Source organism: Thamnophis elegans, chromosome 16 (genome assembly GCF_009769535.1).
Source record: "Thamnophis elegans isolate rThaEle1 chromosome 16, rThaEle1.pri, whole genome shotgun sequence".
NCBI lineage: Eukaryota > Metazoa > Chordata > Lepidosauria > Squamata > Colubridae > Thamnophis > Thamnophis elegans.
Window position 1 is genome coordinate 38,110,621 of NC_045556.1, and position 67,998 is coordinate 38,178,618.

General features: G+C 51.7%; 5 protein-coding genes across 6 annotated transcripts; 2 read left to right on the forward strand and 3 right to left on the reverse strand.

The window, feature by feature from the left end:
- Window positions 1-3,747: 3,747 nt before the first annotated feature.
- On the reverse strand, window positions 3,748-9,550 carry NDUFA8 (NADH:ubiquinone oxidoreductase subunit A8). Of its 2 annotated transcripts, XM_032233727.1 has the most exons (4): window positions 9,407-9,550; window positions 7,538-7,701; window positions 6,713-6,888; window positions 3,748-4,034 (listed from the first exon to the last, which is right to left on the reverse strand). In XM_032233727.1, exons 1-4 carry the CDS (start codon window positions 9,455-9,457, stop codon window positions 3,907-3,909), a joined length of 519 nt encoding a protein of 172 aa, XP_032089618.1. In that variant the 5' UTR covers window positions 9,458-9,550; the 3' UTR covers window positions 3,748-3,906. The 2 variants fall into 2 exon arrangements, with proteins under 2 accessions (XP_032089618.1, XP_032089617.1); XM_032233726.1 differs by lacking the exon at window positions 3,748-4,034 and having other exon boundaries at window positions 6,684-6,888; window positions 9,407-9,549.
- A 48-nt stretch (window positions 9,551-9,598) lies between these two features.
- On the forward strand, window positions 9,599-20,068 carry LOC116519702 (MORN repeat-containing protein 5-like). The gene is made up of 6 exons (XM_032233728.1): window positions 9,599-9,732; window positions 10,734-10,881; window positions 11,831-11,942; window positions 12,130-12,261; window positions 19,448-19,521; window positions 19,897-20,068. Exons 1-6 carry the CDS (start codon window positions 9,686-9,688, stop codon window positions 19,957-19,959), a joined length of 576 nt encoding a protein of 191 aa, XP_032089619.1. The 5' UTR covers window positions 9,599-9,685; the 3' UTR covers window positions 19,960-20,068.
- A 1,812-nt stretch (window positions 20,069-21,880) lies between these two features.
- On the reverse strand, window positions 21,881-40,579 carry LHX6 (LIM homeobox 6). The gene is made up of 9 exons (XM_032233302.1): window positions 40,535-40,579; window positions 39,223-39,408; window positions 39,029-39,150; window positions 32,276-32,496; window positions 26,452-26,552; window positions 26,260-26,355; window positions 25,307-25,481; window positions 23,970-24,073; window positions 21,881-22,881 (listed from the first exon to the last, which is right to left on the reverse strand). Exons 1-9 carry the CDS (start codon window positions 40,577-40,579, stop codon window positions 22,861-22,863), a joined length of 1,071 nt encoding a protein of 356 aa, XP_032089193.1. The 3' UTR covers window positions 21,881-22,860.
- A 1,204-nt stretch (window positions 40,580-41,783) lies between these two features.
- RBM18 (RNA binding motif protein 18) lies at window positions 41,784-50,224 on the reverse strand. The gene is made up of 5 exons (XM_032233239.1): window positions 50,002-50,224; window positions 44,691-44,817; window positions 44,510-44,596; window positions 43,497-43,582; window positions 41,784-42,573 (listed from the first exon to the last, which is right to left on the reverse strand). Exons 1-5 carry the CDS (start codon window positions 50,124-50,126, stop codon window positions 42,414-42,416), a joined length of 585 nt encoding a protein of 194 aa, XP_032089130.1. The 5' UTR covers window positions 50,127-50,224; the 3' UTR covers window positions 41,784-42,413.
- Window positions 50,225-50,399: 175 nt separating this feature from the next.
- Window positions 50,400-59,069, forward strand: MRRF (mitochondrial ribosome recycling factor). The gene is given in 10 exon segments (XM_032233240.1): window positions 50,400-50,504; window positions 51,455-51,623; window positions 52,857-53,005; window position 53,137; window positions 53,965-54,083; window positions 55,194-55,248; window positions 55,251-55,284; window positions 57,700-57,809; window positions 57,812-57,858; window positions 58,658-59,069. Coding segments are annotated over 9 exon segments (744 nt in total). The 5' UTR covers window positions 50,400-50,504; window positions 51,455-51,472; the 3' UTR covers window positions 58,736-59,069.
- Window positions 59,070-67,998: the final 8,929 nt, after the last annotated feature.

Consider the following 67,998-nt stretch of genomic DNA (forward strand, 5'->3'; position numbering starts at 1 on the left):
CACCCAGCCTCCTGATGGCTTCCAAAGAACCACAAAGCCCGAGGGATTGCATCTCCCAGTTAGTAAACGAAAACAGCAAATTATGTCGGAAGAAACTGGCAGAGAGTTGTCTTGGATGGCCCCGTGATTAAGAGGAAGAATATGTAAATGTACGCGGCCGTTGCCATGGTTACTACATGAATTACCGCCGGCGTTCGGGGGCGGCAGTCCTCCCCCTCCCTCCTCCTTTTAAAAGCCGCTCTCCAAGAAGGGTCAAGGTTTGCATTCCCAATGAGACAGGCTCCCAGGAGGAGGAGGAGGGAGGAGGAGGGAGGAGGAGGAGGAGGATGGAGGAGGAGGAGGAGGAGGGAGGAGGAGGAGGGAGGAGGGGGAGGAGAGGAGGACGACGACGACACTGCAGGATTCAGAAGCTGGGGCCCAGGTGGCTCTATCCAGCCTGCAGCGTAGGGAATCGTGGCTTTGCTCAAGTAGCCAGGTTTACGCAAGCCACATTAGGGCTAGCTCAAGGCGTGGGCTTGATTAGCGTACCAGGGATAGGATGTGGGTTGGGATGCCCCAATTCAGGCGCCTTCTGGCGATAGTTCCAGCACTGGGTGGCCTCTTGAAGGAAGGACATGTTCTGACCGAGGCTTCCCAAGAGCAGAAGCCGACTCCTGGTCACCGACAAAAACCCCTTTTATAATTGACTGTGAATTCTTGCTCATTCCCATCCAGCAAGTCTTCGAGGGAGGATTTACGGTCACAGACCTTATCTGGCTTGGAGAGCTGCCAGGCCGATATCTGCAGAACTTGGCAAGGAGCCTCAGAGAGTCACAAACTGATTGTCTCCTGCAAAACTCCATCCCCTTTCGCTCCTTTTATTTCCTCGGGAGGGGCCATTCCCCCTCCACCTGTGGCCTTACTCCCAAGTCAACCCATTCTTTAGCTCTTCCCTTCATCTGGCCACTCTGCGCATGCGTACACTGGGAACAGGCTCCAGCTGTTCTTCTGCCTCACTGATGTCCGACTCCGAAGGCAGCTGAGAACTGTCAGACGGCCCTGGCCCCCCTCTCTGCCTCCGACACAGAGCCTTCCCCAGACTCCAGGAGTGGCCCAGGTTCCTCCCCCGTCTGTCCTCACCTCATCCTCACTGTCCAAATTGAGTGCCACAACAGGCCACCGTAAGAAACAAAGTTGGAGGGGGGCGGAAAGAAAGGGTGTATGGAGGGTCGAAGAGGTACATTGGGTTTTCTATTTTGGGGGGGTATTATTGACATGAGGAATGGCTGTGTTTATTGTTTAAAGTTATAAGGCCCGGTTCTGCACAATATATATGTGACTGTACGAAAATGAAAATGGAAATAAAATACATTTACACAAGAAACGAACTCTGCTGTCATCTGAGGTGAAGACAGAGAAGGCAACTTCTCTGCCTTGGTCTCCAGCATAACTGATTATTGCCACTCATTGCTCTGCACTCCAGATATAAAGTCAACCCAGGGGGACCCCAGGCAGGAGGCTTCCAACACTCTGGGAGTGCCACCCTGGCACTTACACCCATGGCCGTAAGCACCCGCTGAAGGGCATCTCTGTTCTGGCTCTCCAGGAGAACGCTGTTCTTTGGCAAGGGCAGAGGAACCAGAGTTGTGGCTTTCCTCGGGGGTCTTCTTTGGGAGACCCTGGGGTCAGGAAGCAGGCCACGGAACTTCCTCTCCGGAGGGGGGGGGGTCCTTAGGCAACAAGGTGGGACAAGACCTTAAGTCATACGAGCCGGGCTGCGCGTACCCACCGCTAGAGGATCTGTTGGCCACTGCTGGGCGGGACGGGCGCCCGGCCATCAGGAAGCCATCCTGACCTCAGCCATGTGCCCCTTCCCGAAGGCACCGCGCCCAAGGCGGGGCTGGGTGAGGCTGCGGGAGTTCGTGGCCAGCCCACCCTCTTGGCTAAACACAGGAAGGCGAGGGTCAGCGGCAGCGTCCACGCAGGCCGTCCTCGGGAAAGGAAAGGGGGGGGTGGGGAAGACTACCACCCAGAGAGACGGCGGAGCAGGCGGCGGGAACCCCTGCCTGGCCTCTCCCACGGAAATCTGCAGGGAAGGAGGGTGGGCTGGCTCTTCTGAACAGGGAATGATGGACGGAGGGAAAGCGCTCCACCTCCCCTCCCACCAAGGAAGCAGACCCTTTGCTTTGGGGGTTTCAAAGCCCCCTCCCCCAAAAAAGATATACACCATGGATGAAATTCTCCGAGAGCAAAGGCTGCCTTGAATGACTAAGGCAACAGCAGGATGCAAACTGTGTAAATATAGCATAAGTTTGCAGAACACAGAATGAGGGAGTTGGAAGGGACCTCGGAGGTCTTCTAGTCCAGTGTTTCTCAACCTTGGCCACTTGAAGACGTCTGGACTTCAACTCCCAGAATTCCCCAGCCAGCATTCGCTGGCTGGGGAATTCTGGGAGTTGAAGTCCAGACGTCTTCAAGTGGCCAAGGTTGAGAAACACTGTTCTAGTCCAACCCTCTGCTCAAACTGGCTTAGCCCATTACCTCCGATGACGTTTTGGCTACAAGAAATATACAGACGGGACAAAACTCGGTCGATTGACGGAGCCTCCTTGGTTAAAGAAGGTTTAGAGCAGTGGTTCCCAAACTTGGCAACTTTAAGACTTGTGGACTTCAACTCCCAGAATTCTCCAGCCAGCTCTTCTGGCTGGAGAACTCTGGGAGTTGAGTCCACAAGTCTTAAAGTTGCCAAGTTTGGGAAACACTGTTTAGAGGGACACAGATGGAGGGAGGGAGGACATTTTTTCAGCCGCACAAGAGACCCCGTCCCCTCCTGGGTCTGAGCCAGCATTCCGAACCAAGCTGAGGGCACTTGAAAGCCTTAACGCCAGTTAAAATGAATAAGGAGATTCCCAGGAACAGAACCGTGAACCTTAGCAGGAGATACAGAACTTCACTGCGTGGACCCCAGAAACATTGAAGGAAACTGTAGATTGGTGTCACCGCAGACCGTAAGGGCCCATCGGGGCTCCTGAATTTAAGGCCGGGATTAATGGCGGTGTGAAAAGGAATGAGAGCGAGGCTCAAAACCACCGAGGCAATGCTCAGAAAGTCAGAGATCAGCAGGTGAGGAGGAGGAAAAAAATGGTCCCCTTCGTTTGCCCCAAGAAAAAGGGCATTAAGAATAGCAATAGCAGTAGCAGTTAGACTTATATACCACTTCATAGGGCTTTCAGCCCTCTCTAAGCGGTTTACAGAGTCAGCATATCACCCCCAACAACAATCCGGGTCCTCATTTTACCCACCTCGGAAGGATGGAAGGCTGAGTCAACCTTGAGCCGGTGAGATTTGAACCGCCGAACTGCAGAACTTCAGTCAGCTGAAGTAGCAATAGCAATAGCAATAGCAGTTAGACTTATATACCGCTTCATAGGGCTTCCAGCCTCTCTAAGCGGTTTACAGGGTCAGCATATTGCCCCCACAGTCTGGGTCCTCATTTCACCCACCTCGGAAGGATGGAAGGCTGAGTCAACCTTGAGCCGGTGAGATTAGAACCGCTGAACTGCAGATAACAGTCAGCTGAAGTGGCCTGCAGTACTGCAGCCTAACCACTGCGCCACCCTCGGCTCTTTTAAGAAATCCACAATAATGTCCTTACGCCACACAAGACGCCTTCCTCGCTGCTCTCCAAGGAGATTTATTCCAGAATGACAGAGAGCGTTTCTCTACTTGTACTCTTCAAACAAAACACACGACAGGAGGCACGAGGAGTCAGACCTCTCAAAGAATATGCATTTAATGACCGCTGAGTACAGATAAGAACCATCCAACGAAGAGCAATCGATGATCCATCCCCCCAAAAAAACCCAAACCCTCGCGGTTTTCCTCTGAGTCTGGCGTACGTGCAGAGCTGCCATTTCTTTCCTCCCCCTACCAACTCCAGAAATAACCTCGGTTGCCGTATCTCGCAGGCTTGTATTCGCCTTCGGTTGGCGGGTTGGTTGATGGTCTCGTCCGGGAATGGCAAGGGTTCTCGGGGAGGGGACGGTCGGTCTTCACTTTAGTCCCTGGAAAGGGAAAGAAGCACAAGGGAAGGTCGTTGAGTGGATGGGATGGAGCTGCTGCAAGGAAGAAGCAATAGCAGTAGACTTATATACCGCTTCATAGGCCTTTCAGGCCACTCTAAGCGGTTTACAGAGAGTCAGCATATTGCCCCCAACAATCTGGGTCCTCATTTTACCCACCTCGGAAGGATGGAAGGCTGAGTCACCCTGAGCCAGTGAGATTTGAACCGCTGAACTGCTGATCTAGCAGTAGCCTGCAGTGCTGCATTTAACCACTGCGCCACCTTGGCTCAAGAAGGCATTTCCAAAGAGGAAGCGGAGGGGAAGAGCAGGGAGGGACACCTGAAGCTGGTTCAGTTCAGTTCAGTTCAGTTATTTCATTTATATGCCGCCCTTTTCCCCCCCGAAGGGGACTCAGGGTGACTCACAACTCAACCAGGGAAGGGGAATACAGACAAAAAGAAATTTAAAAAAACAAAGCAAACAATGCATAATTTAAAAACACACAACAGTCATACCATTCGAGACGGGGGCAACAGCTCTTTAGCCCCCAGGCCTGTCGGAACAGCCAGGTTTTAAGGGCCTTGCGGAAGGCCTGGAGGGTGGTGAGGGTTCGAATCTCCACGGGGAGTTCGTTCCAGAGGGTAGAGGCAGTCAAGACCACGGAACCTCCTGCCCAGGATTTTCTACTTGGGTGATGCTCAACGGGCCTCTGTGAATATTTCCCTCGTTTGGAAAAAAAAAACCTGCACGGGAAGCCATCTGATAAACACGCCAGAAGGCAAGGCTTGTTTGCTGGTGTGTGCCACACAGGTGTACAACACTGTGAGCCAGCCCCCAAAACACAGCCACACAATGAGACACGGAAGCAGGAAGGGAGGGTCCCCTTGAGGCATTGAAAACCCTCTGCCCCTCAGACCAGCCTATAAAGTAGCCAGAGTTTGAACTGAGCAGAAGATGGGCCCACCAGGGCGAAAGGAACACAGAAAAGGAGCCCAAACCTACATCAAAAATGTCCTATCGGCTAAACTAGTAGAAAACTGGGGGAGAAGCACAACAAAGAACGTTCTTTCTGTGCCAACTCAGGAAGCTGCAACTGTCCAAAGAGCCGCTGATTCAGTTCTACAGAGGAATTATTGAGTTTGTCATCTGCACCTCCATAATTGTCTGGTTTGGCTCTGCAACCCAACAGGGCAGAGACACGGACTTCAGAGGAGAATCAGAACTGCAGAAGAAACATTGGCTATCAACCTGCCTTCCATGGAGGACCTATAACACTGCAGGAGTCAAAAAGAGGGCTGTGGAAATATCTACAGACCCCTCGCATCCTGGACATCAATTGTTTCAACTCCTACCCTCAAAACGAGGCTATAGGGCCCTGCACACCATAACAACTAGACACAAGGACAGTTTTTCCCTGAATGCCATCACTCTAGTTAACAACTAATTCCCACAACACTGACAATTTACTAAGACGGTATTACTATTATTCTTCTCTTCCTTCCTAGTGCCTATCTCTTCTCACTTGTGACTATAATAACCATGTTGCTTGTATCTTTCAATTCATGTTGTTTTTATTTGTTTCCTAGTACGATTTGATAGCTTATTAGTAACTTTGACTATCCCTGTTTTATTCTTGATGAATGTATTTTATTCTCCTTACGAGAGCATCTGCACCAAAGACAAATTCCTTGTGTGTCCCATCACACTTGGCCGATAAAAGAATTCTATATTCTATAAAGAATTCTAACTCCTCCCAAGCACTGGCTCTTACGCAGGCAGGAACTGACGGCTCCTTTCCTAGCAAACTTCTTCCTCCGTCACCGACTCATGTGTAAAACTGCTGGCTCTGTCAGCACAAAAACAGGCCTGGCGGGACCAGAAAGAGGGGAGTTAGACCCCCGGCCTTCACATTCCAGAAACCTGCCATCCCCTTAAAGGGCTGGTTTAATGGGGCCATGCTCCACGGCCTCACGCGTCACGACGAAGAGCAAAGTCTTGGCACACTCTCAAGGTTGCCGTGTAAATGGAGGGCAGAGGCCTCCGCATGATTGGAGACGGTGGGAAAGGAGCAACGAGCACTTGGGTCCACTGACCACCAGGACACGCCTGGAGAGAGACACGCAAGGTCTTCGGTTAATGTTGTTGTTATTGTTTATTTCATTTGTATGCTGCCCTTTTCCCCCGAAGGGGGACTCAGGGCGGCTCACAACTCAAACCAGGGAAGGGGGATACAGACAAATTAACAACAACACAAAACAATACATAATTTAAAACACGCAACAATCATACCATTCGAGATAGGGGCAACGGTTCTTTAGCCCCAGGCCTGTCGGAACAGCCAGGTTTTAAGGGCTTTGCGGAAGGCCTGGAGGGTGGTGAGGGTGCGAATCTCCACGGGGAGTTCGTTCCAGAGGGTCGGAGCAGCCACAGAGAAGGCTCTCCTCCGGGTAGTCGCCAGTCGGCATTGGCGGGCGGATGGAATTCGGAGGAGGCCTAGTCTGTGGGATCTAATCGGTCTAGTGGAGGTAATTGGCAGCAGGCGGTCTCTCAAGTACCCAGGTCCAATACCATGAAGGGCTTTATAAGTGACGACTAGCGCCTTGAAGCGTATCCGGAGACCAATAGGCAGCCAGTGCAGCTCGCGGAGGATAGGTGTTACGTGGGTGAACCGAGGGTTACCTTTGACAGCTGACCCAGCTCCGGCCTCACCCAGCCCAGCTTGTCCAGCACGCAGTCATCGAAGAGCTGTTGCTGCTTCCGACAATGCCGGAACCTCAACATGTTGGACTCGTCCAGGCAGTTCCAGTATTGGTTGAAGGGCTCGGCGCAATGTAGCTTGATCTGCCTGTGAAAACCCATAAACGCTGCGTCTGGTTAACCGAATAAAAGCTTCACCAAGACAACCATTCCGAAAGGTGATCCCCAGGGAGAATAAGAAGGGAAGGCGGGTGCATGAAATGACAACAACAAGGGTGCAACCCCCAAAACATCTGGGGCCCCGCTTGAACTTCCATCGACATTGACAAAATATCCATCGGTCAACTGCGGAAGGAAGATTTGCTTGGAACAGCTGACATCCATTTAACCCCATTGAACAAAAACATCTGCCTACCATGGGAAGGACTCAACTGGTGGACAAAAATGCCAATTCCAGTCCAAATACCTGCTGAACTGTGCAACGCATTTGAGCACTGTCGGCATTGACCACCTCTCCATCGGTCAATTGCAGAAGGCAGCTTTGCTTGGAACAGCTGACATCCTTAACACCATCAAACCTCCACATCTGCCCATACTAGGACTTGGGGGGGGGGTTTCAATGGATCAGTTAAAATGCCAAATCCAGCCTGAACATCTGGCTGATTGTGTGACAATCCATAATACTTCTTATTTCAACCCTGAGTTACGAACATTCTCCTTTATTATTAATACTTCCCTTCAAGACCCTCACAGCACGTACCCCCCTCCCACAGTGCCCCCCCCCATGTCAGGCTCACTTGAAAAAGTCCACGGCGCACTTGCTCACGGCTCGGCCCTCCTTCAAGCACTTCCGTGGGTCCCTCTCCTCCCAACGACAGAGCATGAACTCCTTGTTGATCCGGTCACACTGTGAGCCATAGTGGTGGGCACCCGCCTTCAGGACGGCAGTGCCAACGGGCAGCTGAGGAGCAAGGAAGGAAGCCAATGTTGCCATCTTGCAGGCTCTCAACATTTCATAACACATATAAACTTTATATCACTTGTCAAATATACCGAAGATGAACATTGTTTTATTTGTTTCAAAATGGGATTAGAAAGGGGACATTTTAAAAATATAACCGTGGCATAATTAAAAATTAGAAAGGGGAAGAATGGAAGATTATAATTCAATATTCAATTCAATTATTATTAGAATTATATAAGTTTGTTAAACATAACAAATATGATTATTGGTATTTTATCTGTAGTAAAAGGAATTATATCAAGAATATGGAGATTGGCAAAAAAAATCAATATATTGAAATATTGAATAATTAAGGAAAGATTATAATTCAACAAAATACGTGCATTATTACTAAAAGTCTGTAAGAGTTAATTGGTTTGAATATGAAGGGTATTGTTTTATTTGTACTAAAATGTAACTCTTGTTCACAGGATGTGTTTGTAGATTTTTTTTTAAATTAAAAAATAAGTACATTTCAGCGTTGTAAGAGGGGTCAGGGAGAAGCCTCTGCTCATCCCCTTTCCCAATAGGGGACTCTCAACAGGGTTACAATATTTAGTATATTTATTTATTTGTTTATATTTTAAGAAAATTAATAATTATTGAGTCAAGGACATTAGTATTACTGCGAACTTTTACATTTGCTCCTGCAGTTTTCGTAGGCTGGCTTCTTCTCCCTTCTTCCTCATGCCAAAGTCGCCTTGGGTGAGATGGGCAGTTATGTACATTTGATTAATGAATAAAATTCATCAATATCCAGCCTGGCTCTTCATCGATTCTTACTTTATTCCCCTCACCACCACTTTCAAATATAATCTTCCTGCCGGTTGCCAAATCCATGCTAGGAGAAGGACTAAACTTTTTAAGTTCTGAAAGTCCAGGTAACAAATGTTGGGGGGGGGGGGGGGAATTGGGGGAGGGGAAATACTGTTTTGTTTATGTCTTTTTCTTTTTTTTGCTTGCAAAATTTACTGGGATCCCATCTTAAACCAGTGCAATCTTCCTGCTGGGTGTCAATTGCACACTGGGAGAAGCTCGGAAACTGCAGGAAATTAATAATTTGTGCAAAAATATTTATATGCATATATATGTATGTATGCATGCATGTATGCATGTATATATGCATGCATGCATGCATGTATGTGTATACACATACACACACATAGGAAATGAATGTTTTTTGCAAATATATATATATGCATATATATGTATGTATGTATGTATGCATGCATGTGTATACACATACACACACACATAGGAAATTTTTGCAAAAATATATATATGCATATATATGTATGTATGTATGTATGTATGTATGCATGCATGCATGCATGTATGTGTATACACATACACACACACATAGGAAATGAATATTTTTTGCAAAATATATATATATATGCATATATATGTATGTATGCATGCACGTATGTATGTGTATACACATACACACACATATATACATACATACATACATACATCTTTGGGGGGGCTGGAGGAGGCTTCAAGGGAATTGGGGGGGGGGGGCTGCAGGTACAGGCCTGGACTGACCCCTCCCCTTGGAGAGGTCAACCCTGGAGAGGGTCAGAGGTCACGGGAGGTCAGGCGAGTGGGGAAACTGAGGCACCGCTTGGGGCGGGGCAGAAGGCTCCGGAGAGCGGCTCACCTCCGGCACGTCCAGCTCCTCCAGCGAGGGCACCTCCACCAGCCCCGTCATGGCCGGAGAAGCGCCGCACCTTGAACTCCCCTTCGCCGCCGCCGATGCCCCCTCAGGGCCTCACGACGCCACGGCGCATGCTCCCCGGGCCACGCAGGCGCAGAAGCCCCGCTCTGGCCCTCTCCGCCGCAGGGCGGGGCGAACGCCACGGCGACGCCTCTCCCAGCCGCGCCCCCCGCGTTGCCTAGGCGACGGAGACGCGCGCGAGAGAAGGAGCCCCGCCCCGCCATGCAGTACACGGGTAGCTTCTACCGCGGGCAGCGCGTCAACGGCAGGTGCACGTGGGGACGCGCCCCTCTCTCCTGCAGGCCCCTTTGCAAAGGGGGGGATGGGTGCAAAGGGGGGGGGGTGCAAAGGAGGGATGGGGGGGGGTCTCGTGCAAACGTTTTGGGCGGACGTTGCAACGGGGAGCCTCTGTTCACGGGCAAACGAGGGAGGGCGCCTGAATGCGTGAATGCATAGGACATGCGGGATGGGGGGGGGGCATGCGGTACACGCGGTCCATTAATATGCAACGCTAATAAATCATAAATCGCCCGTAAAGATGATGCAGGTGTGTCTAGATAATGCTATTAATCCCCCTCTTAAGAGTAAGACTGCAGGCGAGCTGGGGTGGTGGTGGGTGGGAGCGTTCTCCCTGCCTATTAATTGGTCCAATGAGTAATGCATGATAACACACACACACGTTTGACGTATGATGCTTAGGGGAAGGGAGTGTAGACTATAGAATAGAATAGGAATATAGAATATAAAGTAGAATAGAGCAGAGGAGAGGAGAAATATGGAATAGAATAGAGAAGGGAAGAGAGTAGAGTAGAGAATAGAATAGAGAGTAGAGAATAGAATAGAGAATAGAATAGAATAGAATAACAGAGTTGGAAGGGACCTTGGAGGTCTTCTAGTCCAGTGTTTCTCAACCTTGGCCACTTGAAGATGTCTGGACTTCAATTCCCAGAATTCCCCAGCCAGCGAATGCTGGCTGGGGAATTCTGGGAGTTGAAGTCCAGACATCTTCAAGTTGCCAAGGTTGAGAAACACTGTTCTAGTCCAATCCCCCTGCTTAGGCAGGAAACCCTACACTATTTCAGACAAATGGACATCTAATGTCTTCTTTAAACCTCCAGTGTTGGAGCATTCACAATTTCACAACTTGGAGGGAAGTTGCTTCCTTGCATGAGGGTGAAGGACGGGGCCGCGTGGGGAGGGGGCCTGTGTGGTTGGAGAGAGGTGTAGACTAGACGCCTGATAGTTTCTCTGGGCTCCCCCCTCCCCCCAGGTTGGAAGGGACGGGGACGTACACCCTCCCCACCGACACCAAGTACGAGGGCGAGATGAAGGACGGGATGTTCCACGGGAAAGGAACTCTGTATTTCCCCAGCGGAAGCAAATACGAAGGGACTTGGGACAAAGGCATCTGTGTGGAGGTAGGGCTTCATCCCGGGAAGCGGGAGCCTCTGGGGGTTCTTGACACCCTGGTGGGAGCTGATCTTGAGCCATCTGGACCTAGAAGGACCTCCCGCTATGGGGAGCCACCCTCCATCTCTGAAGCCTTGGTAGATGCCTCCTGGGTGGTGCACACACTATGCTAAGACAACACTGAACAAAGATCCAGAATGGATTGTCCCATCAGGACCTTTTAGGACCACTGGCTGGATGGACCTTAGATGTCCTTCACGGAGGTCCATCCTCTTTAGAAATACCACACCTTGCTTAGTGAGTCTTACTACTTCTACCTGCCTTGTTGGTCATTCCCAACTAGTTTCCTATGTTTGATGAAAACAGTTTCATAACTTACTAGCTGACAACCTGGTGTAGCCCAGGTATATAGCAATAGCAGTTAGACTTATATCCCGCTTCATAGGGCTTTCAGCCCTCTCTAAGCGGTTTACAGAGTCAGCATATCGCCCCCAACAACAATCCGGGTCCTCATTTTACCCACCTTGGAAGGATGGAAGGCTGAGTCAACCCTGAGCCGGTGAGATTAGAACCGCTGAACTGCAGATAACAGTCAGCTGAAGTGGCTGCAGTACAGCACTCTAGCAATAGCAATAGCAGTTAGACTTATATACCGCTTCATAGGGCTTTCAGCCCTCTATAAGTGGTTTACAGAGTCAGCATATTGCCCCCAACAACAATCCGGGTCCTCATTTTACCCACCTCGGAAGGATGGAAGGCTGAGTCAACCCTGAGCCGGTGAGATTTGAACAGCCGAACTGCAGAACTGCAGTCAGCTGAAGTAGCCTGCAGTGCTGCATTTAACCACTGCGCCACCTCGGCTCTTGTAATTGTATATTTACCCCACAGCCAAGAAACAGGAAGTTGGATCTGAATGCTTGGTCCTACTCAACCTTAACCCTAAATTTGCCCCGGCAGGGGAAATACACCTTTTCTGATGGTTTGGAATACAAAGACAATAAGTGGCATTACTGTGACGGCTACGACCGGAGGTTTTACACCGAGATCTGCAACGGCCTGAAGCCGGCAGGTAGAGCCTTGGGTCAACCCAATGACGGCATTATTGGGGCTGCCCCTCTTAGGGAGGTGGGCAGAGACTCTCCCTGCTGGTCGGGAGACCCCAGAGACTTGATATCGGGGTTCCTGGTACGAAGCAGTAAACCTTGGGCTATCTTGTCCAAGGGCTTTTTTTGCTGTTCACCTCCTCTCTTCCCAAGGGATCTCCCAGCTGACCAACCTGGATCCCCCGCGGCAGATCCCGCACGGCTGCTACGACTGCGGAGACGGTTTCTACAACCCCAACACCAGAGTGGTGGTGGATTACCGGCACCGCTTCCTGAGGAATGCAGGTAGGGCCACCTTCCCCTGCTCATCCCCTTTCAAGTTGGCTGCAAGGCTTTCGTCCCACTCGTCCTGGGGGAATGCTGGGCAGACCAGACCAGGCCTTGGTGTCCTTCCCCATAAGAAAAGGAGTGGGGGGGATTAAGACACCCCCCCCGAAGGTCACTTGGACTCTAGAGACTCCACTGTAAGGATCGGCCATGGGTTCAGCGGTTCAAATCTCACGGCTCAAGGTTGACTCAGCCTTCCATCCTTCCGAGGTGGGTGAAATGAGGACCCGGATTGTTGTTGGGGGCGATATGCTGACTCTGTAAACCGCTTAGAGAGGGCTGAAAGCCCTATGAAGCGGTATATAAGTCTAACTGCTATTGCTATTGCTAGTGACAGGGTTCGGATAGAATAGAATAGGAATAGAATAGAATAGAATAGAATAGAATAGAATAGAATAGAATAGAATAGAATAGAACAGAATAGATGGAAGGGACCTTGGAGATCTTCTAGTCCAACCCCCTGCCTAGACAGGAAACCCTATACCGTTTCAGACAAATGGCTATCCAACATCATCTTAAGGACTTCCAGTGTTGGGGCATTCACAACTTCTGGAGGCAAGTTGTTCCACTGACCAATTGTTCTCACTGTCAGGAAGTTTATCCTAAGTTGCTTCTCTCCTTGATTAGTTTCCACCCATTGCTTCTTGTTCTGCCCTCAGGTGCCTTGGAGAATAGCTTGACTCCCTCTTCTTTGGGGCAACCCCTGAGATATTGGAAGACTGCTCTCATGTCTCCCCTAGTCCTTCTTTTCATTAAACTAGACCTACCCAATTCCTTGCAACCGTTCTTCCTATGTTTTAGCCCCCAGTCCCCTCATCCTCTTGGTTGCTCTTCTCTGCACTCTTTGGGTTGGTGGGATGTGTCCTGCAACATCTCCAGAACTTTGGCCTAGGTGGTACTGAGCCTCCCGCCGAGCCCTCCCTGCAACCCAATCTCAATGCCTCTGGGTGCCATCAGACCAAACTCTTCTGCTTCAGTGTGCCAAGCGTGAGGAGTGAGATAAGCACAACCTTTGCCAACACAGGAATGGTGACCGGTCAACCGAGAGAGAGAGAGAGAGAGAGAGAGAGAGAGAGAGAGAAAGAGAAAGAAAGAGAAAGAGAGAGAGAAAGAGAGAGAGTGAAAGAAAGAAAGAAAGAGAGAGAAAGAGAGTGAAAGAAAGAAAGAGAAAGAGAGTGAAAGAAAGAAAGAGAGAGAAAGAGAGAGAAAAAGAGACAGAGAAAAAGAGAGAGAGAGAGAGAGAGAGAGAGAGAGAGAGAGCGAAAGGGACTCCTTGGAATTCTTACCCCCCCCCCCCGGTCCGTCCGTCCATCCGTCTTCGCTTTGAACGCACCCTTTGTTTCCTTCTATTGCTATAAACTTTGAGCGACAGCCAGCCGGGACAACAATCATCGTGCGGATCCCGCTTTGCAAAGGGGTGGCTGGGCCGTGTGGAGGAGCGTGGCCCCCTCCCCCCCCCCCTCTGAGACACACATGGGTGTGAAGATGGGATCCAGTGCCAAAGCCCGTCCCTTCCTTTCAAGGGCAGGGACACAATTGAAATCGGCAGCGTCTGTCTGCCCTCAAAGGAACACTGGCTGTCCCCGGAGGGCCTTCCGAAGCCGGCGGGGGCCACGGAGGTGACAAGAGAGGCGGGGGGGAGCATGCAAGGGAAGGGTCAGCCGTGAGAGGGAACGGATCCAGGGCTGCTCCTTCGCCGGAAAAGCAGGAAAGCCCTGGCAGGCGACTGCCCAGATCTGGAAGCATCAAAAACAGATGGCAGGAAACATTTAGGAACCTCTGGGCGAGAGAGAGCGGCAGAGATGGTTTCGCTGGCCATCCCCCCCTCTTCCTAAGGAGCTGGGTTCGAGGAGGAGACCGCTTTCCCCCTCGAGGGCAGGTAGACCCACCCAGAGAGAAACTAAACTCTGCCTCCGCCTGGGATTCGAGAGAGGAATTGCAAAGAGGCCAGGATTAAAAGTGCATCTTCCGCCTTTTTTTCACCCCGAGATTTTCCCTGCCCTCTTCTTCTGCTCCTCCCTGGCACTTCTGCAGCCCTGAATCCCCCCCCCCCTCTCTCTCTGCCCACCCATGCCTGGCATCGCCCTCCGGAGCACACCTGGCCCTTTGAAAAGCAGGGCAGGAAATGGCCTGCAACACCCAGGCCCTCAGTTAGCTGTGACGGGTTCAAACGCCAATTGTGCAAGTCGCAAATTGAAACCGTTAGCCTGGAAGGAACTAAATAAGTGTTGCTGCTCACATACTTTTTCGTGGATGGCTTTGGGTTTTGATCAAGCAATGAATGTCCCCCTGGTTTTTTGTTTTTTTTAACATACTATAGTATAACTCTCTCTCTTTCCCCCCCCCTTTCTTCCTCTTTTCCGCTTTTGTATATTTAATCATTGTGAATTATAAGCCGTGTGAAAGATTTTAGCTCTGGGGCATTTGCCAGATGGTTGATTCTGCTATTTTCCCCCCCCCTCCTTTTTTTTTCTTTTGCACAACAAAAGGCATAATGTTTGTGGCAAGCCCTGAGAAATTGTTGGTAATCAGTGTATTCTTCAAAGAACCGGGCGCCAGACCTGTTTGCAAGAATGTTCGGCTTGTGCCGAAATTAATCACGAGCTCTTTTGAGTCTGCTCCTGGGCAGGGAACAAAACACATTGTGTTAGTTGTGTGCCACTTTCCATCCTCTGGAGGGCAGAGAGATGGGACGGGTGAGCGAGCGAGCACCTTTCTTTTTCTCCCCCCCCTCTACATATATTTGGTTGTCAATATATGGATCGGTGCAGCCGTTGCTTCAGAAATCACCGCTTGGTGCAGCTTCCTTAGACGAACTCAAAGCAATCGCAGTTCGCAACCGCAGTTAGACTTATATACCGCTTCATAGGGCTTTCAGCCCTCTCTAAGCGGTTGACAGAGTCAGCATATCGCCCCCAACAACAATCCAGGTCCTCATTTCACCCACCTCGGAAGGATGGAAGGCTGAGTCAACCTTGAGCCGGTGAGATTAGAACCGCTGAACTGCAGATAACAGTCAGCTGAAGTGGCCTGCAGTACTGCACCCTAACCACTGCGCCACCTCGGCTCTCAAAGGATCTGGTTTTGTCACGGAACCTTTCTGGGGGCAGAAGAGTATTTTGTGGACCCCTGCTCTCCAGCAGCTGTTGATTAGCAATGCCCAAAATTGGGTGTGGAGTCAGAAGGCAATGCACACAGCTGCGCACCGGAGGCTTTGGAGCTGCAAAATCCTTTGGGCTCAGTCTGTGAGCTCTGTTGTCACGGAGTGAGGAGGTTGGAGAGGAGCATGGGCCGGTCCTGGAAGCTGGGGAAGGCTCTGATGAGGGCTCTGTGTCGGAGGCAGAGAGGAGGCCAGGGCCGTGTGGCAATTCTCAGCTGCCTACGGAGCTAGAGGGCGGTGAGGCAGAGGAACAGCTGGGGCCTGTTCCCAGTGTGCGCATGCGCAGAGCTAGCAGAAGAAAAGAACAGCTAGGAAATTAAGGTCGATTTGGGAGTAAAGCCACAGTTGGACGGTGAATGGCCCCTCCCATGGGAAATGAAAGAGGAGCGAAAGGGGAGGGGGCTTTTGCAGGAAACAATTCGTTCGTTCAGTCGTTAGATTCATTTCAGGAGTGTGAAGATCTGTCCGTGAATCTCAGAGACTCTCTGCCCGGTCTTTCCTTCCATTTGGGAAATATTTACCTGGCAGCTTTCCAAGATAGATAAGGTCTGTGGTCTTAAATATTCCTTTGAAAGACCGTTTGCCAGGCCTTTGCTGAAGGTGAAGGAGAGGAATTCGCATTTGTTTAATAAAAGGGGTTTTGTCGGGACCAGGAGTCTGCCTCCTGCTTTTGGGGGGAGGCCAGGTCAGAACACACTCCAGGATTGGGAATGCTCTTATTTAATTCAGCCCTGGATGGATTTTAGAGGAAGGGCAACATTCTCAAGCCAGACTAGGAAAGTGTCCATGTGTGACTCTTCAATGCCCCCGTCAGACCCACAATCTGATCCAGATCAGCCATTTGTAATTGCTCCATTTCAATGGAAACCAGCAGCTAAGATGTCTCTCCTGGTTGACAGCCAAAGATGGCGGGGAACCTTCGGGATTGTGGTTAGCCTGGAAGTCACAGGCAGGAAGGCCAGGCCAGAAAAGGCTTCCCAACTGCGGTTCTTTATTTTACTGAGATTCCTGAAAGTCACCCTCATGTATTGTTGTTAGTTGCGAAGTCATGTCTGATGCATCGCAACCCCGTGGACCACGTTCCTCCAGGCCTTCCTGTCCTCTACCATCCTCTGGAGTCCATTGAAGCTCAGGCCGGCTGCTTCGGTGACTCCAGCCAGCCACCTCCTTCTCTGCCGCCCCCTTCTTCTTCTTCTGCCCTCCATCCTTCCCAGCATGAGGCTCTTCTCCAGGGAGTCCTTCTTCCTTCTCATCAGGTGTCCAAAGTCTTTGAGTTTCCTCTTCAGGATCTGGCCTTCTAAAGAGCAGCCAGGGTTGATCTCCTCTAGGACTGACCGCTTGGATGGCCTTGCAGTCCAAGGGACTCAATGCAGGAGTCTTCTTCTCCAGCACCAGAGTTCAAAGGCCTCCATTCTTTGGCGCTCAGCCTTCCTTATGGTCCAACCTTCACAGCCATCCATTGCAAAGGAGAGCTTAGTGCCATCCAAAGTGCTGGAAGTCCGGAAGACTGACTGGTTGGATGGCCTTGCAGTCAAATTGCAGTCAGCCGGCAATCCGCAGAAGTAGCCTGCAGTACTGCCCCCTAACTATTGCGCCCCCTCAACTCTGCAACAGAGTTGGAAGGTACCTTGGAGGTCTTCTAGCCCAACCCTCTGCTCAAGCAGGAAACACAAGACCAGTGTTTCCCAACCTTGGCAACTTGAAGATGTCTGGACTTCAACTCCCAGAATTCCCCAGCCAGCTTTTGCTGGCTGGGGAATTCTGGGAGTTGAAGTCCAGACATCTTCAAGTTGCCAAGGTTGAGAAACACTGCCCTAGACCATTGCAGTCCAATTTCTTCTTCAAAACTCCATCCAGGCTCCCTTCAAACTGAAGTAAATACGGACGCTCCCCAGGGATTCAATACCTCTCCTGCCCTTCCTTGGGTGCCAGGCGAAGGATGCCAACCCAGGGTGACTTTGCCCCTTTCTCGGTCCAGCCAGGACTCTCCTCCTCGGGCGCAAATGGGGGCCACTAAAAAGGGGGAGTCGCAAAGATAATAAATCTTATCCCGATGGGATTCCGCTCCCACCCAACACACGAAAGAGAGAGCCCCCAATTGCACCAGGGTGATAATTTCTAGTTGATTAAAGAGTATTTGGTATTCTCCCTTCTCCCTCTTCTCCCCCCAGTGCCCCCTTTTTTTCAAAAAAAGGGGGAAATCACATCCGAAGGCGAAGATGTGCCTCTACGCTCCTATTAATATCGCCCAACAATTGTCTTAGCTTAAAAAAAATAAAAGAGGAAGGTAATTACAACTTTGCCGTCTGGGAACGCTAATCAAAGTCTGTCCGGGCTTTTAATTCCGTTTTAAATATGGATGAAAACCCAACTCTTCAGGCTCACCCCGGTGTGGCGGGGCGAGGGAGCTGCTGGGGGACGGCAGAGAGGGGGAACCGGGGCGGTGGAGAGCAGCTGCTGGCGAGCCCGGGCCCCGGCATCTGTGATTTAAATTGTTAGCTGCACCGTCAGGTAGAGTGCGAGAAGACATGATGGAGAGGCTGTTAAAGTCCCTGGCCGCCAATTACCAACAATCAGGGAGGAGACCCGAACTCGTTCAGCACAATAAACCCAGTTTGCCTTGTTTCATCCTGAAGAGGCTACAGCTGCAGCGATTCAGAGCAGGCAGGCGTGATTAGCAGGCAGGCTGCCTCCTCTTCCTCTCCAGCCGTTAACCCTTCGCTCGGCTGTCCCCACCAGCGCCTGGACAGTCCTTCTGGGGAGGTCCAGGGAGAGCGTTGGGGTGATGAAGGATGCCCTGAGCCCTCTGCATCCCTCAGCATTGAAGCCGGAGAAGCTCCCACCGCAGAGACGGAAAAGATACCCGGTTTCCTGTCCTTTCCCTGGTCGAAAGTCTTGGTGTTTTTTCCCTGCAGGGAAGGCGGCAGAGAGACCAGACCCCCCCTGTTTCCCTGCAAATAGGCAGAATCACAACCAGCGCAGGAGGCGAGATTCGTGTTCCTGGATGTGCGGGGGGTCCACTCCCTGAGCCCTGAGCAAATTATCTGGGGGGACATGGAGCCACCCATGTGCCCCACCCACGCAGCTTGGAAGTTCTCGGGACAGTAGGGGGACATTTATAGCCCCTCCGAAATCTCACTGGAGAGCCCCCCCCCCCGCCCCCGGACTCCATTCTCACCCTTTCCTTCACCTCTCTTGGCCACAACTGGGAAATTTGCGACGTGGGTACAAGCTGGATTCCCAGAGGCAAAAAAGAAAAGAAAAGAAAAAAGGAATGAAAATCTTATTTATTGGGGATCCCGGAGTCGGCGTCCGTTTTGAACCGGTGGCCAGATTAACCGCCCTAACGCTTAAGCCACACGGGAGGTAGAATCAAGTTTAGATGTGAAGATTCGGAGCGGTTCAGGGGACTTGATTAAAATGCCCTTCAATCCCCTCTCCCCCCCACCAATGCATGGGAACCCCCCCCCCCCTGATTTATTAAATCATAAGCTCCCCCTTCCATGCTTTCCGAAATCTCCTGAACAAAAGGGCCAGATTTTGACAGCATGAAAAACGACCTTAATGAAATGAAACGGCACTGTTTAAAAGGCAGTCAGGCTGTGGTCAACGTCCAGGGCAGGGAATCAGACTTGATTCATTACTTAACCTGGAGTAAACCCTACTTAAACTCAGTTGGGCTTATTTCCAAGTCCTGCCGCCTTGCTAAAGTAACCGAAAACGTGGCCCCTTTGCCAGCCCAAAATGCATTGGCTTTCTCTTGGAGAGGAAAACCTCGAATCCGCCTTGAAAAAAAATCCTCCTTTTATGTCTTAAATTCTTAAGTCTTCATTGTTCTTCCGCTCAGCCCTTGGGCCAAAACTCCCCAGTTTGACAAGGAAAAGCCACACACAACACACACACACACATGAAATCCATTTTAATTCTCCTTTTGTGTCTCCCCACCACCACCACCACAATTAACCCCCCACCGTCTCCCCTTAGATGACGATGAGCACGACTGGATTGTGAAGACTTGCCGGAAAGGCTGGGATGAATGCGTTGGCTTCAAGCCGAAGGTGAGCTGGGCGGAGGGCGCGTGGAAGGGCCCGGCTCCCCTTGGGTTTTTCCCCCGCCTGAGGACCCCTCCCCTATAATTTCTCCATTACGGCCGACGCGGCCTCCCCCTGCCAAGAGAAGGGTGCCCAGCGGCTTTCCTTTCATCGGGGGGCCGTAAGTGGAAATGGTGAGCCAATCGCCCGCAATTAGGGTCCTATTCCTCCCAGGTTGGCAAGCAGGATGCCCGTCATAAGCCCCCAGCCCATCCTTTGCCCGACGCCCTCTCGGTTCATTGCCCTCCCCCGAGGAGACAAGGAGTGAAGGTTTCATTGTGGGGTTTTTTGTTGTTGTTGTTGTCTGTCTGTTTTGCCCTCCTCATCACTGGCGGACCCAAGGCCAAGGACGGGAGCCCGGCTGAGGAGTCTCAAAGCAAAGAAAAGGGAACCGGTCTTCCGTGATGTCAGTGCCTGCACCTCGACTCGACTCGACTTTATTTATTACACAAATAAGACATTTTACAAAGCACGACAACGAAAGGGAGCTAATAAAACAAACATTGGTTTTGACCTTTTTTGTTTCGTTTTGAATTTCTTTTTTTTAAAAAAAAGTGCTTTACAATTTTTCTTTTTTCTTTTTTCATTATTCCCTCCCCTCCCGCTCCCCCGCCCCCCCACAGCGCCCACCCCTCTCGTCTCTTTATTTTAAATAAATTACCGGTCCTGACCGCCTGTTCTTCCGAAGGTTATTTTTAGCCATGTTCACCCTAGACATGCACAATTTGCCACAATCTACCAAAAAAAAAACAAAAAAAAAACAGTCTGCTCTTTTTCTTCCCCGAGACAATTTGGCACACCTCGGGACCCTCCCCCCCTCCCGGCTTCTCCTGACCGGGCCAGGCAGTTACCCCTCCGTCTGCTGAACCCCCCCCCCTTATTCTGCTCACCCCAGCTTTTAAAAAAAGAAGAAGCAGAAAGAGGGAGACCCAATGCTGCTTTTTGAGACCCCCCCCCCTTGCAAGCCAAACCTGTTTCAATTAAACACACGTTATCGGCGTGGATATTTCTGAATATTTTTCGAACAAAAATTGGCCTGGGAATTAATTCTGTCGCCTCCTCTGTCTTCCCGCATCCCACTGGATCCCACTTTGATTTTTCCTTCAGCTCTTAAGAGCGATAGAAAAATTCAAACGTATTCCATAAAGGAAAGCCAGGAATTCCTTTGCCAGGAATCGAGTTACGCAGATTTGGACTAATCTTCCTAGCCTGAATTAGGCCAGGAGTTTTGCACAGGGTGATTGTGAGAATGACGGTTCATATTTTAAATCCTCCCCCCCCCTCCCCAATGCTGGAGGCGTCGTTTGGGGCACAGTATTGGCAAAAATAGGGCAGAGTAGCCCAACCTCCAGGAGGGTCTCTGAGCATGCACAGAGTTCAGGGGGCACCTTCACTCAGCTATATGTTTGTGTGTGAGTGTGTTTTTCAATGTAGATAGAGAGACGGCTTCGCCCAGGGAGGAGACTTCAGTTAAACGAGGGGGTGCTGCAAAGAGGACCCATCCTCCTCTTCTGGGGGCAGGCCTTAATTTTCCAGAAACTTCCATTTCACGAAGGGTGAATGGATGGAACATCCACTGAATGGCTTCCAGTTTTGCAAGAGGGGGGGAGCAAAGTTTACCGTCTTTAAAAATATCCTGATCAGAGAACAACAAGACAAAACCTTTTCTGTCCTCTGGGATTGATCCCCACATCCATCCTTGGGTCCCCCCCTCCTCCTCCTCCTCATGCGGAGGGGCTGAAAAAGCAGCTCCCGCAAAGCCACTGCTTGACCCCCCCCCAAAAAAAGCAGTTGCCGTCCCTTTGAAAGAAACACACACACACAAAATGCACACAGCAGCCGCCAGGGAGGGTGACCTCTGTCCCCTCTGCAATTCAGGAGGATGTCTTGAGCCGGGAAGTTCAAGGGTCACTCCGCACGGGCCCCCTTTCCTGCCCTTGGCCACCCAGGACCACCAAGAAAGACACCACAGGCGGCTCCGTCCCCCAGGTCCAGCTCTCCGGGCGGGGGAATCCTCGGGAGGAGGGGGTGCTGGGCTCTCTGTGGATGGAGCCTCCCGAGGGGCACGGAAGGACCACGAAGCCACGGATGCGATGGGAATGGGCCATCGTACCCATAAAGGAGAATGGGTTGAATGGAAGGGGCCTCTCTTGAGATGGGTGGTTTCCTTGCAGACGTTCCATGACCCAACTAGGGAACGTCATCAGTGCTAGATGAGAGTAGGGTTTGCGGAGAGGAGGAGGAGGAGGGGTGGAAGAGGAGGAGGAGGAAGAGAAAGGGGGAAAAGAGGAGGAAGAGGAGGAGGAAGACTGTGGGGGTCCTTGATGCTTTCTGAGCTTGGTGGTTTTCCTTGCAGACGTTTCGCGACCCAACTAGGGAACACAATCAGTGCCATCAGAGCCCGGGGAGAAGAGGGGGATCTGCCTAGATCGGGAGCTCCCCAGGGGGAGGGAGGGAAGGAGGGAGGGGGGGAGAGCATGACCTGAGGACGCCAAACGCCATTAAATAAGAGGGGAAGAGAGAGAGAAGTTCCAGTTTTGCTACAGTCCCGGCAGCACAAAAGTCCCACCTTTTCTGTCACCCCACAAGTTTATTTTTAAAGTTCGATGTTGCCAGTGGGAGGGTTTAAGAAAAAAAAACATTTTTCTCAGCTCTGGGCCAAGGCTGAAGCCCCAATTCGTTGGGTTTTTGCTCCCAAGATGTAGGGAGGGAGGCGTTTTTCCCAACGGTTGTTGTGTGACGAGATGAGAAGCACCCGTGAGAGTTTGAGGAGGGGCTCGGAGGGTCAGCCTCTGGTTGGAGGGCCGCAAAGCCCCGCCAGTCCTCCCAAAAAGCCCAGAACAATGTTGCTTGCGGGGAAAATCAAAAGCCTCGGGAGTCGAAAAGGAATCAGCGGAAGGAGATCCGTGGCCGCCACCTCTGTCGAAACAGAGAAAGTTCCCACCTTCCATCCTCGTTTCCCTGGCTGAACGCCGAGACGAACTGGTTGACTTGATTCGGAAGGTCGGAGCTCAACCACGTCCTGTGTTTGAAGGAACACATTCAGCCCAGGTGGCACAATGCCCGTCCTTACGTCCGTTAAACTGGCAGCAGAAGACAAGATACATCCACAGCAAGTCCTCGGAGAAGGTGCAGAGTCTTCGCCAGGTGGCACCCGATGGAGAACGTCGTTGGCCAACGCTCAACGCTCACTGACCCAGAAGCCAAGATCTTGAGCGGATCCCTCGGTGGCCAAGGGATGAAATGCTGGGGAGATTGAAAGCAGCAGCGGCATCAGAAGTCCCGGGAATTGAGGGAAAGGATCAATCAATACTGGAATAAGATCACCTGCCAGGGAAAAAACAGAGAGAAGCTTGGGAGGCATTGCAGAAGTGGGGAGCAAGAAGGGGAGGGGACTGCTGATCTGCCCTCCCTCCCTCCCCAAGGCAGCTTATGTCAGATTGACCCTGCTGGGAAGGTGGGATTTGTGAGATCAGGGCAAGGAAGACGGCAGGAGGTGTCTCTCTCTTCCCCTGCTTGGAGGGGCCTGAGATGAACTCCACCTGCTCAGAGAGGTGAGAGTCCCTCTTCCTGGAGATCAGCTCAAGATGCCGGAGGAGTCACCCAGGAACTCCTACCTGTGGGGGGAAGCCTAGGCCTCTCCCCATTCCAGCCACCGGAGGCCCCCAAAATAGAGAAGGTTGGTGGGAAAGCCATTCGGGAGAAGACTCCCCTGCCTCCCCCAGGCCAGCTCCCTGCCTTCCCCTGTCTGGATCTCCAGCACCAGGAAACTAGGAAGAGATTCTGGGGACTGCACCCAGTCACGGCACCCTGCACAGGCCTCCTCCCACCTCCAAAGAGGACGCGGTGGGTGCACGGAAAGAGGAGAGGGAGAGCATGGTCTAGCCCAGTGTTTCTCAACCTTGGTAACTTGAAGATGTCCGGACTTCAACTCCCAGAATTCCCCAGCCAGCGAATGCTGGCTGGGGAATTCTGGGAGTTGAAGTCTGGACATCTTCAAGTTGCCAAGGTTGAGAAACACTGGTCTAGCCCACATCCTCGCCACCTGAGGCTAAATTGGAAGCTGCCTTCCCACGCCCCAGCCCTCCTGGCACCCTCCGCATCAGCTGCTGCGCACGCTGAGCCGTCCATCGCATCCCCGCTCCGTCCTCCCGCCAGCAAGGCAGGCCAACAGCCGGGAACGATGGGACTGGCCCTGATCTCGTGCTTAGCCAATCAGGGAGGAAGTGAACAGGAGTTGGAAATGCCCCCCTCCTCCGCTGGGAAAGAGGGAGGCGTCCTTCTGGACCCCCAATTCCAAGTGGGGGGGCCTTCTGGATCAGGGCTTCAGGGTGGGGGCTCCCCTCAGCCTCACAGAGGGCTGCAGAAGCCGCCGTGGTTACGGTCAGGGCGCCCCCCCCCTCACCCCTTCCTACCTTCTCCCCTCGACTGGAGAGGGCGCCTTCCATGTCGGCCTTGAGGTGCACAGGGGGGGCTCCGTAGGGCAGGCGACAGTGCATTTGTCCACACTGGACTTGACCTGTGGAGGACGAGATACCACAACTTGGATTCGGGGTGGCAGTGGGCATAAATGGGCGGATGGCCCACCCGCCCCCTGCCCTGCCCTGCCCCGCCTGCAAGCACCGAGGGGCTGCCACCGAGCGTGTGGGTTCGAAGGGAGAGAGGAACACAAAGTGTGCAGGGACATCAAGGAAAACTTCTGCCAAGTGTGTTTCCAGGCACATTAAAGCTTTCTTGCTATCTTTCTTTCTTTCTTTCTTTCTTTCTCTTTCTTTCTTTCTTTCTTTTCTCTCTCCCTCCCTTTCTTTCCTTCTTTCCCTCCTTCCCACCTTTCTTTCTTTCTTCCTTCCTTTTTTTCTTCCTCCCTCCCTGCCTTTCTTTCCTTCTTTCCCTCCTTCCCGCCTTCCTTCCTTCCTTCCTTCCTTCCTTTTTTTTCCTTCCTCCCTCACTTTCTTTCCTTCTTTCCCTCCTTCCCGCCTTTCTTTCTTCCTTCCTTCCTTCCTTTTTTTCCTTCCTCCCTCCCTCACTTTCTTTCCTTCTTTCCCTCCTTCCCGCCTTTCTTTCTTCCTTCCTTCCTTTTTTTCCTTCCTCCCTCACTTTCTTTCCTTCTTTCCCTCCTTTCTTCCTTCCTTCCTTTTTTTCTTCCTCCCTCCCTTCCTTTCTTTCCTTCTTTCCCTAGTCCCCACCTTTCTTCCTCCCTCCCTCCCTTCCTTTCTTTCCTTCTTTCCCTCCTTCCCACCTTTCTTCCTTCCTTCTTTTCTTCCTCCCTCCCTTCCTTTCTTTCCTTCTTTCCCTCCTTCCCGCCTTTCTTTCTTTCTTCCTTTTTTTTCTTCCTCCCTCCCTCCCTCCCTCCCTTTCTTTCCTTCTTTCCTTCCTTCCTTCCTTTCTTCCTTCCTTCCTTCCTTCCTTCTGCTTCATTCATCCTGCAGAGCAGGGGTGGGGCAACTGCGGTGTTCAACTTGGGCCCCCAATGCTCTGCAGTCCTCTGATCTGGCAGGAAAGTAGGGGGGGGCTCTCAACCCTCCCCAAGAAGAGACCCATTTGATGCAGAAAATTCAGAGCTGCCTGGAGAGATTTTGGCACAGCTGCAGGCTTGGGGGGGGGGGGGCGAAGAACAGGACCCTCGGCTTCTAACTGTCTTCATCTTTTCTCTTGCTCTCCTCCTTGTGGTCTCCTTTCCACTTCCAGCGAAATAATCCTGTAAGGCTGTCCGGCAGCACTCGAGCCCCCCCCTGCCCCCTCCCCTACTTACTCTCTATGTAGCTGTGGAGGGTCACCATCCTGGCCCGCTCAGGACCGCTGAACGGGGAGTAGTGGAGGTCTTCCGGCAGCACAGAAGGGAGGCGGGATTGGGAGCCCCCCGAGGGGGGCACCGTGTGTTGAGGGGTGTGTTTTTTGTGCCGCGCTCTGCAATTCTGAAACCAAACCTGGAGGAAGAAGGAGCATCTCAGGTGGCCTGTTGTGGCAGAGCTGGCAGAAGATTCGGACAGTGAGGAGGTTGGGGAGGAAGATGGGTCAGTCCTGGAGTCTGGGGGAGGCTATGGTGAGGGCTCTGTGTCGGAGGCAGAGAGGGGGCCAGGGCCATCTGACAGTTATCAGCGGCCTTTATCAGTGAGGCAGAAGAACAGCTGGAGCCTGTTCCCAGTGTGTGCATGTGCAGAGTGGCCAGACAAAGGGAAGAGCTAAAGAACAGGGGCCGACTTGGGAGGAAGGCCACAGGTGGACGGTGAATGGCCCTTCCCAGAGGGAATAAAAGAGGAGCGAAAGGGGAGTGGAGTTTGCAGGAGACAATCAGTTCGCTTAATTGGTTCGTGACTCTCCGAGACTCTTTGCCAAGTTCTGCAGAGATCGGCCTGGCAGCTCTCTAAGCCAGATAAGGTCTGTGACTGTAAATCCTCCCTGGAAAGACTTTGCTGGAGGTGAATGAGCAGAATTCACAGGCAATTAATAAAAGGCGTTTTTCTTGGGACCAAGAGTTGGCTTCATGCTCTTTTCCTGGGTCCGAAGAGAAGTAACCAGAAAGGACCAAGGGGCTGGGGGCCACCTCGACTTCTGAACCGGCTGGTCGAAGGAGGCACCCCAATATGCGGGATCCTTGCTGCTCTCTGAGCTTGGCGGTTTTCTTGCAGGCATTTCCTTACCCAAGTAGGTGACGTCAGCAGTGCTAGGAGGGAGTGGGGACAATTCTGCGCATAAAATGCTCACCTGAATCACTCTCCTGCTGAGCCCAGTCATGTCCGCCAGCTTCTGCAGCGTCTGAGCGTCTGGATTGTTATCCTGAGCGAATTGGGCTTGCATGACCTACACGGGGGAAGGGGAGAGGTGTACGGTGAGACCCCTCCTCAGTAACTGGCACCTTTCCCCCCCCCACCCCCCACCCCCCGGATCTCTCCGTACCTGCAGCTGCTCTGCTGTGAAGGACGTCCGGGCTCTCTTGGCGGGCTTGGGCTGGCTGTCTTGTTCGGAGGGGACGGCCCCTTCTAAGGTGATGCCATTCCCTGCAAGAGAAGAGGGGGATGAGGGGAGACCCCAAACTGACCCTGGGGGCAGCAGGGGGGGAGAGACACCATAGGGCCTGATTTATCTCCCAGGCGGGGCTTATGGACAGGAAATCCAGTCCCCCCCCCCCCATCAGCTGAAGCTGTAGAAAGAGGCACGAAACGCCTCCCAGCCTTTCAGCTGGACCTCTCCTGGCACAGGTAGACTTCAGGCGTGCTTGGAGGCTCCACCGACATGTCTTTCCTTGGTTCCTTGAAATGTTGGGGCTGGGTCTCAATGTGGTGACTTTCATCCCTTCTCTTGGTGTCATCCTCTTCGCCTTCCTCTGAAAAAACTGCCCTGTATGCCAACTCTGGCATTCGCAACCCTGTTCAATAATCGCTTTCCTTTTGAACTGCTCCTATATTTATAATAGGTGGCTCAGGGGCTAAGAGGCTGAGCTTGTCAATCAGAAAGGTCGGCGGTTCGAATCCCTAAGCGCCGCGTAGCGGAGGGAGCTCCTGTGACTCGTCCCAGCTTCTGCCAACCTAGCAGTTCAAAATCACGTTAAAAAATGCAAGTAGAAAAATAGGAACCACCTTTGGTGGGAAGGGAACAGCGTTTTGTGCGCCTTCGGCATTGAGTCATGCCGGCCACATGATCACGGAGACGTCTTCGGACAGCGCTGGCTCTTCGGCTTTGAAACGGGAGATGAGCACCATCGCCCCCTAGAGTCGGGAACGACTGGCACATACATGCAAGGGGAAGCTTTACCTTAGATTTATAATTCCTTCACTATGTCTGTTTTTATCGCCTTGTAAGCCGCCCGGGATAACAAGGTAAACTGAACGAATGAAATCCAACCAATGGAAGGGGCTTCCATTGGGGCTCCTCGCAGGATCAGCCCCATGGGCTCCGGAGTGCAGGGAGCAACCCCAGGGCGGGGCAAGAGAGAGCCACGAGTGTGGGAAGCCACCAGTGGCTGCGTCCAGGCCTTCCTCGCCCTCTGTATCAAGAGGCAATTATCTTGGCTCAGGCTGAAGGAATGCCTTCTCCTTCTATCCGTGAGTTGCTGGCCTCGTTGCTGCGGGATGATTAATGGAAGTCAGCCTCAGAAACATCTGTTTATTTTCCTTCCTCTGGCGAAGGCAAGATCGCTTTGTCGGAGTCCCAGAGGCTCCGACAGACGGACAGACGGACGGGCCGACTTGCGTCCCCTCCCAGGAGTCCGCGGGAAAGAGTTCAGGACACGCCGCTCGGCTGCCACCTTCCTCTGCCCATCGCTGCCCCCACTAAGCTGGCACGGTGCCCTGCAGGGAACCCCTGGCATCCCAAAAGCATCCGGGGGGGAGGGGGAAGGCAAGCGAAGGGGGGGAGCCAGGTCTCCCACCCACCCAGGTGGGAGGGATTGGGAGGGAGGGATTCTGAGGCCCAATATGGAGCAGCCTGTTGAAACTTAGTAAAGAAAATGTATATTTAATCACTCGTGTTATAACCGCAGCTAGAATTGTATTTGCACAAAATTGGAAAACGGGAAAAAAAAATTCCCTCAGAGGCAATTAAAAAAAAAAATTAGACTGTGTGCAGAAATGAACAGATTGACGTTTGGCAATGAAAGAGAAGGAAGAATCGGGGCATTATAAGAGATGGGGATGTTTTTATCCACTGGATAGAAAAACCAATGTAGACAAAAAGAAACAGAAAAGTGAATAATTTAGAAAAGGACACAGAATTACAGGGGAGGAGCTGAAATAAAAGTTGACAGGTAAAGTCAAGGTAAAAATGATGTAACTGTTAAGTATGATGGCACAAAGATTGGACCCAGGTGACACACTGGAAGGTTAATGATGTAAGAGAAGTGATGGAAAAATAAAAATAAAGAAACTTTTCAAAAAAAAGAGCAGCCATCTTTGAAGCCCCCCTCCGCCTCCAGCCAAAATGGGGAGCAGGAGAGAAGCTGACCTCAACAGCCACCTGGAATGACCATTGCAAGACAGAGAGCCCCAAAGGATGTCAGAAGGGACTCTCAACATGGACCCGCTGACCTTTGAGGTCATGTCTTCTCATCCGTACCTCCTAGGTGCTCTGCCAACTTCAGGAGTGAAGGATCCCCAGCCCTGAAGGACTCTTGGAAGCCCCTCTGAGGCTGGAGGTTCTGGAGAACTTTCCCGGGGCTCTCTGCCTGGCCATCCCTTCGCTTCTGGCCTCCTCTGCATCTCCTCCCTCAGGCAGGAGGTCAAGGAGACCCCGTTCTCTCCCGCGGGGGCCACCCAGAAAGCCTCTGAACCTGGGTCCGAGTCCACCCCTAGCCATCTGCCAGGCCAGCCTGACCAGGAGGAGGAGGAGGAAGAGGAGGAGGAGGAGGCACAACCCGGCGGCTCAGACGCCCGGCCTCCCACCGCATCCCGCTGTGGCATCTTGTTTTGATTTTGTTTTTCATCTCCTTGCTTAAACCTTGTAAACAGAAACATTGATTATTTTCATTTTCAGATTTCCCCTCCTTCTTTGCCTTCCCCTTTTCTCAAAATCATTTCCATCTGCTGCGCAAGAAGGGACCATGCACGCCCTCTTTCCCCCACCCCCCTCTCTTCCCCCTCTCTCTTTTGCATTTGCTGAGAGAGAGAGAGAGAAAGAGAGAGAGAGGGAGAGAGAGAGAATTCTCTTTGAGTATTTTAAAAAACTTTTTAACACTTGAGCAAAGTTCTGTCTCTTGGGAATCCCATGCGCCTGAGCCGCGGTTGTGTCAACTCAACTGAGCCAAGCCTGGTATGGTGTGACATGGTATGGTATGGTATAGAAGAGAAGAAGGAATAGAATAGAAGAAGGAAGAGAAGAGAAGAGAATAAGGAATAGAAGAGAAGAGAAGAGAAGAAGGAAAAGAAGAGAAGAAGGAATAGAATAGAATAAAATAATGAATAGAAGAGAATAGAAGAGAAGAAGGAAAAGAAGAGAAGAGAATAAGGAATAGAATAGAATAATGAAGAGAAGAGAAGAGAAGAGAAGAAGGAATAGAATAGAATGGAATGGAATAGAATACAATAATGAAGAGAAGAGAAGAAGGAAAAGAAGAGAAGAAAAGAAGGAAAAGAAGAGAAGAAGGAATAGAATAGAATGGAATAGAATAGAATAATGAATAAAAGAGAAGAGAAGAAGGAAAAGAGAAGAAAAGAAGGAATAGAAGAGAATAGAAGAGAAGAAGGAAAAGAAGAGAAGAGAATAAGGACTAGAATAGAATAGAATAATGAAGAGAAGAGAAGAGAAGAAGGAATAGAATAGAATGGAATGGAATAGAATACAATAATGAAGAGAAGAGAAGAAGGAAAAGAGGAGAAGAAAAGAAGGAAAAGAAGGGAAGAGAAGAAGGAAAAGAAGAGAATAAGGAAAAGAAAAGAATAAGGACTAGAATAGAATAGAATAACGAATAAAAGAGAAGAGGATAAAGAAAAGAAAAGAAAAGAAGGAAAGGAAGAGGATAAGGAAAAGAAGAGAAGAGAAGGAATAGAATAGAATAAGGAATAGAAGAGAAGAGAAGATAATAAGGTATAGAAGAGAATAGAAGAGAAGAGAAGAAGGAAAAGAAGAGAATAAGGAATAGAATAGAATAGAATAATGAATAGAAGAGAATAGAAGAGAAGAAGGAATAGAATAGAATGGAATGGAATAGAATACAATAATGAAGAGAAGAGAAGAAGGAAAAGAAGAGAAGAAAAGAAGGAAAAGAAGAGAAGAGAAGAAGGAATAGAAGAGAATAAGGAATAGAAGAGAATAAGGAATAGAAGAGAATGGAATGGAATGGAATAAAATAACAAATAGAAAAGAGAAGGAAAAAAAGAGAAGAAGGAAAAGAAGAGCCGAGAAGACGGCAAACAGAGAAGACAATAAGGAATAGAATAGAATAATGAATAGAAGAGAATAAGGAATAGAATAGAATTAGGAATAGAAGAGAATAGAAGAGAAGAAGGAAAAGAAGAGAAGAGAAGAAGGAATAGAAAAGAAGAGAATAAGGAATAGAATAGAATAACAGAGTTGGAAGGGACCATGAAGATCTTCTAGTCCAACCCCCTGCTTAGGCAGGAAACCCTACATCCCTTCAGACAAATGGATATCCAACATCTTCTTAAAAACTCCCAGTGTTGGAACATTTTTTCTCTGCATCTTTGTCAAGAAAAAACTGAAAAAAGAGAACTGGGGACATCTTGCGATGCCAGCGGTGCCCCTTCCAAATAACCACACACTGATGGGGAACCCAGGCCTGCCCTGCGATTTCTAGAGCGCAGCAATCCAAGATAAATCCTAGATACGTTCTAGCTAGCTTAGACACGGAATCACGTTTCATGGTCTTCAGCAAAGAGCCATGGGGGGGGGGGGCAGGCACCAGGGGGCAACTGAACGGAGCCCCCTGGTGGCTGTTCTGTGACAGTGCTTAGTCGCTATTGTATAATCTGCATTTCCCACTGGAATATTTTCCTTGTTTTAACCAAGACTTTTCTTGCATTGTTTGTGTTTGGGCTGCAGGCTGCCCGGAGTCCCACTGTTAGAGTTGGGAGTGGGGAGGTGGGGTTTTTTTTTATACATAAATCTGGTTAAGAATAGATAAATAGAGACGTCACCAGCAGGCTGGGTCAGTTTTAATCCCTCGTCGAGGGCCTCCCCTGCTGCCTCCCTTGATCCTAGGCTGAAACACAGTGGCGCATTTCATGTCACAAAGAGCTGAAGTGGTTCAAGAAGAGGAGCTCAAATAAAAAGATAAAATGCCTGCCACGGATGAGTGGGGGGGGGGACCCAGCTTTGTCTGTGTAGCTGCAGAACAGAGAGTCAAGTTTAATTCTGTATAAGGCCCAAGGAATTTTTAGAACCATGGCACGCCAACTACTCCATTGTCAAGGAACCAAAGAAGGTGGAGCCGTTTTGGTTGACCCGTTTCATAAGATCTCTAACCCCAAGGCCTTAAAACCCCCTGAACAAAACTAAGAACCCCCCCTTTGATGCTTCTACACCCACACTACTCTGGGTGTAGTGCGAACTTCCCCTCTAACACAAAGCCACCCTTCTCCATTTTGCCTCCTGGGTGCAAGCCAGAAGTGGACACCACAAGTTGTCTCAACTGAACGGATTTCCAACTCTCTCTATGTCATCCCGCTTAGCTCCTTGGCGCATCTTGAACTCATCGGAGGAGATCCGGCAAGCCAATCTCCACCCTGCCTGCTTTGCCAAGTGCCCACGTTCACCTCTAGGCAACTGTTTGGATTTTGTCAAGGGCCAAGTAGCCCACAACCCAACCCTTGGAGGTCCTGGCTGCTTCCTCAGATCCTAAAGGAGCTGCCCACCATTCAGGAAGGAAACCAACACTAAAATCAAAATTCCTGCCAAGCGTTAAGAGAGGGCCTGCCAAATTCTGGTTTTCCCACTTCCTTGGTGGTTGGAAGTTGGATGGATGGAGAGATTTTGACTCAGAAAGGCATCTGACTCTTGGCCTAAGTCAGTGTTTCCCAACCTTGGCAACTTGAAGATGTCTGGACTTCAACTCCCAGAATTCCCCAGCCAGCATTCGCTGGCTGGGGAATTCTGGGAGTTGAAGTCCGGACATCTTCAAGTTGCCAAGGTTGGGAAACACTGGCCTAAGTCAAACAGATGTGAAGGAAGGAGAGACTTGAGGAGGTTCTTGAGACCGTCGTGGAAGAGACCATGCACTCAAGGACGAGCCACAAAGCACCCGGGAGGACGGGTTGAGAGGGCTACCTACCGTTCTCTGCTGCCCGCTTGAGGTTCTCCACCATGGTGTCGTAGTGAATCCGGCATAGTACCTTCTCCTCCACCAGGCCAAACTCTTCCCCCGTGGACAGCTGCCTCTTGCAAGAGAAGCAGGCGAAGCAGGCCAGGTGGTAGGCATTGCCCCGAGCTCTCCGCACCCAGTCGCTGGCGTAGATCTGCCTCCCGCAGCGAGCACATTTGGTACCAAACCGACTGAAAAAAGGAGAGGAGACGCTGAATGGCTACAACTGTTCAAAAGCGGAGTCGTTTTTGTTTTTCAAAACTCTTCCAACTTTCTGCCCCAGATACAGAAGTGCCAAATCCCCTGAAGGGCAAAACATCAGCAACGCAGCATTCTCGACCCCAAACATGGTGAGACATATTAGTTTGCAGAAAACCGGCTCGTACCATCGACTGAGATCGCTTTGAGGGCTAGTGTAAAAGCAGATATTTTGAGAATTGGGCTTTTATGCTAAAAAAAAGAAAGAAAAGAAAGAAAGTTGGACTTTAAAACTGCCCCTAAACCACCAATGTCATAAAAGAGGCTGAAGTCACAGGGAGCTTGCGACAATCCCAAAAATAGGGCCCTCTCGTTAGGTTTCATGGCAGGAGGATTTTTTCCCCAATCCTGGTTCAAAATTGTCTTCTCTTCCCTTTCATTAGGCGGAACAAGATTCCAGCCGCTAACAAGCTTTCTGGCAGAATGCATCAAAGGAGTAACAGCTGGTTGCCCAACAGCAAGTAACAGCAAGGATGCCCAAGTCTGAAATAGCCCCTCGCTCGTCCTTCTTTGCAGATGGCTGCAAACCACGCCGGTAGAAGGACCCATTTTGCAGAATTCCCTCGCATGCATTCAAGACACTAGGCACCAGTTACACACACAAACACCGCGTGGGGGGTGGGCTTTGCCCTCTGTACGTTCCCCTCCTCGGAAGGGGTCTGATTCTAATGAAAGGGAGAGCCGGGCAAAAGAATGCATGCACAATACATTCCTTGGCTCACTTGTTTGAGTGATCACAGGCTGCTTGGAAGCCCAACACACACAGCCGCAGGCGGCTGTGAGATGCTGGGCAGGAGATGCTGAGGACTAGCCACCTTCTGACACTCCCCGCCCCCCATCCACCATCCGACTTCCTGAGCATTGGCACAAGGGGAGCCAGAGCAGAGCGTATCAGACCAAAAGTCCTCCTTGCAGAAATTAACAAGCAACTGCAAACTCTTAAGATTCAGCTCCCCCCAAACCATCCATTTTTTAATTTGATTTCTCACCAAAGACAGAGAGAGGGAGAGCTCACCAGGCCCCCAAACCACCGTCAGTAACAAGGACGTGAAATTGGTCCTGGAAAACCTGACCTGAGTTGGCATCTATCTGATCCTCCATCCTTTTGGCCCAAGTAATGCAGAAAAAATAAAAATAAAAAACCCACCTCACATATTTAATTGGTTTTGTCCCAGAGCAGACTCAATACCGGTGGTTTTTTAATTCTTAATTTTTCTTCAAGGGGGGAGGCAGAAAAAAAAGGTGGGGGACCGATGGCTAATTTCTCACATACGGGGCATGTAGTGAGCCGGTAATGGGATGCTTGGTTTAGTTGCACCGACAAGCATCTAATAATAATTATCTAATGATAATTAATTTTTCATTCCTGCTTTGGGAAAGGCCCAGATCTTTGCCAACAAAATAGCTTCTTTTTCAGAGATTTTGGGGTTAAATTTATACCACCTATCTCACTCTGTAACCATATCTTAACTAGAAGTTGCCAACGCCGTCAGTTAAGAGGTTTCAATACATCGATTATAACTGATGTTCATCACAGGTGACATTTCACCCAATTAACAGCATTACTTCATTATGTCCTCCTGCTTCTCTGCCTCACATGCAGAGGAACCCCTTTCTAAAGATTTATCTTCTTTTAAAAAAAACAAAACAGGAATTTAGACTAATAAATTTGCCCAAATTGTTTTAACAAAGAATTTCTATTCTTGTAAAACTTGTCCCGTATGGACGCAGTTGTTTAAAGCACTTTAAAAATAAAAAGCATTTTGAAGAATCATGAAGTACAAAAGGAAGAAAAATGAAACCTGGCAGATGTCAGGGAAAGCGAAGTAAATGTGACACAGTAATCGGAGGGCTTATTATTGAATTGTTCTTAAAAGGAGGTAGGCCAAAGATCCTGATAGTCAGACCTCTTAAGGAAGCCTCGGGATCTGCTCCCTCAGCCCAAGCCAGGCGGATCCAAGGTGAGAGCCAGCAGACTCACGGAAATTCTCCTGCAGCGTTTTGCTCTTCAGAGGCAGCCAGGCGACAATAGGGAAACAGCGCGGCTTTCAGGTTTAAATTAGCGCCCTGCACTTAAGTCTGGCACCACGCTAAATCGGGACGCGTTTAATTTAAACAAAAGCCTCTAGAACCCCTTCTGAACGCCAGGACTTCCAGCGTAGAGGAAGCTGGGAGAAGCTCCGATTTTTAAAAGAAACCAAGAAACGCTCCATCCCCACCAACTCTGCTTTCTCAGGCTGGGATGCTGTCGGAAGGATTTGAAGGGCGAGGACTGAATAACAGAATAAGGCAGAGGGAACGCTCGCACAGAAACAGTGTTCGTGTTTGCCGAGAGAGACCCACATAGTCCAATCTCTGGCCCACCACAGAGGGCCTTCCGTTTAAAACTCTCTGTTCTGCTTCTCTATCTCACCAGTGGTAGATTTCCCCCACACACACAGAGACACTCCAAGCAGCCCAAAATTAACATTTCTCCTCTCTCTGCCCACATTCCCAATGTCTTCTTCCCTCACCTATTTAATGCTGGAAATTATCTGTAACACAACTGAAAGAATTCCCTTCTTATTGCTTTCTTTTTGGGGGGAAAAAATCTGAATGTAAAAAAAGAAGGGAATGGAGCTGTCAATGGACTAAATTGTGAATAATAATAAATCGTCATCTGTATTAAGAAGAAATTCCACTCTCCCAAACGGATCTCCATAAATAGATTCAAGATTTAATAAATTTGTATGCCGCCCAATCCCGAAGGACTCCGGGCGGCTTACATAAAAACAGTTTTAAAAAATACTAAGAAAATTTAAAATGCAAAGACAAGCAAGTTAAAAGAACACAACATGCACTCAAGCTTAGTGGGGCTGGACCTCATTCAAGAGGTCAACAGCCCCAGGCCTGCCGGAATAGCCAGGTCTTAGTAGACTTTCGGAAGGCCAAGAGAGTGGGGAGGGTCCGGATCTCAGGGGGTAGATGGTTCCATAGGGCCGGGGCCGCTACAGAGAAGGCTCTCCCCCGAGGAGTCGCCAGACGACATTGTCTAGTCGACGGCACCCGGAGAAGGCCCATCCTGGGAGATCTTATCGGATGCTGGGAGGTATGTGGCAGGAGGCGGTCTCGTAGATAACTACAGGATAGTGGCTATATGGTAAATCCCCTGTCTACAGGTACCACTGCTTCCCTCCAGTACCTATGGCAGCCCCCCAGGTAATAACAGCCTTCCACAGAACTACCCTGTAAATCCACAATGGGCTCATCACCTCAACAGGCAGAGAAAACCCTGGCTGAGATTTTGCATTCCAAAATATTTCAGTAACTAGTTATCCCCAGATCATAAGAATAAAATAAAATCATTATCCAAAATTTCAAGAAAACACCACAGCAACCTCAGGATATTCCTCAGCTTTCCAAATCTCATCATTATAAATTGATTTTCCAACATCTAGCGCCAAGCCTGATCCGAAAGCCCAGGGCCCATTTTGGGAAGCTGAACCCTGGAAGGAAGGGTTCTGGGAACAGTCCTACCTTATCATATATACACACACCCGGCCAGCGAGAAGCAGACTTCTCTTCTTCTAACTTACTAATAATTTTTGTTTCATTGACTGAACTGCTGGTGGAGGCCATCACCAAAAGAGTAGAGGCAGAAATCTTAGCCCAAGAATTAATCCGCTGTCTTAACTCATCTTAACGTCCAAAAACAAGGCAAATGGGTAGCATGTTTTTCTTTCTTTCCTGCATTTCCCCTTTTCCATGATTTATCTGGGCAAGGAATTAAAAACCTAAAACTGGGAACCCCCCAAATCTGGGGGGGGGGGGGAGAGAGGTGATTTTTTTTTAAGTTGCCCCAGGGCGGCTGCTAATATTAGAAATGACGTCTGCCGGCTCTCTTCATTAAAGCTGCCGGTTCTTTTTCTGCGGAGCCTTCGGAGAGCTCCGGTTCTTGGGAGGAAAAGGCCACGGGTGGGCAGATCCCAGCCTGTAGGAGCTCGGAGGGATCTTCCCAGCCTGCCGGGGAGGTCGGCAGAGCTGGGCAAGAGGCTCCGAAGAAGGAAGAAGGCGGCCCTTATGGGAATCCTGCTCCCCGCTTCCTTTTGGGGGTTCTCTCCCACCGGGTCTCGCAGGCGGCATCTTGGTTGAGAGCACCAGAGCCGGCGGGGCACCCAAATCGGTTCCTCTCCAGATATCACCATCAGACACGGCTGGATCCCCCACACACACACCTACGATCACCCGAGACAGGTTCAGCCCCTTAAGTCCTTCGGGATTCCGGGAGAGGCGGGAAAGGAGGGAAGGATTCCCGAAGCAGCTGGGCGGGCGCCCCGAAGGAAATCTCTCCGCGGAAATATCTCTCGCCTGCCCGGGAGTGTGCAAACCTCACCGTCTCCTTTCTCTGCGGCGCGCTCCCCGCCATCCCGCGGCCGGATTCCCACCAGGTTAAAGTGCTCCCCCAGTCAGGAAGGCGCAGGAAGGGCGATCAGCGCTCCGCCGCCCGCTTTGCCTTCGGGGGTCGGGGGTCGTCGAGCAGCGCCTCTCTGCAGGGCCGTCGGTTGCCCGCTATTGGCCGTGAGCGCTCGGCCGTCCGTGTCCGGCTCCCTTCGGGCCGAGGGAAGTTCTTGCCCCACTCGCCCAGGCCGGTATTATAACGTGGCTTTCCTTACCCCGGTTTTTTCGGCGTCCCCCCCCCCCCTGGACCCGTCGAGGGCGCCTCAAGGCAGAGGGGGCTGCGCTGGGCTCGCTCCAGGCGGAAAGGAGCCCCACCCGCGTCCTTATCTCGAGGGGATTTCGCGGGGGTCCCGTTCTAAATCGGCGCTTCGCCTACACGCGCCGCAAGTCCCGACAACCAGCGAAGGGCTGACGCGCGTCCCGCCGCGATCGTCGGGATGGAACCGCTTCCCCGGGAGAAAAAGACAGGGCTGGGAGAGGAAAAGTAGAGGCCACCTCCCCAGTTCAGAATTGGGGGAACGGAGATTCCTAGTCGGAGAACGGCGGTTGGGGTCCGACCCGTCGCCGGTGCGAAATCCGATCCGAATTAAGGCGAGGGAGCAAAAGCTGCCCCTTCCTTGCCCTCCCACGGGATTAAACGCGCTCTCCCCCCCCCCGCCCCGAGACGGCTTGTTTTAGAAGCGGGAAAGAGGGTCGAAGAACCCCGAAGCGACCCCACTGTCGAGCGCGAGAGGAGGGGAGAGGAGCGGACAGGTCGGAACTCAACGAAATAACGCGCTTTGCGAAACAAAACCGGCCGTCAAGAACCAGCAAGGAACGTGGGGGCGATTCTGACCCAGGGGGAGCCGCGCCTTCCCCGCCGGGGTAGCCAAGTCGGCCCCTCCGTAGAAAACGACTTTCCAAAGCCGCGTTTCGCTCTCTGCTTTCCGAGCCCGCGCCAGAGGCACATCTCCCGGCGGAGAAGCGCGCAACTTTTAAGTACTACTCTATTTGGGAAAACGGATCTCCCTTCCCCGCCACTGCAACGGAAGAGAAGCGGAGAAGGTGGCCCAGGCCAGGGGAGGGGGGGTCCCCAACGAATTTGGATGCTTCCGAACGAAACCCTTTTGGAAAGGAGCCAGGCAGACCTGCGCCCTTCGCAAACCCGCGGAGAGGAGGCGGGAAGGGAAGGCGATTTGCGCCCTCCGCCAGGAATGTTGGGCCCCTAGCTGAGCTCTCCTCCAAAAACCCAGCGCCCTCGGGCAGCGTCTGCTCCGAGGATCCGTTCGCCCACCCTCCCCTCTCCTTGGACCCGCAGGCCGGTCCCAAAAGCTGCGGGGGAGAACGCCCCATCGGGACTCTCGGGGGCCAGAAGCGATGCGCCCTTTCGGCTCCTCCAGCCGGCTCCAGAGTTTGGGGAGGGCGAGGCCGAGATGCTCCAAGCGTCGGCTGCCACTTGCAGGGCTGCGAGGCGGAGAGCCAGAAGCGGAGCGAGGGGGAAGAGACGGGGGGGGGGGGGAGGCGGCGTTGGGGGTCCTGGAATCGGCCTCCAGTCACCGCAGGGGGAGGAGATTGCTGGCACCGCAATTAAGCTCCCCCCCCGCGCTGACTTTTTTGCCCCGCCGCAGACGAGATCGGAAGGGCCAAGCGGGTTGCGGGCGCTTCGGGGGTCTGGGGGCAGCGCAGGCCGCCGCGGCTGCTGGCTGCTCTCTGGGGCTCTTCCGTCCCTTCCCAGGGAGGGGAGAGCTTAGCAAGGACCCCCCCCCCCAGCTGCAGCGAGCCTTCCGCTTGGCCTGCAGCGCCCGTCCCCAGGGAAAGCGGCTGCTGTCGGCTCGGCTCCTTTCCCACGGTCGGCGGCGGAGCTCGCGGAAGGAGGCGGACGGAGGCTCCATCCGGAGCAAGGCGGGCGGCCGGGGCCTGCTCCGCTCGGCCCCGTCTAAGCGGGGAGAAGCCGGCTCCGCCGTCGCCTTTTGCGCCGACGGTGGGCAAGCGGGGCCGGCCGCCCTCCCTCTCTCCCTCCCTCCTTCCCGGGCGCCTGGCCCTCCCTACCTGAAGTAGTCCACCTTGCAGAAGATCTCCTGGTTCTTGACGTAGCAGCTGCTCTGCTGGCGGAGCGGCGTCCGGCAGACGGAGCACTCCAGGCAGCGGGCGTGCCAGGTCAGATTGTTCACCTGCGGGCGACGGAGAAGCGCGCTAGGCGAGGCCCGGTCCGGCTCCCGGCCCGCGCCCGCCAGCGCCCTTACCTTCAGCAGGTAGCGGTCCACGATCTCCAGGCCGCAGCTCGAGCAGAGGCTCTTGGCGCCCGGAGGCAGCGAGGACGAGGCGGAGGAAGGCGGCGAGCAGACGGACGGCGTGGACGGGGTGCTGGCGCCCGAGCGCGCCTCCTCTTTCTCCAGGGCGCCGGGCAGCGCCTCCCCGTCGGGCTGGGCCTGCGGGAGCCGCGGAAAGAGGGGGAGAGTGGGGGGTCAGCCGCCGAGAGCCCCCCACCCCAGCCCGCCGAGAGCCGGGCTCCGTCCTCCCCGTCGGAGGCTTACCATGCCAGAGGAGGGCGGCGGCGGTGGCGGCGGGGCTGGCGGCAGCCGGGCTCCGTCCGGGGGGCTCCAGCCCCCCACCTACAGCCGCGCCGTCCGGACGACGGAGCGCAACTTCGGGGCGGCCATGGGCTCGGCGTCCAGCGACGCGCGGCGGGCAAGGCGGAAAGCGCGATGCGTCTGAAGCAGCCGGCGGGGGCGGCGGGCGGGGAGGGTGGGGAGGAGAGGAGAGACGCGGGGATTGTGGTGGGGGGGGGGGCGAGGGCACCTCGGGCAGCGGCTCCGGAGGCAACCGCCGCGCGCCCCGCTCGCTCTGCCCAGCCAGGACAGCAGCGGCACCAGCCGCGCCTCCGCCGCGCCTCCTCCTGCTTCCCCCCAAGTCGCCGCCCCGAAGCACCTGCATTTAGCCCCGCCGCCGGGCCAGAGAGGCGCGCGCGCACCTGGCAATCAGCCTGGGGTTTTTTTGGGGGGAGGGGGGGGCACGCCAGGCTCTCCTGCGCCCCTCTCGCTGCCCTTGTCTCCCTCCAGCCACGGGAAGAGGGGACCCCCCCCTCAAAAAAAAGAGAAGGGCACCTCCGTCCTCCCAGAAGGTACAAGACGCTGCATTCCGCCCCCCCCATCCCCAAATTTCCTGGCGCTTAAGAACCACACCCCCCCCTTCCAATCAACAACATTGAACGATACCTGGAAAGGTGTGTGTGTGTGGGGGGGGGGAAACCTGAACATCTCCTCCATTGGAAGGCCCCCACCGCTCTCCCCAAAAAGGGAACATATAGGAACATTGGACCCAACCCAAAGTCTCCCCCCCCCCCGGGAAAAATGCAGGGCAGGGAAGGGAGGGGAGCTCCTGGCTACCAGATACCCCCAGGCTAGACAAACAAGGACACCCCCCCCCCAGATCTCCCCCTCCCCAGGGAGCAGGACAGAGCCTGGCCCTCCCATCATCCCGGGACAGATCTCCAGGCTGGGAAAACTCACCTTTTGTCTCCCATTTCCCCCCCCCCCACCTGCTTTCCAGGCTCACCTCAATGGAAGGCTGTTCGCCTGGGGGCTCATTCTTCCAGAACATGGGGGGCACCATAAGGAGCTCCCCTCTGCAGCCGCGGCCGCCCAGACGCCACTCGCCCACCGCTGCGCATACAGCTGCTGGAGAGGACTTTTTCCTCCTCCCCCCCCCTTTTGCCTGGGACGATGCCCCCCACCCTCCGCCTCCAAGTCCCTCCTTCCTTGCTTGCGGCTAAATAGGGCGGGGAGGAAGGAGAGGCCGGGAGCACACAAGGAGAGCGGGAGGCTTGGCCTGGGTCTCCCCGGCATCTTCCTGACCGAAAACACAACCCGGAGGACACAGCCGGCTCCTGAGGGCGTGCAGAGTTCTTTCCAGGGCTGTCAGCAGAGGGACTCCGGCTAAGCCCCCTCTAGCATTCACCTCCCAGGTAGAGAAGCACCTGGTCTGGGAATGTACCTGCCCGCTTTCTGTGAAGGGCGTTGGGAGGTGTCCCATTCACAGGTGACCATCCAACAGGTTGCCCAACTTGAGGGGCCTCGGGCCACCTTGGGAGTCACCTGGGTGCCTCACCTGGGAGCTAACTCCGGGCAGTTGGAAGAGGGGAAGGTGCGTCTCTTGCCTCGGTGTGTGTGTTTTTCCCTGAAGCCCTTTTGGAGAATGTAACGAGAGATGTTCAGGGCCCAGACGGAGGATAATCACCGTGATTGAGCAGAGGACTTTTTCGGGCCTCCTTCCTACCCTGCCCCACCAGGGTCGAAATCCAGAAGCCCCCACCCCCTCCCTTATTCCTAGAAGAGCCAGTGCGGTTTGAGGGAGGTGAAAACGCTCATTAAAATAAATATTCCTTGCCGGAAAGGAAATGGGAAATGTGGTTACCAAATTCTTCCAAGCGAAACATCTTCTCAAAGGCCGCACGAGATTTTGGGCAGGGGGGGTGGAGAAGGGGAATCCGCCCCCCTTCTTCTCTACCTAGCCAGTCATTCCCTCAATGGCTCATGAAACATATAATAGGGTGTGTCTTCTTCGATTGCTTGTATGTGGTACTTTCTCCTCATGGAGAGTCTCCAGCTGCATCATCTCAAGGGCCGCCCAGGAAGCTCCTAAGGCCGACTTTCTCCTCACTTCTCCACTCCCAATCCTTTGGCTGGTCCTCCCCGTGCTTAATCACAGCCGTTTGGTTCAAAAAAATAAATAAATCACCCGGATTCTGATTAATTTATGTTTTGATGTGAGAGACTTTGAGAAATGATCCGAGTTGAACAAGGAACACTTTTAAAAGTGGGCTAAAAGTTTATTCCTGTGATGTTCCCTTTAGAAAAAGAATGGATACAATGCCCAGATGTGTTCAATGCAGTTGTTACTCACAGACAAATATTACCAATTTCATTACCCCCCTTTTTTTGGGGGGGGGGGGACGTTCCTGGGCTTCAAGTTGCAAGAAACTCTGATTTTTCTCTTGCAAACCCAAAGCACCATTTTTATTTTTTTTTACTGGATAGAGATAATATTCTGGACAGACCATCAGTTCGTCAGAACTTTTGTTATCTTCAGAGCAAAACAAATACTGAAGTGGTGAAAACATACTGGAACACAAACACACACACTCATCTCGAACTCTGGAGCTGGATCTAGCTAGCCACACAGGGGGAGGGGGAAAAAATCTGGTTTTACTACTAAACCAGTCGAGTTTCTTGGAGAAGTTCTATACACATTTATGGATGGCGTTACAGCCGGTTTCCTCCGAGGAGTTTTTGGCTTCTGTGTGTGCCGAGGAGGAATCGCGGCAGCAGTCCCCCACACCACGAAGCCAGGCCGGGGCAGGGCCAGTCCCGGTCCCTCCGAGCTGGCTTCCCATCAGCCGAGAGCGCCAGAGGACGGTGCTGACGGCACCTGCTCATCATCTCTTGGACTTCCAAGCGGCTCTGGAGTAGGGGCCAGTCCGTTTTTTCTCGGGGGCCTTGAAGTACGTGTAGGGGGCTGCCGGGGGCAGCTCGGCGTCGGGATTCTCCGACATCATTTTCAGCTTGGTTTCGATGGCTTTGATCTTCGTACTGACGCTGCAGAGTGAACAAGAATGAAACGGCATCCTAATCTGTAGCCGGGATCGCGAGTCAGAAGGCCATGCGTGCAGGAGCTAGTTCCCCCCAACGCCCCCCAGCTGTCCCAGGGTTCAAGCCACACCCTCCTCCAGGTCCCTTTTCTTTAATCACCCAATCCCCACAGGTGGCTGTGAGTCCCATGTGCTGACTCCCCCCAACAAGAGGTGCATTTGATCCTGCAGGTCGAGGCTGAAGAGCCTGACGAGCTTCCGTCGCTGTCCCTGAATAGCTAAGTGACGCCACGTTCGTTCCTTCAAGGATTTGAGATTAGCAAAGGGAGGCTCTCCTGTGTCCTGGGCTGCTTGGCCCTCAAGCTGTCCTGCCTTCTTATCCCCCGTTTTATACAGGGAGGTTCTCTTTAGATAATAATTCAGCCACAGCTAACCATGACGCACGAAACACGGCAAGGTTATTATTGGTTGAAAGGCAGCCACGAATCACCATTACCAAGAAACCCATGGAACAAGATTGGTCCTAAGGGGAGCTTGCAAAGTCAGCCTTTTCAAAGCTTTTACTTCTGACCGCAGCGCCAGATAAAACTCTGCCAAAATGAAACTTGTGTCCTTTCCCTGTTCAGTCATGAAACTTGCAGCTTCTCCCAAAGAAAACTCTTTCAACTAAAGCAGTGTTTCTCAACCTTGGTCACTTGAAGATGTCTGGACTTCAACTCCCAGAATTCCCCAGCCAGCAAATGCTGGCTGGGGAATTCTGGGAGTTGAAATCCAGACATCTTCAAGTGGCCAAGGTTGAAAACACTGAAATAAAGGATGAAGAATGTCCCGGACCCCAAAAAACCCTCTTCTGCTCTTCGGGGGTCTAGCTGATTGTCAAAGGACAGTTACCCCCCTCTCCCACCTCCACCAATTAGAGGCAGATCTTACCTCAGGTTGGACTGGGGGGTCTCGGTGCTGGAAGACGGCTCCAGACTGATGGGAAGGGTCTTCTCGTTCTTATTCTGATCATACCTCTGGCAGGGAGGGGGGGGGGAGAAAGAGCAGAAATTAAGCCCCCAGCTGAAGCAGGGATGTCCTTGTGGCCCTTCGGACGGTGGCACCAATGGGCCATTTTTACTTAATAATGGAACCTCCATCAACACAGGGGAGGTCAGGTAATATTGGTTAAACTCATCAAAAAGCAAATGGATTTCTCCCCGTGGCTGTTTTAATATGTAAGTGGCCTCGGGAAGTCTTCCTAAAGATGGTTGTGTTGGGCATGAAGATTGTTGTGCAGCTCAACCAACTTCGCAGAGAGGTGAAGGAACATCAGCCTGTTGGGGTAGGAAAGTGGGGCCTACTCTGACACCGGCAGAAACTGTTGTGGCCCACCAGCGGGGCTGGCAGCAGAGTCCGACAGTGAGGAGGTTGGGGAGGAACCTGGGCCAGTCCTGGAGTCTGGGGAAGGCTCGGAGGAGGGCAGAGGCAGAGAGGGGGCCAGGGCCATATGACAGTTATCAGCTGCCTTCGGAGTCAGACATCAGTGAGGCAGAAGAACAGCTGGAGCCTGTTCCCAGAGTGCGCATATGCAGAATTGCCAGACAAAGAGAACAGCTAAAGAACAGGCGTCGACTTGGGAGTAAAGCCACAGGGGGACGATGAATGGCCCCTCCCAAAAGGAATAAAAGAGGAGCAAAAGGGGAGTGGGCTTTTGCAGGAGACAATCAGTACACTTCATTGGTTTGTGACTCTCTGACACTCCTTGCCAAGTTTTGCAGACTGTTTGGCAGCTCTCCAAGCCAGATAAGGTCTGTGACTGTAAATCCTCCCTTGAAAGACTTTGCTAGAGGCGAATGAGCAGAATTCACAATTAAGGAAAGGGGTTTTTTTTGTGGGGACAAGGAGTCTGCATGATGCTCTTGGGAAGCCTCAGTCAGAACAGAGACAGGGAGCAGGCTCACCTTGACCTGGGCGTGAGCCCACCGCACTACCAGCTTCTTGGAGAGGGCCAGCTTCCCGTTGAGGCAATGGATGGCTTGCTCTGCCTCCTGAAGGAGGGGGGAAAAAAAAACCTTGAGAAAGGCTGCTGAGCTGCAGAGACGTGTGAAGGTCTGGCCTAAGTTAAGCCAAGGCTCAACCTACCTGCTTGGTCTCAAAGTTCACGAAGCAGTAGCCCCTGGGCTGCCCCTCCAGGACCCCCGACTTATGGAAGAGGAAGTCAAACTGCTTCACTTTGCCGAATTTCTGCAGGAGTTTGAGAAGGTGATATCTGGAAGATAGGACAAAGGAGGTGAGCACTTCTTCCATAGAGCCAAGGTGGCGCAGTGGTTAAATGCAGCACTGCAGGCTGACTGCTAGATCAGCAGTTCAGCGGTTCTAATCTCACCGGCTCAAGGTTGACTCAGCCTTTCATCCTTCCAAGGTGGGTGAAATGAGGACCCAGACTGTGGGGGGTGATATGCTGACTCTGTAAACCGCTTAGAGAGGGCTGAAAGCCCTATGAAGCGGTATATAAGTCTAACTGCTATTGCTATTGCTATTGCTATTCTGTTAGGGAAACCCAGCTCAATTAAAGAAGAAAAGTTATGCTCTTTCTTTCTTTCTTTTTCTTTCTTTCTTTTTCTTTCTTTCTTTCTTTCTTTCTTCCTCCCTTCCCTTCCTTCCTTCCTCCCTTCCTTTCCCTTTCTTTCTTTCTTTCTTTCTTTCTTTCTTTCTTTCTTCCCTTTCCCTTTCTTTCTTTCTTTCTTTCTTTCTTTCTCTCTCTCTCTTTCTTTCTTTCTTCTTTTGACCGAAGGCATTTCAGGACTGCGGCCAAAAGCTGACGTCCAGTGTCAGATGGGCAAATGGAACATGGTAGGGCCAACATGGGGTCATTGCGGACCTTTGGCGGGGTGAAGGGAATCCACAGCTTCCCTGGCCAGCTGCAGCTCTTCCTGTGGGTTCCCCCCAACGCAGCCATTTCCTTGAAATGACTGAGAAAACTGAGAAAATTCCAGGAATTGAAGCAGTCTCCCAGAGCAGGTAATCCCAAATATTTTCCAGGAATGGGGTGTGTGTGTGTGTGTGTGTGAAAACTGGCCCAACTTAGAAAGTAAGGGGGAAAAAAAAGAAAATGAAAAAAGCAAACAAAAAAACGCTAGAAAAGAGTTTAAGAAAATTAGGAAAAAGGCAGATGGCTTCTGATATTCTTCAGAGCAATTATAAGTACAGTCATATTTTAACCTCTCTCTCTCTCCAGTTGGATCGCAATACTCTTCTTTTTATAACCTATCCTTATATGGTAGCTAATTTGCGGGCATCGTCCCTACAATAAGCCACCAAGACATGCCGTATAATTTAGGCTTATTTATTTCTGGAAGTCATCTCATGATTTATTAGCTATTGTTAGAAGCATAAAAACACCCCTGTTCTCCCTCTGCCCCCTACCTTCCCCCCACACCTCCCCACTATCTCCTCTCTTTGGCAAATGTGCTTGTTTTCCTTAGTCCCAAACGGCCTCATCCTGTTCTCGAAACGAAAAACATCTCGCAACTCGCCTTGGGGGAACCTGACTAGATTTCCTTTGGCAACTCTGTGGCCTGTTTGGCTGAGTTCATCAAACCTAAAATTCACCCGAATTCAACACGGGGCTTTCCTTGGGTTGCTTCCCGAAAGAGTAACGGAGCAGTTTCCAAGTCTCCCTGCTTAAGTTCCAGGCCAAGGGAAAGGAAACACTCTATCGCATCAGCTCAAGTGCTAGCTGGTGAATCCCCAGGCACAGCGATAGCAGGATTCTGGTATGGGCAGTTAAGAATATCCCTGGCATCTTTCTTTGTCCACTTTGCCAAGTCCTTGTCTGACTCGAATTCTATTACAAGATGAACATTATCTGGAGTCTAAAGAAAAAGAAATGACAGGCAGGAGGTTGAATCTTGGGTTAATAGATGATAATCTCCCTACAGAGCTATCTATGTATCTTCCTACGACACTCAATTCTGGGACTCTCAAGGGAAGATTATTATTTATATTATTTTAATATTATTTTAAGAAGATGTTGGATAACCATTTGTCTGAAATAATATAGGGTTTCCTGTCTAGGCAGGGGGTTGCACTAGAAGATCTCCAAGGTCCCTTCCAACTCTGTTATTCTATTTCTATTCTATTTCTATTCTATTTCTATTCTATTTCTATTCTATTTCTATTCTATTTCTATTCTATTTCTATTCTATTTCTATTCTATTTCTATTCTATTTCTATTCTATTCCTATTCTACTTTTAGGGCAAATTGTCATGCCAGGCAGAGGAGCAACAAAATAATTGTGGTTGTCGTTTGAATTCCTGAATCTGTATTTGCAAGTCACATTGAAAGGAGTAAGAATTTGCCCAGAACTTGTTTCGTCAATGTAAGTTTTTGCTTCGCGTTCATCCTCTCCAAATCTCTTTTTTCTCTGCCCAATTCTCTACTTCCGACATTGCTGACCGTTACTTACAAGGCGCTAAAATTGGCTCTGAGTAACCGAAAGAGCTGCATTACAGCCAGGGAACAGGAAGCCGGGTTGCTGAAAATTACCAGAGCTATTTTGATGGGGTACCTGGGACCAGAAGCCCCAGGCAGAGGAAGGAGAGTAGGCCCCGTTCCTACTTCCTGCCATCCGAAACACAGGCCAGACAATCTGTCCAAGTCCCATTTCCTTTTCCGCCAGTTTTCCTCCTGGCACCCTAAGCGCTATTCAAGGGCCGAGTTGAAGGTTGCGGCAAACAATGCTCGCCTAAGGATATGGGAATGGCCCCAGCCACATGCTAAAGCCATTTAGGCGAGGACAATCCCTCCGTGTGGACCTTAAGGGGAGGTGCCTGTAAAGAGGCCACGCTTGCTTCCCCTTAAGGCCGCAATGCAAGCGGGTTTTATCACAGAAGGAAGGGCAGAATTCTCACCTGGAAGACAGGTGGACGGAAGCAAACTGAAGCGCGCAAAAAAATGGGCCAGAAAGGAGCCCGCGGAAGCTTCTGTTCTGTTATTCTGAACGTGTGAAAATACTAAGGGATGGACATTCTCTCGCGGCATAAAACGTAAATCAAGTGGGCCTCAATGCCAAATGTTCCATATCGCACCTGCTTGGGAGGCCTCGAAGGGTCTTCGTACCGTTATATCATAGCATTTTGCAGAACCGAAAACTCTACGCAACGGCTGTCATAGGCAGCGCAGTGATCCACACGATGCCTGCTTTTTTTTGCGGGGGGGAAATGAATCTCAGATTCCCAAGCCTGCCAATCTCCTTGTGCTCGGGGATGCTTTTAACTTCCAAAAACTTCACAACACAAATCCACGCGCTGAAAAGCCTCCCTTTTGGCGGGCGCCCGTCAGCTGAGCAGCCGCCACCAAATTGCTCAACCCCGGCAATACAAACACTGAGCCAAAAAATGGTAATTAATGCAAAAGAGAGAAGAGGCCGGTTAGCGCAGCCCTGAATGAATCCTCGTCAAGAGGGCATTAATGACGGATTCCCACTTAGAGGCGCGATTAGGACTCGGCCCAGCTGAAAAGAAGAGCCCTTGGAACAAAAAAGAACCACTTGCGGATGGGAGAAGAAGACGGAGCCGGGCAAAAATTGCTTCCACAGCTGAGAGGCAGACAATATCGGGGAGATAAGACAAGACAGCCACTTGGAATGCATAAATCGGAGATTGTTTGGCAAAGTGGGGGTGGAGGGTGGGGGAAAGCGGTTGCCCCAACGCCGCTGGCTAATCTCCCTCCCGGCAATCAAGCTCACCTCCTCCTCCTCGGTGTTTAATTGCCCCACTTCAAGGGGCTCAAACATGTTAGCAGGCAATTTAAATGCACTAATCACGGAAGGCCAAGGGAATGTCAAACGCGCACCCACTTCGGGTTTGATGCCACCAGAAACAGAGCGGGGGGGGGGGGGAGAAGGGAGGGGCACAGGCAGCTGCAGCCTTAGAGACCCGGGGGGGGGGAGGGGGGAGTTTGTCTTTGCTGCCTTGGAGGGGGCCGCCCTGCGCTCCACCCACCCACCCGGGTCCAGATCAAGGGGACAAAGGCCAGCCGTCCCAGGCAGGTAAAAAGGGGCTCAGAAGCAGAACAGCCCCAAGAGGGGACTCAAGGAGGGTCTTTTGGCTGGGATGGGGAGGGAGGGGGGCTGCAATTGCCTTCTTGGAGGGCTTCCCCCCCCCATGAAAGTCCTGAGGGTGGGGGCCAAGTCCAGCCATCCCAAGCAGGGAAAAGGTCTCAGGAGCAGCTCAGAGAGGGGATGCATGGAGGGTCTTTGGGCTGGGATGGGGAGGGAGGGGGGGCTGCAATTGCCTTCTTGGAGGGCTTCCCCCCCCCCATGAAAGTCCTGAGGGTGGGGGCCAAGTCCAGCCATCCCAAGCAGGGAAAAGGTCTCAGGAGCAGCTCAGAGAGGGGATGCATGGAGGGTCTTTGGGCTGGGATTGGGCGGGGGGGGGGGTGGGGTTGCAATTGCTCCCTTGTAGGCCTTCCCCCCGCCAGGGTCCCGAGGGTGGGGGCCAAGGGCAGACGTCGCAAGCAGGGAAAAGGTCTCAGGAGCAGCTCAGAGAGGGGATGCATGGAGGGTCTTTGGGCTGGGATTGGGCGGGGGGGGGGTTGCAATTGCTCCCTTGTAGGCCTTCCCCCCGCCAGGGTCCCGAGGGTGGGGGCCAAGTCCAGCCATCCCAAGCAGGGAAAAGGTCTCAGGAGCAGCTCAGAGAGGGGATGCATGGAGGGTCTTTGGGCTGGGATTGGGCGGGGGGGGGGTTGCAATTGCTCCCTTGTAGGCCTTCCCCCCGCCAGGGTCCCGAGGGTGGGGGCCAAGGGCAGACGTCGCAAGCAGGGAAGGGGGCTCAGGAGCAGCTCAAAGAGGGGATGCAAGGAGGGTCTTTTGGCTGGGATGGGGAGGGAGGGGGGCTGCAATTGCCTTCTTGGAGGGCTTCCCCCCCCCATGAAAGTCCTGAGGGTGGGGGCCAAGTCCAGCCATCCCAAGCAGGGAAAAGGTCTCAGGAGCAGCTCAGAGAGGGGATGCATGGAGGGTCTTTGGGCTGGGATTGGGCGGGGGGGGGGGGGTTGCAATTGCTCCCTTGTAGGCCTTCCCCCCGCCAGGGTCCCGAGGGTGGGGGCCAAGGGCAGACGTCGCAAGCAGGGAAGGGGGCTCAGGAGCAGCTCAAAGAGGGGATGCAAGGAGGGTCTTTGGGCTGGGGAGGGGGGCTGTCTTCCTCCCCCCCCCACGGGGGTCCTGAGGGTGGGGGCGCAGGCAGGGAATGGGGCTCAGGAGCAGCTCCAAGGGGACGGGGACTGGAGGAGGGCTTCTCTGCTGGGGAGGGGGCGGCAGGAGACCCCAGTGGGAAGGACGCCCCCTCCTCCCCCTCCTCCGAGAGGGGAGGGGCCTGGGCTCCACCCAGGGGGACTGAGGGGTCGTCTGCCGCCCCCCAACCGCCCCGCCCCTCCCTCCCCCGCCGGACTCACTCGGTGATTTTGGGGTCGAGGTTCCCGATCCAGAGGCGGTGCCCGTCCTGCAGGGCCCCCTCGGACAGCAGCGAGGCGTTCTCCAGGCGCAGGCTCTGCGGAGGCCCTCGGCCCGCCCCCGCCATCCGGGCTCCCGAGCAGGCTAGTAGGGTGCACACCCGGCGTCTCTGAGCATGTACAGAGTGCAGCCTCTCTTGCCCCCCCCCCCCCCTCCGCGACCTCCTCCTCCTCCTCCTCAGCGCGTCGCCCGGGCTGCCAGTCCCGCGCGTCACTCCTCCGCGCCGAAGGGGCACTCGGCGGCGCGGGACGTCGACGTCACGCAGCAGCCACGGCCGCGCGGCAGGAATGACGTCACAGCCGCGCGACGCCCTCTCCCCCCCCCCTTTCAACTGGCCTATGCCTTGCTTGCTCCACAGAGGCGAGGAAGAGGGAGGCGCCCGAGGGGGCGTGTCCTGGGAGGGGGCGTGCCCGGAAGAAGGGGAGACACCAGCAGCTTTTTGCAAGTATGTATTGAATCCACTTCCATCCTAGTGGCTGGGGAGTCCTGTGCCCGTCTACTTTCCCCCAAATTATTATTATTATTAATATATTAAATATTACTATTAATAATAATAGAAATTCAGCTTGGCTGGGAGGCGGGTTTGCACGGAAGCCCACCCCCCCACATACCCCCGGGGGGGTGGCTGGCTCCTGGTCTCCAAGCAAGCCAAGTTGGATGGCTGCTGTAAATCCTGTTGATAATTCAACAGTCATGATTTGGGGAAGGAAGGAGGGCAATTGTCTCGACTCACTTTGAAAGACCAGGACTTTTGCTGAAATGGAATTATAAATACCATCAACACAAAAGGGAGTCTGCTCAGAAGCTGAAATACACCAAGTGAATGAGAGGAAGAGTGGGAAGCAGAGGAGAGGAGAAAGATAGGAAGAGAGGGATAGGAGAGAGGGTAAGGGGGGGGAGATGAGGTGTATAAAGAGGAGTGGTAAGGGGAGAGAGGAGAAGGAGAAAGGAAGGGGAAGTAGAGTAGAAAATGATGGAGGGAAGACAGGATGTAGAAGGGGGAGGAGAAAGGGGGAAGAAAGTGTCGGATAAGGTATAAATATGGTGTATGGAGAGCAGAAGAGCCAATAACTTTTTTTCTTCTTCTTTGGTAGTTGATGGTAAGATGAATTGATGTAATTACTTAATAATACAACATGATATTGACTATGTAATAGTATACATGTGATTATATGCTATGAAAATGGAAAATAAAAACTTTCTACGTGAAAGACCAGGACTTTTGGGAGGGGGATGTTCCCTGCAAGGGAGGGGCCTCCCTCCACTCTACAATGCTCCCCCCCCCTTCCAGGATCCCCAGTTCTCCCCTTGGGCGTAGGGCAGCTGCCCCTAATTGAGCAACGGGGCACAGACTAACAAGGACTATTAACCAAAGTTCTGCTCTCTTTTTTGCAGCTGGGCAAGGGCAGCGCCATGGCTGGGCCCCTCCGAAGCCTCCGGCGGTTGCCTCCCCTGCTCTGCCGCCCCCCTTGGCAAGCCCCTCCGGAGCCCAGGCCCCTCCTGCTGCTGGGCTGGGCTCTCGAGACCCCACGAGTCAGGATGCTGGCCACGAAGAAGGCTAAAGGTGAGGAAAGCTGTGGGTGTCCAAGGCCCAGGAGGCGGAAGGGGTCCTTGGGACCACCGCTTCCAATTCCCCCTTTTAGGAACTGGGAGGCTCGCCATCTCCGACAGAGGAAAACGTGCAAAGGCTAAAACTGCTCTATTCCCCATCCTATAACCTATACATCCCATAACAGACAGTTGCATTACAGGCAACTGGATTTTCTTGTCTTCTTTTTCCTTGAAAATATTTCGCCTCTCATCCAAGAAGCTTCTTCAGTTCTTCTTGGATGAGAAGCAGAATATTTCTAGGAAACAAAAAAAAAAAAAAAACCCGAGAAAGTCCATTGGTCTTTTGGAAAAGCACTTTTGATGATTGAGAATCCCCACAGATACCCCTCCAAAACCATTAGGGCTTTGGAGCCCAGAATGAGAGGGCAATAGGATGATGCTTAATCTTTTCTAATGACAGATGGCGTTGGCAGAGGTCACTATGTGGAACAAGCGGCCCTACTTCAAGGGCGCTCCTGAATTTGTTTGCCAATTGCACAGGGGCAGATAGGAGAGCGATCCAGAGGGTCAACGCCATTGCCCAGAGGATCATGGGTTGCCCCCTCCCCTCTTTGGAAGAGCTTTATAGTTCCCGCTGCCTTAAGAAAGTTCAAAACATCCTTAAAGATCCATCTCATCCTGGGCAACCTTTTTTATTTTGGAACTATTACCATCAGGCAGCTGGTACAGGACAATAAAAACAGGGCCAAATCAGCTGAAAAACAGCTTCTATCCCAGGGCAGTAACTATATTGAATTCTACACTATAATGCAATATTGGGTTTTCAATTGCAGTTATATAGCATGTGAAGGATGTGTGTTTGTGCTTTTATGTTTATAGTTATAATGTACACTGAAGAGCCGAGGTGGCGCAGTGGTTAGGGTGCAGCACTGCAGGCCACTTCAGCTGACTGCTATCTGCAGTTCAGCGGTTCTAATCTCACCGGCTCAAAGGTTGACTCAGCCTTTCATCCTTCCAAGGTGGGGTGAAATGAGGACCCAGACTGTGGGGGGTGATATGCTGACTCTGTAAACCGCTTAGAGAGGGCTGAAAGCCCTATGAAGCGGTATATAAGTCTAACTGCTATTGCTAAGACGGCCTTTAATTTCGTTGTACCATGTGCAATGACAATAAAGTAAGCCAACTACTAACTAACTCACTCACTAAGCCCGAGTGAGGAAACTACCTTGGCTTCTGCTCTCTGCAGCTAAAGGGAAAGGTCAGGTCCGCATCAACATCAACACCTCCTTGGTAGAGGACATCATCAGCCTGGAACAGCTAAGCGAAGAGATGAGCTCAGTGGTCAAAAACCTGCAGGAAAATTTCAACAAAACTTTGAGCATCAAACCAACCCAGGTGAGCAGGTCTCTCTCTCTCTCTCTCTCTCTCTCTCTCTCTCTCTCTCTCTCTCCCTCCCTCCCTCCCTCCCTCCCTCCCTCCCTCCCTCTCTCTCTCTCTCTCTCTCTCTCTCTCTCGGCAGTTTTTAGGGTGCTCTCCAACTCATCATGATATTTTCTTGCTCATGGCAAATACGTTCATATCGAATTTCAAAATATTCTGCCGCTTAAAACTCCGCTTTCCCCCCTGTTGTAATATAGTTCCTTGTGTAGGTGTGGGTCACCCATGGCCCAGTTCATAACGGGGCATGCAGAGCCACGCTGAACCACACAGGAGAAAACAAACTCCTAAAACCCCATAACATCCTGATAGTTCATAACATAAATCCTGAGATGTGCCCTACCAATGACGCCCAGGATTTGACCATATTATAGACAGAACTTCCCTGAGCAGTAGATTAGAAATTGTACTTTTACAGGCTGTTTTTAACCACATGCTATTGCTCCTCTGCCTTTGTCCTATCTCAATAAAAGGGGCTCTCAGACCCCCAATCTGGGTCGCTCCATCCCGAGAAAGGTCGTGTCCTGTCTTTTCTCCACATTGGCCTCATGGACGAACTACGGGAACGTTACATTTGGTGACCCCGACGTGATAACCTGTGTCGCCAGCCTTTCACTCACTCCCGACTGGGCAAAGTCTCGCAACCAGGGCCAGCCGTCAGCGAACGGAACGTTACACCCCCCCCCATAATGCACACTGTTTTGCGGATGTTTTTACGCCCAGTGTATTTGTTAGAAGCAGCCCGATATCGAGAGCTTTCCGAGTTGATCCCAAAGCTGTAGAAGACGAAGGTGGGCGTGGGTAAATGTAATGCGGTACAAGAAAAGCAGGAAGACACAATTAAAAGGAGGGGAGTAACGCTAACACCTGAGCTGGGGTCGCGAAGGGCTTTGCTACCGTCGCATTTCTCATTTCAGGGGCTCTTGATTCGATCATCGTTACCACCAAGGACGGGAAATTTCCGCTAAACCAGCTGGCACAGATCTCCCAGCATTCCGCACAGCTGCTAGTGGTCAACATGAACAGCTTTCCAGAAGTGAGTAGGTTCCTCGTTCCGTCCCCCTGGCAGATCCCAGGAGCCCCCCTGGGTGTGGAAACGCTACTGTTCCCCCCCCCACTTTGGCTTCCTTCCCAGTTACGGCTGCCAGGAGGACTCGCAGCCCTGCCGTTGCGCCTGCGGTGGCTCAGAACGCAAGCTCCTCGGGAGCACGGATCCTTTTTTTTTTTGGGCTCCCACACTTTGATATTCCCGCCTAAGCCACGAATGGCAGCACAGCTTCTGCAGAACTGGGAGTTTTTCCTCCCTGCTCCATTGTGACTCCTCTCTTAAGAGAGAACAAAACAGATTGTTTTTTGTTGAGAGAAAAGAGCTAACAATGCCAAGAGAGGGTCAGCTTAGGCGCCTCGGAAAACCCACGGTCTTCCTCGCTCTGCTGGCTGCCGAAGGGCTGTGTGTGGCACAAAAGCTGCGCCTGGGGGGGAAGGAAAAGGTGGGGGGGTGGGGGCGGTGGAGGAACACAGAGTTTTCCAGCAACCGCCTGCCAGAAAAAATCCAGAGATGCGAAGAACAGGCATGGTGCTAATCCCCTTCATTTTCACACTTGCCCGGTGCAATGTGGAACGAGTTAACGTGATTGAGGCCTTCCCTCCAAGCCCCACACAGGACCACGTTGAAGCCTTTGGCAGCCACAGGCCCATCCTGGAATCCTTCATCTGCCTTCCTCCTGCATCTTGCAAGACTCCCGAGCCCCCTGGGAGGGTTTTGCTGCCTCCTTGGCAATCTGTGTTGCTTCAAACCGTCAAGATGGCTCCCGTCTCCCTTTCTGCTTTCTTCCTCGCTCGCCTAGTCAGTCTCCTTCTTCCCCCCCTCTCCCCTGAAGCCTCTTCACCGATATCTTCGATCCTGGGGGGGTGGGAGCAGGAGGAAAGGAATTGGGGGGGGGGCATCCTGCAGCTTGCAATTCAGTTTGATCAAAGGCGGCCGATGTAACTTCCTGGTCTCGCCGGTAACCAAACTAAACGTTTCCATCTTCTGTCAAGATGGATTGCTCTCCGCTGATGGGGAGTTCTGGCGTCTGGTATAATTATTTGCTAATTCCCCCCTGCCATTTTTTTTCCTCCCCCTCCTATCTCTGCGTTGTTGCAGAGCACAGCTGCAGCCGTCAAGGCGATCCAACAGAGCGGGATGAATCTCAACCCGGAAGCGATGGGCTCCTGATTCTCGTGCCGGTTCCCAAGTAAGCGTCCCTCAGCTGCCCACACCCTCACGCTTTTTTCGCTTCGTGTCTTGCTTAACGTCAGGCGTGCCTCATTCAGTATCCAAGAAAGAAAAAACCCCAACTCCATTTGAGTAGAGATAAAAGGTACTTTTACTGGACATGAATGAACAGCGGCGAAAGAGAAAGGGAGGGAAAAGAAATCTTAAAATAAAAATATTCTAGTAGTCTTATCTCCCTTCTTGGATTCAGTTTATTGACTCCAGCATATTTTCAAAATCGGGTATAGGAGCAGGAACCCAAGAAGGAGTCTAGATTATATAAGATTACAGAGTAATAAGACTGAAACAAATGTCTTCTACTTTCTCCACTCTAATATGTGTAAAGCTGCACCATAATTAGATGGGGGACTTAAATGAAAAGTTAACTAGTTTTTCCTCTAGTGTAGAACAAGAACAATTTGGAAATAAGTAGCAAATAAGAGGCTTTCTCTGGAATATCGTTAGAGACTGCCACAAGTTGAAAGTAAATTGTCATGGGTTGGCCATGGCCTGAATATGATGTATGTTGGAAGGCCACATAAGCAGCCTTGAGTACCAGGATGGAAGAAATACTGAATATAAATGTAATTTTGAAAAGTTTAAATAAGAATTTGTAGTAGGAGAGAAACCTGATTTCAAACATTTACCCAGGCCCCTCCCCACCACCCCGGTCACCCCAACCCAATGTCCAGTCTGCAACTCCCGGGGTGTCATTTGGGGTCTTCAAGTGGCCTCATTCAGCTGGTTTGCAGAGACGGTTGACCTTGACCAAACATGGTTGGGAACCACTGGTTTAAACTAACTGAACAGGGTGGCTCAGTGGCTAAGACGTTGAGCTTGTCGATCAGAAAGGTCGGCAGTTCGGCGGTTTGAATCCCCAGCGCCAGGTTAACGGAGGGAGCTCCCGTGACTTGTCCCAGCTAGCAGTTCTAAAGCACGTTAAAAAATAGGAAAATAGGGACCACCTTTGGTGGGAAGGGAACAGCGTTCCGTGCGCCTTCGGCATTGAGTCATGCCGGCCACGTGACCACGGAGACGTCTTCGGACAGCGCTGGCTCTTCGGCTTTGAAACGGAGATGAGCAGCGCCCCCTAGAGTCGGGAACGACTAGCACATACATGCAAGGGGAACCTATACCTTTAAACAAAGGCAGCCTTTGGGGTATCTGTGTGGATGTTTACACCTGAGTCAGGGCCACATTGGAAGCTGTGGGTAGCCCCTTAGCAGCAGCCAACGAAGGGGGCAGTTATTAAACCGGACTCTCCTTCAGAAAAGCCACTTGTGTTGTTGGGACGGAAGGAGATGGAATGGGATCCCTTTGCCTCCCCCCCCCTCCCCAGCCAATCCAGTTCCCGGTCTCCTGCCCCTCCCGGTGTCCCTTCTCCCCCCCCCCCTCCTCTAATTCTGAAGGAGGTTGCTATTATCCTCCTAATTGCTGGAGCCTGATTGTTACCATGCTCCCAGGTCATCCTCCGATCTGAATTCCTGGAGAGGAGGGAAATCCAAGAACAGGCAAAAGGGAGAAGATCTGAGCATCCCTCTCCCACTTCCTTTGTTTTTTAACCGGCCGCTGTCACTCTTTCGGGGGACGAGGCCCAGGTGTCTTGATTGCCAGGCTGCCTTCTGAGGGAGGGTGCCACCCACACCGTGCCAGCTGAGTCGAGGGTGTGATCTCCGCAGCTCCAGAAACTCATCATTAAAAAAAGGCCAGAAATGCAAGCGCTTATCCGATATTATTCCAAAAACACTTGCAATCCACCACCCAAGCCTTAGTTTAGTTTAGTTGTCATTGCACATGGTACAACGAAATCAAATGCCATCTTCAGGGTACATTATAAACTATAAAATAAAAGCACACAGGACATCCTTCACATGCTATATAATTGAAATTGATAACCCAATATTGCATTATAGTGTAGAATTCAATATGTTACTGCCCTGGGATAGAATCTGTTTTTCAGCCTATTTCGCCCTGTTTTTATTGTCCTGTACCGGCTGCCAGATGGTAATAGTTCAAAAAAAAAATTGCCCAGGATGAGATGGATCTTTAAGGATGTTTTGAACTTTCTTAAGGCAGTGGGAACTATAAAGCTTGTCCAAAGATGGAGGGGGCAACCCATGATCCTCTGGCAATGACGTTGACCCTCTGGATCGCTCTCCTATCTGCCCCTGTGCAGTTGGCAAACCAGGCACGGGGGCATTAAGTTAAAAGTAAGTAAGTTACAGCTGCCTCTTCCTTCTGTGAGGTTCAGCCTCCTTTATCCTTCGAACATTTTCTCCGTTATTATTTTCAAATTTGCACGTCTGGGCATTTTCACGCTTGGCTCCGCCATGCCGTGGAAGGTTTAGGCTCCACCCAAGAGGCTCCTTTTCTCCTTCGCTTCTCTCCCTGTCAGAGTCACCCGCGAACACAGGGAGAACCTGGCCACGGTCGCCAAGCAGCTCACCCACAAGGCCAAGGAATCCCTGCGGAAAGTGCGCACCGGAGCCATGAACCAGGCAAAGAAAGCCAAAGCACCACCTCGGAGGACACCATCCGATTGATAGAGAAGCAGGTACGGAGGGATTGGATGCTGCCGGCTGGGGCTGACCACTAGGCTGGCCTGTCCTGGTCTGGCAGGGACACCCCCTTGCAGAACGCAGAAATGTGGCCTCTCACATCAGAGGTCTCGTCGCCTCTGGACAGCCGTAGCAGCCTCATTCAGTGCCGGCCTTTATTTTTTTTGACCAAGATGGACGATCTTATGTTTGAGTGGTGCCGTGGCCTAGAAGTGGAGCTCTTGCCTCATAATCAGGGGGTCGTGAGTTCAGTCCTAGGTAGAGGCAGATATTTCTCTCTCTGGGCACATTGAGAATTTATCTCCCGAACAAAACTCCGCACTGGTGATAAGGCAAGCATCCGGCCAGTAAACACTCAGCTCCATTCAATTAGCAATAGCAATAGCAGTTAGACTTATATACCGCTTCATAGGGCTTTCAGCCCTCTCTAAGCGGTTTACAGAGTCAGCATATTGCCCCCAACACAATCCGGGTCCTCATTTTACCCACCTCGCAAGGATGGAAGGCTGAGTCAACCTTTGAGCCGGTGAGATTTGAACAGCCGAACTGCAGTCTGCTGAAGTAGCCTGCAGTGCTGCACTCTAACCACTGCGCCACCTCGGCCACCCAATTGCCCAGAGTCCACCCCGCAAGGGATTAAGGGGTCGTTGAGAGAGGATGGACGTCCCTTCGTTCTCATCCTTCTGATGAAAATCTCAGAGTGATTGTTGCTATTTGATGCCTGTCGGTGGTTTTCTTAAAAACACACACACAGACACAGAATTCACACGGCGTCCTTTTCTCAATTTGCCTCAGATTCACCAAATGACCGAAGATGCCACTGTCGAATTGGACAAGCTACTGGCTGCAAAGACGAAGGAGTTGCTTGCCTAGGGGTTCACCACAAGAGGCTTTCTTCTGGCCTAAAACGGCCAGTGGTGGTTCTTCAACCGCGGGAAGAGACTTGGGCGGCGAACCGAAGCTCAGGACTTGAGGAAGGGGGGGGGGCCCTTGGCCTCGAGGTGGAAGGATTTGGCTCCGCGACAGTGGCTACCTCAGCTCCGTCGCCGAGACCGCAGTCCTGCCGCCCAGAAGCCATTTTGGGGAAGAAGGATCACGAACAATCTCGTCGATTAAATGCCCCTCCTGCTGGATGTTGGGGTGGGGTGGAGGCTTCATAAATGGGTCAGGAATTTCATATATGAAATAAGCGAGTCTGAATAAAAGGGCTGTTTGTTGAGCCCCTAATCTTTGAGCAGCCTCAGAGTGCATGGAAAAGGGGACCTCCTAGGGAAGCCCCCCCCTCCCTCTCTCCTGAAGTGGAAAAAGCTCATTTGTTTGAAATGAGTTGTATCTCCCGCTTTCCAGCTACGGATGTTGGCTTGCCTTCTCGGCCAGCAGGATGCAAACACAGCCTCTCCCTTTGAAGTTGCGGTGGCTGCAAAGACAGGTGTGAGTAAAATCTCCAGGCCTGGTGTTATTGGAGGCTGAAATTAAGAATATTTCTCTTGCTGGAGAGCCAAACGGTTCCCTTCCCCTCCATAAAGTGCAGCATGGCGAGCCTAATCACGTCAGGGAGCAGAACTCGAACCTCCAGCCCGCCAGGAAAGATGGTTCAGTAGCCTAATTTTTAAAAATAAGGGCCCTTCAATAGGAGGAAGGCAGGTGCCAGTTGAGTATGTGGAAGTACTTCTGAAGGATAAGACTGTTCGACCGTAACTAATGCTGGCAGATCATGGACCCCTTACAGGTGGGGTTAATCCTGCATTGGAGGGGGGGGGAAACGGTCCCTCCCAAGGCTCTGATTATTATGGGATCCCCTTCCTGCCTTCTTCCGAGAAGAGCCGAGGTGGCGCAGTGGTTAGGGTGCAGTACTGCAGGCCACTTCAGCTGACTGTTTATCTGCAGTTCAGCGGTTCAAATCTCACCGGCTCAGGGTTGACTCAGCCTTCCATCCTTCCGAGGTGGGTAAAATGAGGACCCAGATTGTTGGGGGCAATATGCTGACTCTCTGTAAACCGCTTAGAGAGGGCTGAAAGCCCTATGAAGCGGTATATAAGTCTACTGCTATTGCTATTGCTATTGCTGGCAGATCGTGGACCCCTTACAGGTGGGGTTAATCCTGCATTGGAGGGGGGGGGAAACGGTCCCTCCCAAGGCTCTGATTATTATGGGATCCCCTTCCTGCCTTCTTCCGAGAAGAGCCGAGGTGGCGCAGTGGTTAGGGTGCAGTACTGCAGGCCACTTCAGCTGACTGTTTATCTGCAGTTCAGCGGTTCTAATCTCACTGGCTCAAGGTTGACTCAGCCTTCCATCCTTCCGAGGTGGGTAAAATGAGGACCCGGATTGTTGGGGGCAATATGCTGACTCTCTGTAAACCGCTTAGAGAGGGCTGGAAGCCCTATGAAGCGGTATATAAGTCTACTGCTATTGCTATTGCTGGCAGATCGTGGACCCCTTACAGGTGGGTTAATCCTGCATTGGAGGGGGGGGGGAAACGGTCCCTCCCAAGGCTCTGATTATTATGGGATCCCCTTCCTGCCTTCTTCCGAGAAGAGCCGAGGTGGCGCAGTGGTTAGGGTGCAGTACTGCAGGCCACTTCAGCTGACTGTTTATCTGCAGTTCAGCGGTTCTAATCTCACTGGCTCAAGGTTGACTCAGCCTTCCATCCTTCCGAGGTGGGTAAAATGAGGACCCGGATTGTTGGGGGCAATATGCTGACTCTCTGTAAACCGCTTAGAGAGGGCTGGAAGCCCTATGAAGCGGTATATAAGTCTAACTGCTATTGCTATTGCTATTCCCCGTCCTTGGATACACACGGACCCGTGTTTTTTTATTTTATTATTAAAAAGGCCATTTGCAACTCGGAACAAGCACTGCTGGGGATGTTCCTTCCCCCGCCCCCTCCAATCAGATAAATTGCTCTGACCAAAATACACTCCCCCCCCCCCGAGAGGATGGTTGACCTGGAGGGAGCAGGGGGTCTGAGAAGAGGTGCAATCTTTTACCTCCTTCCCCACATCACCTGGACACTGAACAATTCACATTTCTGCTCTGGAGTGTTGAAGGAGCAGAGAGAAGGGAAGAAGGGAGGGAGGCAGTTCAGAGGGCAGATATCCTCTTGGCACCGGGTAGGCAGCCACGCCACAGCTGCCCTCGTGGCACGGGGCCAGAAAAAGAAACCCTGCAGATTCCGGTTCTCCTGACTTCTGCGGAGAAGCATTTCCCTCCAACCCCTCTTAACACAGAAGGAACATCCCAATTGAGGCAGGGGTACCTCTATTTCTGGGCTCCTGGGCTGTAGCCCTGATCGCAGAATTGCCTTTTGGGGGTGGGGGGGGGTTTGCTTTAAAAATTAACTCCGGGCATTATAATCATTTGGTCTGTTGCAAAGGAGAGAAGCGCTGGTTTCTTGGCTCTTGCCAAAGCCTTTTTCCAAGGGTCTGCTTGGCACAGGGAAGGAAAAGAGGTGGGCAGGAAACCAGAACGGGGGTGGCCAGCCTGCAAACACAGCCATCAGCACCAGGCTGATGAACAATAACCCAGCAATCATTTTGCCTGGTGTGTAACCAAAAAAAGAGAGAGAGAGATGGCAGGGCACGGCCAATGTGGGAGTTCAAAAGAGTGATTACTCCTCTTTGAGCCTTGGTTTCTTCTCGGGGTTGTGGGGTTGGGGGGTAGCGAGCGACGGAGGCGCCTGGCTCTCTGATTGTGCTTTTTCGTGCCTTCTGTCAAATGAAGCGCAGTGCGGGCTTGGCAGGCCGGGTTTTACCAGGCGCGCGGCCTCTTTGACAGGGTGCCGAGCAGGGGGAAAAACGACGCGGCGTAATCGCTTTGCCTCCGAAAATTCAGTGTTGATTAGAGGCGCTTTCGGGCTGCCGTGTCGGCGGGCTGGAGTGCTTTTTTTAATCACTACAGAAGCTCATTACAGCTTCCCAGCGACTCTCCCGTCCCCTGGTTCTCCTTCCCGATTAGCGCCCAGAGAGGCGGATGAATATTGGATGGTTTCATTACATACAAATGCAATCAACAGTTTTGCATAAAAATTCTCCTCTTTTTCTTGAGTTTCAATTGACCTCAGCACCCGTTGGTGCCAGGCGCACACATGCAAATGAGGGAGAACTTCCCGCATTAAAATCTCCCTCCGTATTTGTGTAAGCCTGTGTGTGTGTGAATGGATGAAAGGTGGGAGGGTGGGTGAGTGAGTGACAGACAGACAGATAGACAGATATGGAGATAGATAGACGGACAGATAGACAGACAGACATATGGAGATGGATGGATGGATGGATGATAGGATAGAGAGAGATACGAGATTGATGACAGGATGGATGGATGGATGGATGGATGGATATGATGGATAGATGGATAGGTAGGTAGATAAATATAGATAGATATAGAGATAGATAGATATAGATAGATATAATAGATGATCGATGGATAGATGGATGATAGGATAAAGAGAGAGATACATAGAGATTGATGACAGGATGGATGGATGGATGGTATAGGTAGATGATAAGTAGATATAGATAGATGATAGATAGATGATAGATAGATAGATAGATGGATGGATGGATGGATGGATGGATGGATGGATAGATAGATGGATAGATAGATAGGATAGAGAGAGAGATACATAGAGATTGATGACAGGATGGATGGATGGATAGGTAGGTAGGTAGGTAGATAGATGATAGATAGATAGATAGATAGATAGATAGATAGATATAGATAGATAGATAGATAGATGATGATAGATATAGATAGGATAGAGAGAGATACATAGAGATTGATGATAGGATGGATGGATAGGTAGGTAGATGATGGATGGATGGATGGATGGATGGATGATAGGATGAGAGAGAGATACATAGAGATCGATGACAGGATGGATGGATGGATAGGTAGGTAGATGATAAATAGATAGAGATGATAGATAGATAGATGATAGATAGATAGATAGATAGATAGATAGATAGATAATAGATAGATATGGATGATAGGATAGAGATACATAGAGATTGATGACAGAGTGGATGGATGGATAGGTAGGTAGATGATAGATAGATATAGATAGATAGATAGATAGATAGATATAGATAGATAGATATCAATGACAGGATGGATGGATAGGTAGATATTAATGATGGATGATGGATGGATGGATATGTAGGTAGATATTGATGACGGATGAAAGGATTGATGGGTAGGTAGGTAGATAGTTAGATACTGATGATGGATGCTGAATGGATGGATGGATGATAGATAGCGACACCAGACAGACAGACAAGCAGACAGACATATGGGTGGGGGCTACCCAGGAAGTTAGGGACCAGCACAGACAGAATTAAAGAGTGATAACCTTTTAATTGTCTTCTATTCCTTATTTCTTCCCTTTCAGTAAATTTCCCCAAATGCCCCAGCTCTTCCCAGTGCAGACTAGAGGTATAAATGGGGGTATAAAACCAGCTGGCATCAACGGGGCAGAGGCCGTAGAAGCTGGGAGGCAGAGAACAGCCATTTCAGGGCTACGGAAGCCATACCTGGAGCTTGTCCAAAACCACCTTTGTGGCTAAAGAGGGACCCTTAGTTGAACGTTGGCACATGCCAGGCCCAAATCTCTCGCAGCTCCCCATTCCGTTCCTACCCAGGTCAAACTCGCCAGTTGAGAGGAAGGGGCTGCCTACGACTAGAGAGCCCCCCTTTTAAGGGCAGGGGGTTAAATCTTGCCCTTCAAGCTGCCAACTCTGCTTCCCCATCCCCTGTTCATCGTCAGCCTTGCCAATGGGAAGTCTCGGCCATGATACCCGGAAGGAGCATCAGTGGTGAAAGTGGCAGGAATGGAGCCCCATCCCCGACTTCAACAGCCCCTCTAGGAGGAAACCTTTACCTGCCCCTTCACCTGCCCCTTCACCTGCCTTCCAGGAGATCCTGGCTATTGAGAGCATCCCATCCACCTTTTCCCCCAGGGGAGACGCAGGAAAACTCCTGGCAGATCCCTTTCCATGGCAAGATTTCTTAATCCATGTTGATTTAAGGGGCACGATCTCTCGTGCCGCTGAAGCAACGGGCAAGGACGCCTTTCTTGGCAGCTGGGGCTCCCCACCCCACCCCAATATAGAGGGACTGACGGCTTAGCTAGCCCCCTCCCCGGACGCCAACCCATTCTGAAGCAATTTCTATAAAATAAACTCTCTAATCAGGTAAGTGATTCCATACGCTAAATTGCTGCCTCGCAGCTGCTCAGTTAACCTGCTTTATTCCCCCCCCCCCACTCTGCGACTTCCAGAAAGTCGATGATGGGAGGGGCCCCAGGAACACCCAGCAACTTTGTTATCCCAGTGAGAATCAAACCCGGGTCGGGGAGACCGTCCCCCTTGCTCAGAGGCATCAGACCGCGTTTAAGCCAGGATCGGGTATGATTTGAGGAGGGGGTCCGGCCATGCTCTGGCCTTGACCGCAGCTGCCTGTGGGGCTCCCCATCCCACTGGGGACTCTCCCAGCCCATGGGCAGCCAGAACCGACCTCCCAGCTGGCGGATGGTCAGTTGAAAGCTTGAGCTCAACCCCAATGAATCCCCTTTCACGGCTTTCTGCCCTGGACAAACCGCCATTAAGCAATATCGGCTGATGCCCTCCGGGATCCTCCAGCCTTCAACCGGAGGGTCCATCCCCTAATGCACGACCCAGTGGGGGTGGGTGGGGGTGGGTGGGCCCCACCCCCCAATCCAGAGCTCAGGCCGCCTGCTCTTTTGACCCACGGCATCTCCCTCGCAAACCTGGAAGCATTTATGCCTCTGAAATGAATCTCCTTGGGGGGGGGGGGGGCCGCGGAGGGGGGACGACGACAGGGGTACCTGTGGGACTGGTACTGCGGAGCCCAGGATGAATTTGATTCCTGGCTGATTGGATTTCCCCTTCCCAGACTTCCTGTCCAGCCTGGGCTTTTCACTTCTTATCTGTGGCCGGTTAAAGGATGCCCACCCACCCACCCGCTGCCCCCAGACTTAGAAAGGCCTCCCCCCCCCCACATTTCTCTCCCTCAGGAAGCAACTGGGTCCAAAAGCCCCTCCCCCACCCATTTTGAGCATTGGTACCAAGCAGGGAAGGGAGCACTTCCTGTCCTTACGAGCTGCCATCCCTAGATGGCCAGTTTGTCTTTGGCTGGACTCCAGTCAGGAGAGCCGGACTTCCAGCAGCATCCCTCTCCCAAGGCCTCCGTCCTCTGCCCCTTTTCTCCTGGCCAGACCCTCCCTTTTGCTGAAATAAAGACCCCTCCCCTGCCTCTCCTCTTGTCAAAGCCTGGACCACAAGCTCTCCACTAGTGATGGTATTTGTAGCCATAGCCATAGCACTTGGACTTATATAGCAATAGCAATAGCAGTTAGACTTATATACCGCTTCATAGGGCTTTCAGCCCTCTCTAAGCGGTTTACAGAATCAGCATATCGCCCACCCAGTCTGGGTCCTCATTTCACCCACCTCGGAAGGATGGAAGGCTGAGTCAACCCTGAGCTGGTGAGATTTGAACAGCCGAACTGCAGAACTGCAGAACTGCAGTCAGCTGAAGTAGCCTGCAGTGCTGCATTTAACCACTGCGCCACCTCAGCCTCTTGCCCCCAACAATCTTGGTCCTCATTTTATCCACCTCGGAAGGAGGAAAGGCTGAGTCGACCTTGAGCCGGTCAGGATCGAACCTCTGGCAATTGGCAGAGTCAGCCTGCAGTACGGCATTCTAACCAAAGAAGGATAGCAATAGACTTATATACCGCTTCACGGTGCTTTCCAGCTCTCTCTAAGCCAGTGTTTCTCAACCTTGGGGACTTTAAGTCCTGTGGATCTCAACTCCCAGAATGCTGGCTGGGGGATTCTGGGAGTTGAGGTCCACAGGACTTAAAGTCCCCAAGGTTGAGAAACACTGCTCTAAGCACTTTACAGAGTCAGCCTCTGGCCCCCAACAACCTAGGTCCTCGTTTTACCCACCTCGGAAGGATGGGAGGCCGAGTCAACCTTGAGCCTGGTGGGATTCGAACCGCCAAATCGCAGGCAGCCGGCAGTCAGCAGAAGTAGCCCTGCAGGACTGCGCTCAAACCGCTGCGCCACCGGGGCTCATCCCCGCCGAAATCCTGGTAGGAAGTCCCCAAGGTGGGACTTTTTTTTCAAAACCATGACCTGGGTGACTGAGAGTCTCCGTGGACCTCCAGGTCGGAAGGTACTCTTGAGGGCATCCAGCCCATCCCCTGGCTCAGCACAGGACTCCAAGCTAAACGCCTCGATTGACCAAGGAGACAACAGTCCCTTCTCCAGGCCAGGCGGAGTCTTGTCTAAATCCACAACTTCCTTCTAAACTAAGAGAAGCATCAGAAATAAAAAAACCCGCCTCTGATGGAATAAATCTGATTTCTCCGCCACAGGAGATTTGCAGAAAGGCTTCAGGAAGTCTGAAAAGGAAGCGGTAGTTCCAGTTGTCTCCGTTGCTGCTTTTGGGGTGCCCCCCCATCTCAAACCCTTCAGGGACGGCGCTCGACTGCCCCTCAGTGGCTCAAAAGGGCTTTGTCACTCCATCAATGTCTGTATTTTTGGGGGGTGAGGGGGGCACTTCAAGCAATCCTTCTTGGCTACATTTCCTTGCCTCGGCTCTCACCTGTAAAGTGACGCTGTTACCCTTTCTCATCCTATATTTACGGACGGACTTATTTTATTTTATTTTATCAATTTCATATATACATTCACAATTATATGATCTCATAACTGTTATTAATAATATGTATTTATAACAATTTTTCCCTACAGTTGACAATATACTTGAAGATTGCTTTCTTAACATCCCATAGATCCATCTTATCTTACAATGGTCCTACTTCTTCTTCCCTCCCCCCTCTTTCCTTCCCTCGTTTCTTCCTCCTACTCCCCTTCCTTCCCTCCTTCCTTCCCTCCCTTCCTTCCCTTCCTTCTCCCCTCCTCCTTCCCCTTCCTCCTTCTCTCCTTCCCCCCTCCTTCCTTCCTTCCCTCCTTTCTTTTCTCCTTCTTTCCTTCCTTTCCCCCTTCCTTTCCTCCTTCCTTCCCCCCTTCCTTCTCTCCTACATTCCCTCCTTTCTTCTCTCCTTCTCTCCTTCCTTCCCTCCTTTCTTCTCTCCTTCTCTCCTTCCTTCCCTCCTTTCTTCTCCTTCCTCCTTCCTTCCCTCCCTCCTTCCTACCCCCCTTTCTTCTCTTTCTCTCTCCTTCCTTCCTTCCTCCTCTCCTTTCCCTTCTCTCCTTCCCCTTCCTCCCCTTTACCCTTCCCCTCTTCTTCCCATTCCTCCCCTCTTCTCCTACTCTTACATTCCCTCCCATTCTTCCTCTACCTTTCCCTGAGAAAGGCATTTCATTGCAAGGAAAGTTGATGCCTAGCCCACAGACTAAACCAGGGGACATATCGGGGTTCGGAAAATCTTAGCAAGACGCCTTCCCTCATGAAGTCCCTCACATCATTCTGATTTAACTGGCACTCTGATTTAACGGACTCCCTGAACGATCCGTTAAATCAGGATTTTCTACCATCATGCCCCTGAAACCCCCTTGCTGAGCTCCAGAGAATGACAGTGTACCCACTTGAGGTGCGGAGTTCATCCATTATATGGGGCTCCCCTCCTCTGGTGCCTTCTCTGTTTTTGGTGCGTGAGTCGGCCTTAAAGGTCCCTCTGTGTCCCTTTCTCGTAAATCTTTGCCAATTTATCATTTGTCCCCCAAAAGATCTTCTCTATGGCCATCAACTCCCTGTGACGCCCCAATCTTTCATATCTTTAAGTAACGCAGTGGTTCCCAAACTTGGCAACTTTAAGACTTGTGGACTTGCTGGCTGGAGAATTCTGGGAGTTGAAGTCCACAAGTTTTAAAGTTGCCAAGTTTGGGAACCACTGAAGTAACGTGATTGGATTTGTAGGTAGGACCATCCTTCCAATTCTACCCCTTCCCCTCTTTTAATTCTGCCTCGATTTCAATCTCCCTTCTTTGTCTATTATATCCTTATAGGTAAACCTGTTTCCCTGATTGATAAGATTGGATGCCATCTAATGTGGATAATCAAATTGGAAACTGCTACAGCTTTTTGGCTTACATTTATTCCGTATCTCCAATAACGTCTGTCTTATAAAATGCCTTTGAAAATACTGATGT

Excerpts from the sequence above, each read along its gene's own strand:
- RBM18 (XM_032233239.1), bottom strand. The coding sequence starts at position 50,126 with ATGGCGGGGGCGGGCCGAGGGCCTCCGCAGAGCCTGCGCCTGGAGAAC. Across the intron at positions 44,597-44,690 it reads TGAACTTTGAGACCAAGCAG|GAGGCAGAGCAAGCCATCCA; the intron begins GTAGGTTGAGCC and ends CCCCTCCTTCAG. Across the intron at positions 43,583-44,509 it reads GGGCTCACGCCCAGGTCAAG|AGGTATGATCAGAATAAGAA; the intron begins GTGAGCCTGCTC and ends CCTCCCTGCCAG.
- NDUFA8 (XM_032233727.1), bottom strand. The coding sequence starts at position 9,457 with ATGACGGGGCTGGTGGAGGTGCCCTCGCTGGAGGAGCTGGACGTGCCG. Across the intron at positions 7,702-9,406 it reads AGGAGCTGGACGTGCCGGAG|CTGCCCGTTGGCACTGCCGT; the intron begins GTGAGCCGCTCT and ends CTTGCTCCTCAG. Across the intron at positions 4,035-6,712 it reads GCTGTCAAAGGTAACCCTCG|TGAAGACCGACCGTCCCCTC; the intron begins GTTCACCCACGT and ends CAGGGACTAAAG.
- LHX6 (XM_032233302.1), bottom strand. The coding sequence starts at position 40,579 with ATGTTCTGGAAGAATGAGCCCCCAGGCGAACAGCCTTCCATTGAG. Across the intron at positions 26,356-26,451 it reads TCACAGCAGAGCAGCTGCAG|GTCATGCAAGCCCAATTCGC; the intron begins GTACGGAGAGAT and ends TCCCCCGTGTAG. Across the intron at positions 22,882-23,969 it reads TCTCCAGTCGAGGGGAGAAG|GTGATCTTATTCCAGTATTG; the intron begins GTAGGAAGGGGT and ends TTTCCCTGGCAG.
- LOC116519702 (XM_032233728.1), top strand. The coding sequence starts at position 9,686 with ATGCAGTACACGGGTAGCTTCTACCGCGGGCAGCGCGTCAACGGCAG. Across the intron at positions 12,262-19,447 it reads CCGCTTCCTGAGGAATGCAG|ATGACGATGAGCACGACTGG; the intron begins GTAGGGCCACCT and ends GTCTCCCCTTAG. Across the intron at positions 19,522-19,896 it reads GCGTTGGCTTCAAGCCGAAG|GCCAAGGACGGGAGCCCGGC; the intron begins GTGAGCTGGGCG and ends GGCGGACCCAAG.